We start from the raw sequence: 72,089 nt of genomic DNA on the forward strand, positions 1-72,089 counted from the left end.
CAGATAATTCATAGAGTAAATCGTTATACATATAGATTATAATTATACTATTAAACTTCAATGATTTAATGCTAAACACCAAGATATATAAGTATAATATGTATTCTTCATGTTTGTAATATTTATACAAAATGTTTGTAAAAAATTAAAAAATACACATTTCATGAGTTCAAATGCATATGAGAAAAATTTAAATCCAAATTTGAAACTAATTTTATATATAAAATTATGCACTGTTGTTTGAATCACTGCTTAAAAACAATTTGTAGTTTACCGTACAAATTAAAATTCTTCGACGATAATGCACCTTTATTTTTTTTAATTTGCAGTTACTTGTGACTTTCAAATTTTATTCTAACAGGTCTGCAACTTCAATTTTGATATTTTCTTATTTCACCATTAATGCTATTGACTAATTCAGTTAGTATTTACATTTAATAAACATAAACTTGAATTCATATATTGAAATGATTTAAAAAAGGACTATTGGTTTTTATTGGTCCCAAGTATTTCATTTTTGTCGGCGCTGGTCCCAACTATCACTTTAACTGCCAACGGTCCCAACTTTCACACATGTGTCTGCCACCAGTCCACGACTAACCGAGTACTAACTCCGTTATGTTTTAGATGACGTGTCCATCCTACGTGTTAAAAAACCTTGACGTGGCAGTCTGCGTGTATATTAACTTAATCAGCTTAATCTCCAAACTCTTCACCTCAATTCCACGTCTCTTCCACAGATTTACGTTCGATTCCTGGCGACATTTCACCACCGGCAACGGCGGATCTAAATCCAAATCCAGATCATCACTGCTGACGTAACACTTAATCGAAACTCTGTTTCTACCGTTACAGCTCTTACTTCTTCTTGTCGCCACAGATTTGTTAACAGGACACGTGTCGATCGCCGGAGAAACTAAGTTTTTGCCGGAGAAGAGTTTTTGGAGCTTCGTGTAACGGTTGGAGTGAATGACGGTTTTAGTATCGAGCGGCTTTTTTTTAATTTGGCCGATGCAGGTGAGTTTAGGTGATGAGGGATCTGTAGTGGGGGGATTATTATTATTATTATTATTGAGTTTGGGTGGTTGAACGGTGTCGTTTAGGGAGAATCTGCATAGCATTTGGATGAAGAAGAAGAAGGATGGACAAGTCATCTAAAACAAACGGGAAAAAGATTACCTGCAACTCACATTTTTCCGGCGTAGTCGTCTTCTCCGGCGATCTTCAATTCCATTTTCAGGCGACGCAGATCTCTCACTATCCGCACCACCATAGATCGCCGGAGTCGCCGCCGGCCAGGATCTCGTCTCCCAACTCAAATCATATCTGATCAGTATCAGTAATCAAGATTCCCATTCTGATTCCAGCAACAATGGTCGGGGTGGTATGTTTGGGCATATTAGAAGGCGATGGTGAGTGATGTTTCTTCGATCAGAGAGGAAGACAAACGGAGAAGACGATGGTGAGAGAGGAAGGGTCATAACAATATTGGTTTTCAATATTTGAGTTTGAAAAGGTGGTGGTTAATCGCCGGAGATGGTGGGGGTGGCTTGCTGGACTGCGGTAGATGAAGTTGTGACTGTAGAAGGGGGTGGGTGGGTTGTGATTGTAGAAGGGGGTGGGTGTGGGTTGTGACTTGTGACAGGGGGTTAAATAAAATTTTAATATATTATATATAATATATTTATAAATAATTAAAAGAGACATATGCTATGTAAGTGCCACATAAGCAAATTTTGACACCTATGCTGCCACGTAATCGCCAAACTAACGAAGTTAACATTCCGTTAGTCGTGGACTGGTGGCAGACACATGTGTGAAAGTTGGGACCGTTGGCAGTTAAAGTGATAGTTGGGACCAGCGCCGGCAAAAATGAAATACTTGGGACCAATAAAAACCAATAGTCCTTTAAAAAATAAGGACTATATATGAAAATTTGTTGAAAAATGGTGAGGAGGGCTATGAGCTTGACAAGTGGCAAAGTTATAGTCTTTTATTAGAATAGATACATCCGCAATTCCGCATTAAACATATATGAAAAACAAAAACAAAAAGAGGGAGAGAGAGAGAGAGATAAAGTTTGGGCCGTTACCGTCTCTTCAAGAATTGATTATAATTAAATGGCATCAGCACCTTTTTCTTTTTTTGTATACACTCAAGAACACCACGTAACATTTATTCTCAAGTTATCAGCACCTAACTTATGTTTGATCATTTTTGATCAGTTGTTCCTTTTCTTTTTTTGTATGCACTCAAGAACACCACAAAGTATTTCTTTTCAGTTTATCAACACCTATTCTTTATGTTTGATTTAACACCTCACACCCAACAAGCCATAATAGCCTATAAAGTGAGCATAGGAGATAAGTAATTGTACAAATAATACCTTTATCTAGCTAAGAGTGAATGACATGTTTCTCCATTTATAATTTGATTAGACCCTTCACACTCATCAGTGTTTTAAAAACCGGTTCAAACCGGCCGGTTGAACCGGTTAAACCGGATTTCACGCAACAGGCTGGTATTTTGAGCCCGGTATTTTTGACCGGTTTGCTAGAACATAGTACCGGCGGTTTTTTTTGCTAAAATACCGGTTTTTACCGCAAACCGGTTTTAAGTATGAGAAATTTTTGATATTTGCGGCCCATATTTTTCCAAAATTATTTTTAACCCGACAAAAATCGACAATTAACATTCAAACGTGTAAACTTTAGGACTATTTTTTTAAAATTGAGTGTTTATGTATTATTAATCTAATATAAATTAACCTTTGAATTATTTTTTGTTATGGAATCAGTTACTTTGGGTTACTTTTGGAGTTGAAGTTGAATTTATAGAAAATTATAAGGTAAACTATTTAACCGGTTGAACCTTTCGGTATAACCCGGTTCAACCGGGTGTACCGTTTTTTAGCTCAATCCGGCACAAGTAAAATACCGGTTTTTAAAACATTGACACTCATTATAGCACTGAAATGAAACTATCCTTCTGCAATCTCCTACATTTTTAAACCACAAACTTTACTCAGCAGTTCCAAGTTGTAACTGCTTCCTCTGTGACTACAAAAATTATCTGGGCTGCAAACAAACCAACAAAAACTTAATTACAAACCAATCATATATACATAAGACAAAAATGAGCTGATTAAAAGCAAACATACACATGTGACCCTTGAGATACCATTGTCCGGTACGTGATGGATGTGATTGAACAGCTGACATGATGAATCAATATTTAATGATGCGACTCGATCCATCAAAAAGACCACATGTGGATGTGATTCACCTTCACAAATAAAAGTGATCATATAAATAAAAGTTACAATTGGTGATGTTAGCACTAAAAAAGCTTCATAAATACTTTCTGATTATTAAAATTATCCTATTATATAGGAAAATTGGTATTTACTGGTCCAAAGTATTTCATTTTTGCCGGCGCTAGTCCAAACTATTATTTTGGCTGGCAACGGTCCCAACTTTCACATACGTTGATTCCACCAGTCCGCGACTAACGGAGTACTAACTCCGTTAGGTAAATGCTTATGTGTTAGTCCTAGTTGTCAAAATCATGTGACATGGCTGCCTACTTGGATTTTAGCTTATACTTAACATAATTACATGGAATCCACGTAGGCAACCATGGGAAATATTCACATCTCCTTCATCGCCAGTTGTAGATGCCAGAGGTTGTACCAGTTCGGCGGAAATAACCTAGAGTCGACTCACCCACAACCTTAGTAACCATCATCGATCACTTGACTCCCCTGCATCTCAATCATCAACGCCATCACCATAGTTATCGTGGCGGAAACCTAAATCACGTCTGCTGCTACCGCCTTCTGATATCTCCATGTACCGCTACCACCGTCTCTGATTCTGCCCAACCATTTCCGTGTACCTCTACCACCGTCTTTTGATTCTGCCCAACCATCTCCGTGTGCCGCTACCACCGTCAAAATCCACCGTTGCCGCTGCTTCTGGTGTATGGCAGCAACTATCGGCTCATCCTTTCCCAAAAAAAAAAACCGTCCACCATTGTAGAAGAATATAGGGTTCTTTAGAGTATGATGAACTCTTACGAGCAGAGTGTTATTAAGGTTTGAGAGTGAAATCGATTCATTGATTCAATTAGGGCTTAAGAGATAATTTGAGGATTTTGAAGAGTAATTGAACATTGGTATAGATTAGGGTTTAAGTATAAGTATAATACACATACAGGTCCACGTAGGCAACCATGTCACATGATTTTGACAAATAGGACGGACACATAAGCATTTACCTAACGGAGTTAGTACTCTGTTAGTCACACTCTGTTAGTCGCGGACTGGTGGAATCAACTTATGTGAAAGTTGGGACCGTTGCCAGCCAAAATGATAGTTGGGACCAGCCCGCCAAAAATGAAATACTTGGGACCAATAAAAACCAATTTTCCTATTATATAATGATATTAGCTTGGTTACATTTGTTTATTTACATTCGTGAACTGTTTGTTTATACTGTTAACAAACGAACTTAAACAAACACGTTCATTTTCTTAACAAACAAAGACGAACAAGAAAAAGCACGTTCGTTTAACTGCCCGTGCTCGATTAAAGTTAAACAAACAAACATAAGCATGCTTTGTTCGCGTAATATTGTTGGTTATCCGTATAAGATGTTGTAACCGCCTCCTCTGCGAATACAAGTGTGTTCATTGTAGTCATCTATGTTTACAACTAAAAAAAAATAGGACCGGTACAAAACGTTTTTGGGTCAGGTTCTAGTCGAACATTTTTGCGTGTCCGGGTCTACTCGAGAAGTTAGTGGGCTGATCCACATTAATAAAATATGATAAAATCTTGGGCCAAACGGGCCATTTATGAGCCTACCCGCGAAAAGGGGTGTCGTATACGGGTTCACTCGTTTTAAAAACGTCATACATGCAGACCTAGGCGGGCCAACCACAACATGTGGACGGTGTTTTCAGCAATCAGCATCATGTCAGATGCACTACACACAGACCTATGTTGATGTTATTCATCATTGTCTGGCACAAACACATCATTTTGAGTCAACTAAAATGTAAAATTAATGTTTGCAAGTCCCCCGGGCCCATTTTCACTCGTACTAAATTTTATTTGCTTTGACCCAAAAATCAATCGCTTTGACACGAACCCATTTTAACCCGACTTAAAATTACTCGTTTTGACACACCCATTTTGACTCCTACTAAAAGATTAATCTATACAACAAAAAACACTTGTTTTGACAAATTACTCAACCAAGCAGTGTTGATTCGTGTAGAATTTTTGTTAGATACTTAAATCAGCCTTTGAACACCGGGTGACAACGATATACTCATACACTTTTAACTAATCATCCACAAAGACCACCATGTAAAAGAAAACTTTACCCTCCCTAATATTTAACTAAAAAAAGAGTAACTAACCTAACCGGGTTCGGAAGAGAGCAAATAACTTGCAGCCTGCAGACTTTATAGCCACAAATTTGTAAGAAATTACCACAGGACCATCAGCTTCAATACCCCATACCAGCTTAGCTTCCTCATCAGCACTCTACAGATTACCATATTAACAAAAATGTCAAACACAAAACAATAGAAGAATTTTTAAAATACACTCAGGAGACTGAAAATAAAAACAAAGCAAAACTATTACAATGTATTTAATGATTGAAAACAAAACTCAACAAATACTACATGTATGAATAAGTTTCCATACCGGATTAAAATAAGAAAACTATTATCATGCCTCCAAAACCCCAATGGACAAAAATAATGCCAACGTGTGTTCAGTTCGGTTCGGGTTGAATCACAAACCAAACCGTTACCTTTTTAAATGTCATGTTTTGACACGAACCATACATGGCCCGTTTTGAAACGACCCGTTTTGACCCGAACAAACAGACACCATTTTAAAACGGCCCGTTTTGACCAAAACCAAACCGATACCTTCTCAAAACGCCCCCCCCCCTCACAAGATAGCGGGCCAGCCTAGATTTATTTCGGCATCCAGTGCATTTTTAGAAAATAACCTCTTTAAAAACTGGCCTCTAGTTCATTACTCTTCCTTCATCATATATAATGCATTGAATTAGATTCAATTCAACATATCAAATCCATTTGTTATAATAAATAAGAAAGCAGAAGTAAATACCTTGCCTCACAACCTTGTTCAGATTTGATGAGATGCCTGTTGTCCAAATGTATTAAGATATATAATCCCACGAAATAGAGAGAATATTAGTAGAATTCAATATAAAGACCAATATTTTTTTATGAACACCCTGAAAATATTATTAAAACCCAGAAACAAGTAAGCACGAACCTGTTTCGCCCTTAGGTGGGCAACTTTCTTGTAGTTGCTCTATTTAACACATGAAATGCATTTATTAGTGCATCAGCCACCTTTTGTCTGTAGCAAAAGAATGTGTCATTATATGTGTTATAACAATGCTTTGGCTTGTTTAAGTTACTACACAACCTCGAGCCTAGCTTAGGCCCGTTTAAGTTTTCCTCAAAATATAGAGAATGTAGATATATCAGTGGTGCACCAAAAAAAAAGGGAACCGGTTATTAACCGCTAGATTAAACCGGTTCCAACCTGATTCTAACCGGTGTTTCCTGCCCAGTTTGGAGTATTGAGCATAAAATCGGCTAACCAAAACCAGTTTTTTAGGTTTTTATTATTATTTATTAAAATACCGGGTTTTTGGATTTTTTTTTCTGGTTAACCGGTTTCAATTATAACCTAACCGGTTTGATCGGTAAGGGTTTTGGATATAGAATAGGACACACAGTTATCTGCAGAACGGGTATCATATCAACCAATAGGGTGTATTTTGTTGTTCTGTCTCTTTTGGATTGTTTCATCTGCAGAAAGTTTTATGATAGTGATATGTTCTTTTAAACTGCATTCATCATCTATAAGTTAAAAAAACTCAGAATCACCTTTGTTTTTAATTCGTCTATTAAAAGAAAACATTAAATCCATATCCATCCAATTAGTAAATGCACATTATTATTTGTCAAGGGTATAGCAAATGTAGGCTGCGGTGTGTATATATTTTCCTTTTTGACCCACAAACACCAACTCAAGTCTCGAATAATTAGCCATCAGAACCAGGTTACTACTGACAAAATTTAGAACTTTATTACATCAGAAATTAATAGTAATTTCACTAAAAGTAACCTGACCATAATTATGTTGTTTAAATAGTTGAATGAAGGCTAGCAAACAAGTCAAAATACTTTTATATATGAAAAATGGCCATGCTACCAGTTCTTCACTGTTGTATGAAGTTTGTGTTTGTTCTGAGTTTCTTTCATTCTGTTTTTCTGTAATTTGGGATGAGGTGGGATGGGATTGTTTCTTGGTACTTACTTTTATTTGAAACCATATTTTTGTCATCGCCTAACTCTGTGATTCATTAAGTGAAAAACGCACTATATGCATATCTAATCTAACCTATATAATAAAGGAAACCTAAATGGGACAGCTGTCTCAATCACCCTGAAATTTTATTTTCCCGCTCATCCTTTATTTTCTTATTTAGGGCTTCTTTCCACGGGTGATTAATAATAGCGTTGAAGCCTTTTTCACAATTAGGGTTCATTGGCTCAGGATTGATCATTTTCAATCCCTTCTCTGTATCCAAAATGTTTATCACTCTGAAAGAATCCTAAGCTCCTCCGATCCATTACACACAAATTTTAATGTTCCCAATTGTTGCTTCTGTATTCTGACAATCACAATTAGCTGTTGTTATGCTTCTCAAGGTAACACAAATCTGTATGTTTAGGGTTTTTGTTTGAATTTTTGGGTTTTATTTTGGATTCTCGAACAGTTTGGATTTATAATTCCGAAATCATATATTAATGGTTAGTGTTTACAATATTAATTCGAAATTCAGTATATTAATGGTTAGGGTTTATAAATTATGGTTTGTCGAATGGTTTCGATATTCCAAAATAGATTTAGATTAGTGATAATGAACCAAATGACGACCAAAGTTGAGATTGAATGTGTTTTAGTTTGCTACTTTATTATTATTTTTTTGGTCTTGCTATGGTATGTGGATTTAAACTTTCAGTAGGTGTGAAATTGTTATGTTGAAATTGTTGATATTAAATTAGACAATTAATCATTGTTGATATGTTTGAGTTCAATGTTAAACTTAAAGTGAAATTGCAAAGTGCATAAGTTTTGTATATGGTTAGATTAGGAGAAATTACAATATTTGAGTCTCGAGCTATATCCGTATTGTAAACTTTTATTTTGTAAAACCGATTCAAACATTTTTAGAACCTAAATTAATTATTATATAATATTATTATGTATCTCGATCACCAATAAATCGATGTTTGTCATATTATAGAGTCGTTAAGACAAACATAAGGGGTTTAAAATGATTTTCGTAAACTAGTTATAAGCTTTATAAACCTTTTAACTCGTTTTAAACATTGATTGAAATTTGAGGGGGCTGTTATGAAAATATGCATACATATATAACAAAACCAAACCCTAACATTAACATAAACACTCAACCGCCACCCCTCACCTCCTTGCCGTTTTCCGGCGACCGGAATCGGAATCCGGCGACCTCCGGCACCACCACTAACCCCACTCTCTTCCCCGTTCTCCACCTCCAACACACACATACACAACACAGCCGTCCTCCTTCCTCTTTTCCCTCTCCGGTTCGTCCGGCAACCGGAAAACCGGCCTCGGTGTCTCCGACGCACTCTCTCTCCCTCTCGCTGCACTCTCCTTCCCTCTCTTGTCTTCTCCGGCGACGGAAAACCATACCTCAACCGTCTCTCTCTACCTCCGTTCTCTCTCTATCTCCGTCATCTCTCTCTCTGCTCTCGGCTCTCTCCCTCTCGCTCTCTCGTTTCTCTCTCTCTCTCTGATGCGCTTTTCCAGCGCGCCTCCGGCGGCCGGAATGGGCTCCGGCTACCTTTGTTCTCCGGCAGCCTATATCCCCGAGACCCTGCTCGGCTTCGACGATTGCTCTCGGTCAAACATCATATGGTAAGGGATTTAGAGTTCTTTCTATCGTCTTTATATCTAACAAATTAATCGGTAATCGAGTCCAAGTCCGATTCCTCCTTAAACCGACTTTGGAGTGTATTTTTGGTATCATTATTATTAATAACATAAATCTTATTAAAACTCATTATTGTTATTATTATTATTATTAACAAGATTATTATTATTATTATTGCTATTATTTTCTGTTAACAAAAAATTATGATTATCATTATTTTCACAATTATAGATTATTATTATTATTATGATTATTATTATCATTATTATATGATTATTAAGGAGTATTATTTAAATCTAATATTGTTAATATTATCTATTTGTTATAGAGAACCGAAACCCATGCCGGGCCTAGTTGCCGTTTAACAACATCGTTACTTGAGTTATATTTTTATCACTAATACTACTATTACTACAATGTTATAAGTAAGTTATTATCATTAATATGGAATATATAATTTTTATAATAGTAATAATTATTATTAGTAAAATTCAAATCTATTAATAATGTAATCAACAACAAAAGTAATTATTATTATATTTGTTATTATTATTATTATTAGTTTTAACAACAATACTCGAGTGGTTGTATATTTATATATCATCAACATTATCTTATATATCTATATATACATATATATATAACACATTTTAAAATCATTATTATCATTTCTATCTTTAATATTAATAATATTATTATAAACTTTATTATAAATTCATTTTTATAAAACCGAACTCTTGATTTAAAACCCGTCTTGTATCTATTTCATATTGGTTTAGTTATTTAAAAGCCCAATAATATAATATTATTTTACTTTAAATTACCAATTAAGTACAAGTCCCTAATCGTTAAGAAATTATCCGGCAACCCGATTAATAACCGAACCTTCTCGTCCAATGTTTCAAATGTAGTTTCAACTAAAGTTCAAGTTCATTAATAAATTTTATTTATTCGTTTTCATTTAGCTTTCAAGTTGGATTCGTTCATTTCGTTCACAAGCTTTCTACATTTCGATCATTTATTACTTATCGATTCGTCAATTGAGGTGAGTACATTTCATCCCCCGTTTTCCCTTTTATGTTTTGGGGGCAACATGCATACTTATTCAAAACAAGAATGATTTATTATACATTTTTCTCAAACCACAAACTTTAGGGTATATGATACTTGGAATACTTGCTCTTTTGTGTGTTATATGCCTCATATGCTTTACGTGCGCGAGTGTTTATTTTTATGTTGTTGTTGAACCTCATTAAGTATGATCATACGCTCCCCTAACTACTTAGCCTTGTGCTAGTAGAATAGGGCCTCATTATCCGAGTATGTCGGTTGTTACCGATTAGAAAGGATCCTCATTACATATGTTTTATATACCACGATTGATGCTTTTATTTATGGTCTCATATACGTTTGTGGATTTCGCTCATATTATATATACTCAAACTATGAAATTGCTCACCAACATACGTGTTGACAAAATATTATTTTATGGATTGTTACAGGTTTGACTTTTATCGACTTGAGGACTTGACGAAAAACGTTACCAAGACTATTAGGATATTAGTAAAACGAACAATATATTTGTTTACTTGTGTTCAATTTGTTTGTATGACCAAGATGTGTTGTTTATTGATTTTATGAAATAAATGAGTTGATTAAATATTGTCACTTTAATAGTGTCTTATGTTTTGGGCAATCGGTTGCACCCCGGCATGTTCCGCCTTTGGTCGGGGTGTGACAGATTGGTATCAGAGCCACAAGACTATAGGATAGGTGGTTAGACGTAACGACCTAGTATAGTCTTTACCTTAGAGTCCTTATACGTGTTGCCTATACGTGTTTACCCTACTTGATTGTTCAATACACTTGTTTATTTATACACTTATTTGTTTCATCATATCGCGTATATACACAAATACTCGAAACATACTACGGTATCCTTACCTTACTTTTGTTTAATTTTATATATACACATACACACACTTTCATAGTACTCCAAGGTACCCTTACCCTAAAACGCAAAAACATTAGTTTTTATTGTGTTTTATGGATCACGAGCTTAACTTGGATCTCGTTGTTTCAAATCTCCTTAAAGATTGTCTCATATGAGATGACCACTTTAAGTTGTCAAATGCGAGCGTTCCGCCCGCCATCCTACGGTGTTAAAACAAAAGAACTACGGTGATTTCGTGGACTAGTGTTTTGACATGACGTTGTATTCTGATTTATTGTTTTTGTTACAATCGTTATTTGAGTCGAAGACATGAAAAAGACGCGGTGGTACGTGCACATGTTTAGACTCCACCATGGTATTTTTGGTATTAAAGGTTTTTAGTGTCGGAATATCGAGTCATGATGGTTAATGTACGATTTCTCCGCCTTTAAATCTTAAAACATTATTATTACGTTTCAAGAATTTAAACCATTTTTTTTCATTTATTTTGTTATTAATTCTTATCACAATTTTTCATTTATAAATGTTATATTTTTATTGTTAATAATTCTTTTAGATCTCGATTTTATATGGTAAAATTTTACACCAACTTTCTCATTTTGATTTCACAAGGATTTTTATTGCAAATTTCGTTAATTAAAATCTCTTCGTTACAAAAAATAAAATAAAAATAATAATAAATAAATAAATATATGTATATATAGACTTTGATCTATTCATAATGATTTTTAATATGCCATTTATTTTCATTAAGATTGTTTAAAAAAAATCTTATTATACAAATTTCATCATATTAAGATATTAAGAAGGTTTTATGATAAATTTCACCTCAACTTTTCAAGTGAATTTCATATTGTATAAACTTTAAATTGTCTTTAAAGTCCTTGTACAAAAGTTTATTTTTATAACTATTCCGTTTATTTTGGACGATCACCTCAAAAATTTAACTATTTAAACTTCTCACGACATTTTAAATTACACCACATTATATAATACACGTGGTAAAAATTTTCGTTATCAAATTTATTTTCATATTTCATCATGCAATCTTTGGTTCATTATAAATTTTCGCAAATAAAATTTTTTTTTTACATCATACGATTTTTCGCCTTTTAAAATTCTTATAATAGTTTTGCCATGATTTCTCAAGAAAGTCACAAACTTATAGTTTGTAATCTTCTTGAAACCCTCATGCAAAACTTTATATAAATTTTATGTTAAAGACCAAAAATCGTTACTTGTAAATTCTCGAATTGCAATGCCGGACATTTTAACTTATCACGATATTTTCGCTGCACGATGTTAAGTAACGAACTTGGTAAAAAAAATAAATAAATAAAAAAAAATTCATTACGCAACTTTGTATTCCCAAAAATGACACTCATCATTTAATGTTTGATACCTCATAACAAATTTTAACATTCAATTTACGTATTTTAAATTTCCTCATTAGCAAAAAAATAAATAAATAAATTTATTGTAATCTTTATAAAAAAAGATTGTGTGATTCACACGTTCGGATCTAAAAAAAAAATTCTATTTATATAATATATTATATATATTCATATATATATATATATATTAACTTGTAATTTTTATTATCAAAATCTTCATGGATGCTTCAAACATTATTTATAAAATATGATATTTTCAATTTAATACCTATTATTAGTTAAAAAAAAATAAAAAAATCTCCCTAGACTCAACCAAGTTTTCCAAACACCCGTAATCAATCTCAAACTACCGCCTTAAATCAAACCACCCTCCCACTTCAAAAGCTTTCCCACGTACTCAAGTCTCTCCTTAATATGAACGAAATCTGAACATCCAAAAGTATACCCTCACCAACTCAAGCACCATGCAAATCCAAGATGTACAACATTAACCCAACAAAAACCCTAAATACCGACACTTTTACGCTATAAAAACCTATCCAACTCACTATCCAAATACTTCAAAGACACCGACAAACACACCCATAAAATGCCTTGAACATATAATAACCAAAGTTTACCCAGCTATGACTCAAATCCTTCGACCCATGCTATGTCAATTCACCAAACCATATCGCCACATCGTTCTCATCCAACCATAGAGTTTGATATCAAAATAGCAACCCAAACACTCCTTACAAAATACTTGTATAAACCAAATCTCAACCCAAACTAGCCAAGATCAAAATTATCTAACCCATCAACTTAACCCGAGCTCAAATAAGCCAAACCTCACCTATTAGCCCAACCACTACTCACACAAATCATCCAAGCCTAACCCACTCAAAAGACCTAAACTCAACAAACCCCATCGATTCAACTCAAGAACACTCAACAATCCAAGCCGACCTAAAAACTCTCACTCTTCACCAAATTTCCAAACCATTCACCATCCGAAGCCTAAAACCTCTCCATACACACGCAAGCTTCGCTTTACCCTTAAATTTTATATATATATATATATATATATATATATATATATATGTATACCTACATACAACTAGTGTATTTATAACAACCTCATGTGTTTAAATAATCATTTATAGATTATAAACTCTTTCAAGAGTAACGGTTTGCATGTTATCTCCATATTTTATAAATTATCTTTGTAAAATGTAATATTGTCATGACAACAAAATTTGATTGTGAGGATTTGCTTTCAAAGATTATTAAACGATTATATGAGTGATTTCAAAGATCATAAATATTGTCACCTAAGGTGATAAATCTCAAAAAGACTTTATAATTACGAGGTTTCGTTTTGAATGTTGAATGCGGGATTTATTTAGTAATAAATTACAACTTTCACCATATTGCATAAACTCAATGACAATGGCTTTGCAAATCTTTTGGGACGCGTTTATAAATATTTTATATTGTTACACAATTTTTTGTTCAATAACGATTTACGCAAACTATTACTTCTTATTATCGCAAGCATCATTTTATAAATATTTTTCATCACAACCGCTTTATGTATACAAATCCCTTTTAACAAATTGGGCTTACAAGATTTACTCTTGTTAATGAGCAAAACGTTTCTCTAGCTACGCGTTACCGCGATATATTGATATAATTATATTCATTTTCTTGGAAACGATTGAACGACTTTACTTAAGACCTCATTTGCAATTTTATTCTATTATACGCTACGCGATTTACATATTTCGACATTAATTCGAGTCTCACTATTATTGCGATTTTTTTCTTTTCATTTGATGAGATGTTTCGATGACAATATTATGCACACGAGATTTCATTTTGTGTTTCGATTATTTATGACCGAATTCAAGTTATTCAATAACAATTTGTGTAATACTTTCAAAGCCTCAATTTCGTTACAAATTTTGTTTATCTTTTAAACGATCTTTTCATGACCATGTTATTTATAATTTGAGCGTTTATGTAAACACGATTCTATGTATTATTCTGCATCATGTCATCTAATCTATTAAGCGGCCTATGTGTAGTTGTCCGCAAGTTTTGACGCTATTGGAAACCGTTTTTATAATGACGATTATATAAATGGTTTCACAATAGTGGCCGTATTCATGTTTTATCACATTTCAGCGATTGTTTTGGTTGTTAATAAAATACTATTTTATTTATATTGATACACGTATGCGTCACCCCAAAGAAATTCACCTCATTTCTCATGTTGTTACATTTCATGTCATCATATCCTCAAATACTTATAACCTCAAGTTTGTTCACGTATAAAATTCATTGTACGACATTATTGTTAATAGTAACGTTGTTTACCCCTACCTCATGTACTCACTTTCGGGTTTCTCATTTTCACTCTTTGGATCCTCATTTCACTTATTGGATTTCACATTTCCCTCTATCAGAGTTCTCATTATTAAAATTTCACCCATCAGATCTTATACTAATTTAGTGACGCGAATTTAAATGATGCATCATAATGAATTACTTATTCCTTCACGCTGAGGACATTTGACTTCAATCACTGTGCCGTAATTGTCTACCCTCGATTTATTTATTTATTTATTCGATAGTCTTTACTTATTTAAGATTTTCACTTTAAGATTATACCTTAAGATTTTAAATGTTTCCATTATGTACTCAATTTTTCCTACTTATTAAAAGGTCAATCTCGAAATTTTCAACCACCTGTACTGTTTTACCAATATTGGTAAAATTCAACAAATTTATTTACACATTTAATAGTTAAAAATTTCAAAATAAATATGTCTCTTGAACCACGCAATGGAACGAATCATGTGGACCATACGACGATCGAAATAATTATGGGTGCACACTTAATTATCGAAATCCCCGTATGGAAGTCATGGTAAGTATGGTTGTGTGCGATAACTCAGATACGAGGATGATGGCAGAAAAACGATAAAAATGCGAAATCATGATAAGGGCATGGTGGATACGCCGCTGGTACATCCTATATATAAGTGCCTTTATTATGTTTCTCATTTGTAACGTTTTTCAAATCATGCAAGGATTTGTCGTTATTCGTTTGCTTAAAATTTGTTCATGCAATTATCTTACTAAAGACAACATTCGTTAATAATTACTTTTTCTTTAAGTTTATTTTAATTTCGGGATGAAATTTCTAAAAAGTTGGGAATACTGTGACATTCATCAAATTTGAGTCTCGAGCTATATCCGTATTGTAAACTTTTATTTTGTAAAACCGACTCAAACATTTTTAGAACCTAAATTAATTATTATATTATATTATTATGTATCTCGATCACCAATAAATCGATGTTTGTCATATTATAGAGTCGTTAAGACAAACATAAGGGGTTTAAAATGATTTTCGTAAACTAGTTATAAGCTTTAGAAACCTTTTAACTCGTTTTAAACATTGATTGAAATTTGAGGGGGATGTTATGAAAATATGCATACATATATAACAAAACCAAACCCTAACATTAACATAAACACTCAGCCGCCACCCCTCACCTCCTTGCCGTTTTCCGGCGACCGGAATCGGAATCCGGCGACCTCCGGCACCACCACTAACCCCACTCTCTTCCCCGTTCTCCACCTCCAACACACACATACACAACACAGCCGTCCTCCTTCCTCTTTACCCTCTCCGGTTCGTCCGGCAACCGGAAAACCGGCCTCGGTGTCTCCGACGCACTCTCTCTCCCTCTCGCTGCACTCTCCTTCCCTCTCTTGTCTTCTCCGGCGACGGAAAACCATACCTCAACCGTCTCTCTCTACCTCCGTTCTCTCTCTATCTCCGTCATCTCTCTCTCTGCTCTCGGCTCTCTCCCTCTCGCTCTCTCGTTTCTCTCTCTCTCTCTCTCTCTGATGCGCTTTTCCAGCGCGCCTCCGGCGGCCGGAATGGGCTCCGGCTACCTTTGTTCTCCGGCAGCCTATATCCCCGACGACCCTGCTCGGCTTCGACGATTGCTCTCGGTCAAACATCATATGGTAAGGGATTTAGAGTTCTTTCTATCGTCTTTATATCTAACAAATTAATCGGTAAACGAGTCCGAGTCCGATTCCTCCTTAAACCGATTTGGAGTGTATTTTTGGTATCATTATTATTAATAACATAAATCTTATTAAAACTCATTATTGTTATTATTATTATTATTAACAAGATTATTATTATTATTATTATTGCTATTATTTTCTTTTAACAAAAAAATTTTGATTATCATTATTTTCACAATTATAGATTATTATTATTATGATTATTATTATCATTATTATATGATTATTAAGGAGTATTATTTAAATCTAATATTGTTAATATTATCTATTTGTTATAGAGAACCGAAACCCATGCCGGGCCTAGTTGCCGTTTAACAACATCGTTACTTGAGTTATATTTTTATCACTAATACTACTATTACTACAATGTTATAAGTAAGTTATTATCATTAATATGGAATATATAATTTTTATAATAGTAATAATTATTATTAGTAAAATTCAAATCTATTAATAATGTAATCAACAACAAAAGTAATTATTATTATATTTGTTATTATTATTATTATTAGTTTTAACAACAATACTCGAGTGGTTGTATATTTATATATCATCAACATTATCTTATATATCTATATATACATATATATATAACACATTTTAAAATCATTATTATCATTTCTATCTTTAATATTAATAATATTATTATAAACTTTATTATAAATTCATTTTTATAAAACCGAACTCTTGATTTAAAACCCGTCTTGTATCTATTTCATATTGGTTTAGTTATTTAAAAGCCCAATAATATAATATTATTTTACTTTAAATTACCAATTAAGTACAAGTCCCTAATCGTTAAGAAATTAACCGGCAACCCGATTAATAACCGAACCTTCTCGTCCAATGTTTCAAATGTAGTTTCAACTAAAGTTCAAGTTCATTAATAAATTTTATTTATTCGTTTTCATTTAGCTTTCAAGTTGGATTCGTTCATTTCGTTCGCAAGCTTTCTACATTTCGATCGTTTATTACTTCTCGATTCGTCAATTGAGGTGAGTACATTTCATCCCCCGTTTTCCCTTTTATGTTTTGGAGGCAACATGCATACTTATTCAAAACAAGAATGATTTATTATACATTTTTCTCAAACCACAAACTTTAGGGTATATGATACTTGGAATACTTGCTCTTTTGTGTGTTATATGCCTCATATGCTTTACGTGCGCGAGTGTTTATTTTTATGTTGTTGTTGAACCTCATTAAGTATGATCATACGCTCCCCTAACTACTTAGCCTTGTGCTAGTAGAATAGGGCCTCATTATCCGAGTATGTCGGTTGTTAACGATTAGAAAGGATCCTCATTACATATGTTTTATATACCACGATTGATGCTTTTATTTATGGTCTCATATACGTTTGTGGATTTCGCTCATATTATATATACTCAAACTATGAAATTGCTCACCAACATACGTGTTGACAAAATATTATTTATGCATTGTTACAGGTTTGACTTTTATCGACTTGAGGACTTGACGAAAAACGTTACCAAGACTATTAGGATATTAGTAAAACGAACAATATATTTGTTTACTTGTGTTCAATTTGTTTGTATGACCAAGATGTGTTGTTTATTGATTTTATGAAATAAATGAGTTGATTAAATATTGTCACTTTAATAGTGTCTTGTGTTTTGGGCAATCGGTTGCACCCCGGCATGTTCCGCCTTTGGTCGGGGTGTGATACATATCAAGAAACAAGTTGGGCAGCTCTCCACCTTTGCTGCTTTCCTCCTTCAAAATTAGAGTCTTGATGCTCACTCACTAATAAAGGTTAGGTTTTTTTTATGGTTAGAGCATTAGCTTGCATATATCTATAACTTTGTTCTATAACTTTCAAAGTATTGCCATTATAATATATAATGCTGTGTATTTTTGCTTATATTTCATGTGTTCGAACACGTCAATACAATTTATCTGCATCGAATTCCAAGAGGCACATTTCGTTTGATAAAGAAAATATCAACTCACATGAATTTTAAATCGCACTTCATCGTTTCCCATTGTAAACATTACAAGTCCACTGAGTAACATTACCACTGGTAAGATTCTATTAATGTCTCATAATAGTTTACATAATACACAAATTTATAACATTGATATACTTTGCATAAGATGTTTGATTACCATTTTGAAAATTGTCACAATACCATCATAAATCAGGTGTGTGTCTAGGCTCGAACTAGACACACACCTGAGTTATCAATGCCTGATTGGTTGTATATGAATTATCTCTAGACACACACCTGATTTATCAATGCCTGATTGGTTGTATACGAATTATCTCTACCACAAACACCAGCAGATTTATTAATTTAAAATTTTGTCACATGTAGGCTACTTCGTTGGTGGTCAACAGGTGAAGGAAGCCAAGAAGAAGAGGCACAACATTACCACGGGTTCAGGGTAAGTGATTTTAAACTTTCCAATGACGTCTCTATTCTTATGTTTTCATATTTAGGGTTCATTGGTTAAATGTTTCTTATCTGGCATCACTTCATATCTAAAGTAGATTTAAATAGTGGTTCGTAAATCTTAATTGTATTTTCCACTTAGTTAATAATATTGTATTTCAACAACGTATCAAAATTTTTATATGTTTTGCATAGTTATAATGCTTTTTGTGGTTATCCACCTAAAGAAGGATCTTGCTGAAGTAGGACAGTGGACAAAATCCTTCTACACTTCTATGTTAGACGTTTTCAGTTTTTAGGGAGTAATTTGCTTATTGGATGTCATGTGGAATTAACCAGTAATCTCAGTTTGGAATCATTCTAACGGTCTAACCTTACATTGATGAAAGTTTCATTTTAATTATAATCGTCTTTGTGATTATGCTCTTGTAAAAGTTTCATTTCAATTATAATTATCCTGTTTTTATAATAAATGAGACGGTCCAAATGGGTTCCGATAAAAAAAAGTTTAACGATCAATATTTATAAGACGCTGATACTTAAAAGGTTAGATTATAATTCAAATACCATCTTTTTATGCTGCAGGGCTTTTCATTTGTACTGATAGTTGGTATTTTGTTTCGGGTTGTGTGGATTGGTTGACCACTAAGAAAATTTGAAGATGCAAAATATGGCTACTCACAAAATCAAAGTCATGTTCTGGTGTATAGTGTCTATCTAAGTGCTCTCTTTTTTTAGTTTGGTGTTCACTGATCAGTTTTTAAGTTACTACTATACTCAATTGTTGAGTTGTGTTAAGCTTATGCTTACTTTTAGGTTTTAAGTTGCCACTACCTACTAATTTTTTTTGTTATCTATTATTCAAATTTATTTCTCCAACCCGTATGTCACACGAGTCACTAACCTATAATGATATATAACAAAATCATGCAAGGCATCGGTTAAAGAACGAGTGTTTTTTTTTTACTTTGTCTTAGCTTTGATGAGGTACAATAAAATTTTTGATTATGTGTATATGTAGTTTCTATTTTGAATTTTGCAATTTGACATTGAATTTGAATACAAGATATACTCAACAGGTTATGCTTATGTATTTGTATTAGAATTGAGTAATGTTAGAATGTGTTGAAATGTGTCTGCAACTAGATACAAGATAAGTTAAATACCCTATTAGAATGGGTTGAAACAGGTCGGGTTCATCTCAAACACATTTTGCCTAATAATATGCAAAGTTTGTGTCGTGTATGATTTCAAAATATAATATTTCAATAATATTATGATCTTTTTTAATAAAAGGGTTTTTAATAAAAGGGTTAGTGTTTGTCATTTATTTATATTAGGAAATGGCAATGTTAAAATGAGACGTGAATGCTCTAAGACGCATGTGTTATGATTCCACAAGAGGCAAGAACAACAAGGTCATTTTAGCATGTGTTTTGAATGGTTTGTTGGATCATGTGTTTGTTTTGATAAGATTGTTGGATCATCTACAGGAACAACAAGGCTCCTCAACTGAGGACTGCTTAAGACGCATCGTTGTCGGCAATACATTCTTAGACAACCTTCTTTAAACCGGTAATCAACATATTAGAATTACGTTTATTTGTTGTTTGATATTAAGATTATTAGCATTCCTAATTTTATATTTCATTTATCTTACAGGTTTGTCGTTGTACACACGCACACAATATATATATATATATAGGATGAATATCATTATATAACTGTTAAATTATTTAAGAACTTGAAAAAACCCTTGAAAATTAACGTTTTTTATAAAAAAAAAATTGTATGTTAATGTTATTTGAGTGTAGTTTTATCAATTTTTATATCTATATTTACGATTACAATTTTGAATATTAGTTTTTATACATTTATATGTTTTGTTTTACACCTATGTAAATTTGTTAGTACATAAATTTTACACATATGTAAACTTGTGATTAATATATGTAGTAAATTTTTTTTTATATTAAATATGATAAATATACTCTTAAATAATGTTAATATATAAAAAAATTAAAAAATTGTTTGCTTGTTTATAGTTCCTAAGAGTTCTTAACTTTTTTAGAGTTCTTAAATGATACCAACCCGTGTAAGGGTTTATATATATATATATATATATATATATATATATATATATATATATATATATATATATATATATATGGGGAAAGTTCATGTACATTTTGATCTTAACATGAGTACGTAAGAAATAACGCCAATTTATTTAAAAATGCGAACGTAAGAAACAATACCAATCTACATAAACAATGACTTATAATAACAAAGAAAAGAACCTAAAAATTACAACAAAAGAATCAAAATCAAGAACAAAATAATAACAGCATATACCAACAAATACTTATAACAGCAAAAGAAAACATCTAATAATAACAACAAAATATAAATAAGCAAATACTTATAACGTCTCATAATCGAAAATTAGCAAATACAAACAAAAAATAGCAGCAAACATCTATAAAATTAAACATAATCATAACAACAAATTGGTTCTCACCATTTTCATGTTAAGAATAAAATGTATTTGATCATGTTTCTATATATATACATATATATATATATATATATAGTATATATAGAAAATAAGTAACCAAAAGCCAGTAGAGGACATCGTAAGAGTCTGACATCAAGTTTTTCAGAAAACTAAATTATTAGGCAGACATTGACTGTAATCTAGTTTCGCTCAAAGTCTGATAAAAATTATCGAAAACGGACTTCGTTGGACTAGATAAATTACGCTTTATGTTAAACTTTATTACATAAACCATAAAATAAACATTATTATTTACCAACCCTTACCCCCTTCTCCTAGCCCCCCCCCCCCCCCCACAATTGACACCTCACCTCACCAACTCATCATCCTAATTATTATCCTTCTAGATAATGATGTGTTGTAATCAAACTAAATAACCCACTTGCCCTCTAAATCTTCCACTCATCAAACCTATACTCTCCGTCCCTCTCTCTTAACAACCATCGGCCGAACATTCTCACCTCACACATGCAATTCAAAATCAAACAATAAACACACACATAATCAAGAAATCATGGAAGATTAAATCAAGAATAAGAAGATTAAGATATTAAGGAGGGTATATGAAGGAAGAACACCAATATCACACCATAACATCATCAATCTCATCTTCCAAATCTCCAAGAACTAGTAAGTTTGATTTAAGATTGATTATTAGGGTTGAAAGTATTAGGTTTGTTGTTCTTGATTGAAGCTTGAAAGTTTGATTTTAGGTGTTAATGATCTTTTCATTATTTGATAAAAACTTGAATAAACTTGATGTTAGGGTTTGATGTTAGAATGGATTTAGGATAATTATTGATCATTAGTTTGTTAATATGAACTTGAAACATTGAAAAATTGTTGTTAGGGATGAACAAACAAGAACTTGTTCATAAGTGAAAACTTGGGGATTTTTATATATGGGAATAATTAAGGGATTTTGGATGGATTGATGAATCAATAAGTGTTATGGAATAATAAAATTGAGAATGAAATAGGATATATGCTAGTAAACTCACTAAAACCTTTTATTAGTTCTTGAAGATTGTTAAAGTTACTAAATAGGGAAACTTTGTTAGAACAATACTTAGAAAATTTATGAAAATCCATAATTTTGTAAATTAAATGATTGATTAAAGATTGGTAAAGATATTAATGATGTAAAAATGATAGATTAGAAATATTGGAATCATCTAAAAGAATCACACTTGAATTTGTTGAAAAAGACGTTGTTTAAAATCATGAAATTTAGATTCTTCTAAAAGAGAATAAGAACATTTACTTAAAAGTGAAATTTTGGATTATTGTGAACTTATAAAATAGATTAAAGATCTGGACTTTTAAAAATATTTAATAATAATTGTATATATAAAAATAACAAGTTTAACTAGTAACATTGTTAATGAAAGCTAAAATACGAACTAGGAACCTAAAACTCGATTAAACGGGTCTTATGGATTTATTTGGTCAAAACTGCAATTTATGGTAAATTATATGTTATTATATGCGTGTTTAGTTCATAAGATGATTAGTATAGACTTGTGTAATTTATTTGACTCGTCAGTAACTTAAACGGTCGAAAAATCGGCTTTTTAAGCAAAACCGACACAACTATTAGGGACTGTTTTAGAACAGCCTCTAAAGTGTTAAAATACTCATGTATAACATAAGTTAATACATGAGACAAGGAAAATATGATAAAACTTAGTCCTAAACGGTTTGTGTCGTGAAAACCGACACGAAAACATTAAAAAGTTGATATTTTGAGAAAATATTAACAAAAAATGAAAATAATATATTTTCACAAGTAAACTTATAAAACTTGATTAATATCTAGGTAACAAGTATTTTTCATAATTTATAAATTACATTTTAAACGAAAAACCGAAATAACGCATTTTAAGCATAAAACCGATAAAACCGACAAAACCGACAAGTTTTGTGAAAAATAGAAGATTAATATTTTCTTAAAAATTTCCAGCAACTGAAACTTAAAATATTTTATTATATTTTAGTTGTTTATTAATTAATTTAATTAATTAAATAATAGTTAACGAAAACCGAACTATGTGTACTCGCTTATGTGCTTATGTGTATACTAGAGTAGGATTAGTAAATTAAACAAGAGTTTTGTATAAAAATTAAAATCAAGTTTTTATCAACAAAACGTGTTCTAATATAGGACACGGGATTTTTGGAAAAGCTTCAAGACAGTGACTTTCTCTATCGAACCCCCTTCGTTTTTTTTTTGAATGGAATCGTTTTTAAATGTTTTATTGTTTTGGGGGGAAAACATATTCTTTATTACATATTGATTTCATTGATATTTTTAAAGGCATTTTATTTTACAAACTGTGTCAAACGCGTGATGAGCCTAGTTGGCTAAATAACGGTTAACCCTAGAAAGGGGCACAGAAATATGGGTAGATCTATCGGGGTGACGCCCCCCAATTCCATCGCGTTGGGTTAGAAGTGGGCGTATTTTGAGTCTGGTATGTGTCAGGTTATCAACTATGATAGTCATACGTAATGTTGTATTCTTTGCTCGTCTACAACAACACGCTTTGTTTAAGAAGTAAAATGCCTATTATTATGTTGTATTCATACATTTCTTATTATTCACATAAGGCATACACTTATCTCTTAGGATAAACGTATTAACAACATATTGAGTATGCACACAGCCCCGAAAACATAACACATAAATGGGGCTAGAAACTCACCTGAATCCTGTTACGCTCTCCGTTAATCGTTATTCCCTTCTTGAGTTGTGCACGGCTAACTGTATAATATTTACATGTATCAATTAACTACTACTACTCATGTTGTATTTCTATCTTTATATAACCCACAACAAACGGGGGTCACGGGGTAGCGCCCCTGGCAGCGGGGTCTAGGGGCGGCAGCCCCTAGCAGGGTCCAAGGGGCAGAGCCCCTGGCTAGGGTCGAGCTGCCAGGTCAGCTTGGAAAAATTTTATTTACATTAACTGTCTTAACACATTTTCCATTAGGTTTTTAATTTATTTTCTAAGCGAACTTAACTTTAGGCGAAGTTAACTTGGCGAAGTTAAACTTAAGCGAACTTAGCCTTAGGCGAAGTTATTATGGGCGAACTTTTCGCCAGGCGAAGTTACAGTTTGGCGAACTTGTACCTCAGCTAACTTAACATCAAGCGAAGTTAATCAGTTAGGCGAACTTGCTTGCAAGCGAAGTTAAGCTTGCAGGCGAAGTTATGGCTTGGCGAACTTAGCTTGCAGGCGAAGTTAAGCTTGCAGGCGAAGTTGCCCAGCTGCGCCTCTGTTCAATCTTAATCCCCCAAAATCATCATCGTTTTACTGAGAAATCCATGGGCATGGTATTTGACTAACCCGCGATCATTCCTATGGTCGTTTTTGGTTAAGATTGGACCCGAAAACACGTAAAGTTTGGACCTTTAATTTCAGAAACGTTCAATACAATATCTACGGTTTATCTTAAACGAACCGTACATGTTTATGGGTTTATTAGGTTCGTTCTAGCATCAAGTTCGCTACTTTACGCTTCGTTTAGATCCGATCTATTATCGTTTCAAGTTTCATGGCAAACCGTCTATAAAAACATGAACTTTAAGATTGAAATCTTACCTTTATGTGTTCGGTTTGCGTGGTTATCTCGTATCTAGCTCGTATATCGAAGATCTAATAATGGTTGGCTTGATTTTGGACTCGAGTCTCGTTCTCTCTCTCTCGCGGCCGTGTGAGGTGAAGGATGTGTGTGTTTTTGAGTGTGTAGAGATTAAGATGGAATGAAATGAGGTTTAGGGTTTTATGGTGGTTTAGGAGGATATTTATACCTCTTGAAGCCCGTGGACCTAAAGCCCATTACCACTTAATCCACCTTAATTAATCTAAGTCCATGATCCGTTCTTTACTCGATATTAAATAAATTAATAACGCGAAATCACTAAACGTAACTTTCTTTATTTAACATTATAATATTTTAGGATGTTACATAATATTGGCAGCGGATTCTTAATGGGTATCACAACCGTCAATGGCGGTTTTGTTGTGGATACGGGTGGCGAAGAGTTGGTTGGAGGTGTTGTCAACTTGGTTTTGGAAGTTCCAATCACTATGCCGACAATCATGGAAGAAAAAAATGCGGAGGTGAATTGTTTTATCAAATCTCCTGTTCAAATTAAAAAGAAGAATATTGGCATTACCATGTTTGTGAATATGTCGGTGGATTTTTCAAATCAACCTACACTTTTGGTTAATAACCCACTAAGTGATAATGGTGGACCCCCACAAGGATTGACAAAAGGTCATGCATGGGATGCAACGTTGAATAGGTGCTTATTTCCAAACTTTTATAAAGATCAAGAAATATTTCCATCCAATGCTCCTTTCGACCCAGGTGGTGCATGTTCGGAACATGATGAGACAATCCGTGAAGTTAAGTTATTTAGACAGGCCGTGATGATAAATATAAATGGGAATCGGGTTGATGTTCCGTTTGACCCAGGTGGCTTGCTTTCGAAGGCAAAACTCGAGGACAAGTTTTTCAAAGAAGGGGAGTATGATGCAGGAGCATCCGGTCCATTAAGTCGGCCCGACTCGGCCCAAATGTTTATTTTTATTTATAAATAAAGTTGTTAGGTCTTTAGTTTCATTAGTTTTTTGATTGAAATTTATATTAAAGAACTTTGTTCTTGGAACCTTTGGTTCGGTTATCGGTCTTTGATTAACTAAAGTGTCATGAGCCATTTGAATGCTTCCGTTTCCGCATCACATACCCAATTATGAAAGCCCGTCACAAACCCGTCATATTTTAATCGAGTAATTACCTGTTAGGTTTCGGGTCTTCCCATCGGTATATCGAATAATATAGAAAATATTTAGAGCATTGTGACACCCGGCATTTTCAGGTTAACTCCGTTAACTAAACCCAGTTAAATTCTGTTGATTATGCCAGTAAACCCAGTTAGTTCTGTTAACTACGTTAATGAACTCTTATGCATGTTGTGTCATGTATGCATACATTTGAGTTAGTCGTGTCGTTGGTAACCTAAACAAAAGTAACTTGTTACACATGTTATAATAATAATATGTTACATGTACCTTATATGATAGGTATAATGTGTTATATGATCAATATGTAACATGACTAGTTGTTATATACTTATGTGATTTAGAAGAAAGTTAGATGATTAAACTTGTTACATTATATGATATGTTACATGTTATGTTACCTAGCTAGACCAATAAACCTTAGACAATATAATACATAGAAATGGTTTATAAAAGTTGTATCATATCACCTATTTTAATATAAAAGTTACCTAAGATTGAATTTTATTAAAGTGAGATTAAAAGTTTGTTATTAATTTAACAAGGAGTTACAAACTCTTGTTAATCAAACTTTTCCCTTTCATTTTTATCCATCTTAGCCAAAATCTATCACTCACACACACACAAAACACTTTTGCAAAAACTCTCTCAAATTATTCCCATACACAAGTATTGTTTTGGTGATTCTTGGAAGCAAGAGGATTGAATCTTTGGACTAAGCAATAGGTAAACATGATTAGTACATTTCTTTATTTATGTTTTTGATTTTGATTTATGGGATTAGTATCCAAATGATTGGATCATACGAATAAACAAAGTATGATCAAGTTTGATTTGTTTAAAAGGGATTTTTGTGTCTTGTTATAAAAGAAAAGATGGAATCCTTTTATATATAAATGTATTTTATAAATTTGGTATAATATTGGAAACCATGAGTTTTGATCATATAAAATGGTTCCTTAGTGATTTAGGATCATAGAGATATAAAAATCATGATTGTTGTAAGTTTTGATTTGGATCTGCTTGCTGACAGATTTTGTGATCTAGATTGTTAGTTGTATAACTTGTTGATACGATGGTATTTTTGATTGATTCTTGATTCTACGGTCAAGTACTTTGAGTCTAGTTTTTAAAAAAGTCAAAAATCCTAATTATTTGACATTGTTTGACTAGATTTTATTAATTTACAAAATCGGATTGCAATCCTGATTGAAAGAGAAATTTTCTGAGCTCTCATAACTCGTCCAACACTAGTTGGCACCGTTGAGCATGTTATGTAACTGAGGGGAGCGACTAGCCGATTGAAGATGGATCCTGATATAATTTGATGTTTTAGTTACCAATATGCAAGTTATTTTGGCAAGCTTAAGACATCCTTTCCAAACTTTGTTAGGAAAATTATTTGAATTGAAAACCTCTCTAGCGTTTCGTTGCAAGACCTCTAACCCTAGTGTATATGCGAAGTTTTATGAACCCCTTGCAAACCGACACATTGTTTGTGCGCCCCAGCTAAAGGTTCCTGTTGATATACTTACCCTGACCAATTGTTAACTCCCATTTTAGCTTAATGTTTTTTCCGACCATGACAAACTCTATAATAAGACCTTTCCATAAGGTGATCTCATTTTCTCGAGAACATTGGAAAACGTATTTTAAACCATTGAACTTCCACTAGAATGCAATGACTTTGAACAAGAATTTAACCCTATGCATGAATGGAACCATAACCCCCATAACAAAAATCTTTTAGAAATATCTTCCCTAAGACCCCTCATTGGCCAATATTTTTTTTAAACGCCAATTTTTATCACTCGCCTCATCTTGGCCCGTGAATTAGCTACTAGTATGGTCCTACCTCAACCCTCATGGAAATCGGTAACTTATTTATGGAACATGTCATAAAGCATTAAATCACTCTCTTAACTCATATCTCTAATGATATCTCCCTAGTGATTGAGTAATTCCCTATGATCCCTTATCTAGAAATTTTTGGCCTCGGAGCAACAATTCTTCATCGTCTGAAGTAACACCTTGATCGATGGCGAAAGCAAATAGTATAACTCATCTCATGTGCCTATAGTAACAACGACTCAGTTTCCTTACAAAACCTCCAACACTAACGCACCCTAGTTTGAGTCAAGCCTCAAATAGCCTAAGTATTATTGAATGCCCTCATGAGGGAATATAATTTGATTTTCCAATTTTCCATTAGTTCACGCTTGAACCCACTATCGCCAACAGCTTGCACGCAAATAATGAAGTGGTAAATCTCAAACCTAAACTTCAATACATCAACGAGGATGACCCCTAACGAGACATATAGATGAACTTTTCTTCTAGTAAACAAGGGGCAAAGTGATGGGCATACTCTCCAATAGTGGAACAACTTCCGATAATAACTTCGACCGTGACAAGCCTTAATTTGAATGAAACCCGAATAACAGTGTCCTCATTATGCCTTCTATTTCCCCCTAGGAACAAAGTTTAAGCAACAACGTATTTCTATTTCCGGGGTACCCTATACCGCACGACTGAGGACCAAATAGTTAACGTGAATAAGTCATGTTAGTTGGTGAAAGACCGTTCATCATCAAAACTCTCCTCTATCATATTAATCGAAACTGTTAGATCCGTAACTCACAAGGAACGACGAGTAACCGGTCATCCAACTATTCATATGGATTCATATTGGTCTATCTTATATTGAAAACATATACTCATCTTTTTGGCCTAAAGTGGAGAAGAAGAATTTATCTGTTACATTTGACATTGGCAAAATGTTGAATGGTTAGGATCGGTAATGAGAACTACCGGAGATGTGCTATTAGCGTGGTGAGTTAGCTGCGGTACACCCTATATATAAATGCTAACGGTATGTTGATTTTGGGGACATCACTAATCGTCTTTCCTACCTTGAGCATAGTTATATTCGCTTTAACCAAAATCGGTATTCACACCAAAGTGGTGGAGACATGAGCTACCTTACGACCTAGAAACGATCCGCTCTCGTTAGGAGAGATATTTTCTAAATATATCTTATTCGATGTTGGACTTGAACCCCAATGCCCGCTAGAGCGGAGGACAGGGGAAATCGTTTCATTGTGAATGATGATTAGTATTCCTACATAACATACATTAGATGCCCATCCGACCTAATGACTAAGCCTGCTGACCGAGCTAGGTGATGGCGTCTTTTCTTTCGATACCTGGAACTAGTTAAGGCCAGTCTCAATTAAATAACCCACTGGATATGCATTCTGCATTTGGTTAAACGTCATTAACGTTGGACCACGTCTCTCATTCTCAGTGATAGCGACAAACTCTTAGGCTAAAGCCATATCATGTCCCTTAAGGCCAGACAAATATAAACATCAGAAGACGCTTGACTTGTTTCAAACAATCAGAAAATCTCATTGAAGATGGGAGCTAATTTCCATTATCTCTATTATTAATTTATCCTAAACTCCTATAGGATGCAACACCATTTGGGGTAATCATAATTCGATTGACTAGAAATCATGGGTAGTAACAATAAAGAGGAAAGAAACGAACCTTTGACCATTCTTCTCAATTTCTAATATGGCAAGTATTTGATATTTACGATACCTAATTTTGGACTTCATTCAGTTAAAATGATTATAACACCGACTTCTTTTCACATACAATCAATTGCTTTATTTAGAGAGAATATGTTATCGTCACCTAAAATTAGCTAAGACTCCTATACATATCATTTGAATAGTATGTATAAGGTCTTAGAAATACTTTTGTATTGTATTGTATGAGATCTTTGTTAACAAGAGGTGACAGTTAACCCACATGATGAAACATATGCAATTAAAATAATTAAAGATTGCATGCTACTACATTTTTCATTTGTTTTTGTTTTCTGTTGGTGATTAAAGATAATGCTATTACCTTAGGCTCACTATCGTAATCCAACACATTTTAGCATGTATTTGAAATAGTACACGAATCATAGTAGTGTAGTGAGGGTAAGAAGTTGAAAAGTTATGACTATTGACATAGCAATTAAAATATGAATTAAGAACGTTTTGAAAATATATAAGATTTATTTTATTTTTTTATGTAATTTACAGTCTTTTTCTTTGTGCTAACTGCCAATAGAGTGGTGGTTATTGACAAAAAAATACTTAAATAGTAAAACCAATTAAGAAATACAAATATTATCGTCACCTAAAATTAACAAGTTTGAAAATTATGGCTATTTTGTTTCCATATATTGAGTTTGATATCAAAACAGCATCCAATTCAAAAAGAAATACAAAAGAAAGTGACACCAAATGGTTAAAAATTATCATGCATTCCAAAATTGCCGGCCTTCATTTTGCTATAAGAATACAACCACATTAATCTGCCATAAACATAAACATTTAGTTAGTTCTATGGAGAACCAAATGGAGACATCTGTTAGCCGTCACCGGAGAATAATTATATTTCCGTTGCCATATCAAGGCCACATAAACCCGATGCTTCAGCTTGCGAATATACTCTATTCCAAAGGCTTTAGTATCACCGTCCTTACCACCAACTTCAACAAACCCAAAACCTCCAATTACCCTCACTTCACATTCAAATTTATACTCGACAACGATCCAAATGATGAACGTTATTCCAAATTGCCGTTACAAGGCATGAGGGCTTTTGCTCGGATGGTCGTATTCAATCAATTTGGTGCTGATGAATTACGCCATCAACTAGAACTGGAACTGGCGGCAAAAGACGAACCACGTGTAGCGTGTTTAATCACTGACGCGCTTTGGCACTTCTCACAATCGGTAGCAGATAGCCTTAACCTCCCACGACTTGTTTTGAGGACGAGCAGCCTGTTTTGTTTTCTTACTTATGCTTCAATGTCCCGTCTTCTCGATGTTTCTGATCACAAAAGTAAGTTAATCATATATATCTTTTCTTCCTTCTTAACTAACTTGTAAAGGGGTCAGCTATACTGTTCGGATTATGATAATTATATGATAATAAACCATAGTAATATATTCTCCATAATAATAATGAACAATATTAATACATTCTCTTTAATACATGTAAGATCCGGAAGAACAAGTGGTAGAGTTTCCTGTGCTAAAAGTAAAAGACATTATAAAGACGGGTTTCAAAAGAGAGTACAATGACCTTGCAGACGTGGTCGGTAACATGGTGAAACAAACAAAAGCATGTTCAGGAATAATTTGGAACTCTTTCAAGGAACTCGAAGAGGACGGACTTGAAACCATTCGGCGTGAAATTCTGGCACCAAGTTTTCTGATACCATTCCACAAACATTTCACAGCTGCATCAAGTAGCTTACTAGAACAAGATCGAACCATTTTTCCTTGGTTAGACCAACAACCACGTAATTCTGTAGTTTATGTAAGTTTTGGCAGTGTCTCTCAAATGGACGAGGAACATTTCATGGAAATAGCTCATGGGTTGATCGATAGCAAGCAATCGTTTCTATGGGTGGTTCGACCTGGTTTTGTTAACGATTCAAAATCGGTCGAATCATTGCCTGATGGGTTCCCGGGTGAGAGGGGGCGGATTGTGAAATGGGCTCCTCAGCAAGAAGTGCTAGGCCATGAAGCAGTTGGTGCATTTTGGACCCATGGTGGATGGAACTCGACAATGGAAGGCGTTTGCGAAGGAGTTCCTATGATTTGCTCGCCTTTTTGGGGCGATCAACCATTGGATGCGAGATACATGAGCGATGCGTGGAAGGTGGGGGTGTATTTGGAGAATGGATGGAAAAGAGAAGAGATAACAAATGCAATAAAAAGAGTAATGGTGGATGAAGACATTAGAGAAAGAGCAAGAGTTTTGAAACAAAAGTTGGATCAATGTTTGGTCAAAGGTGGCTCTGCATATGAATCATTGGAGTCTTTAGTTGCATACATATCTTCATTCTAACTTTTGTACTTTGGCATTCAACTTGATAGAGTTTTCATATTACAATATTTCAATCATCTTTATTTAGATCTTTCTGTTGAACAAATTTTTTTTTTCATACACCTAAATCTTAACTAGTTTGCACTTGTAAGGATGCGAGCTCACACCAGTTTACTTAAATAATTATTTAAAAGGTAGATCAATGTGAGTTAAACATGTGCTATATTTGGTCTAATTAAATCCCGGTTCTCCAAAATACCGTTAACTGCTGCTAAATTTAATCTAAGCAGTATAATGTCCTCAAATTTGATGGTTTCATTTTGTGAACGGCACTTATGATGACTCCCTTTCCGCTCCTCTTAAACACTACCACGACCTTATCGTCCTTGGATTGTTTATAATAATTGTACCTGATTAAATGTTTGTTTTTCAATGTAAGGCTTCTAAGCAAAATTGTCTATAGTAAATAGGACTTTATTGTCCTTGGTGGTGTCATATCAAGAGTGTGGGTAGCTCATGTCATGATTGGCTTGTGTAAACATGAACTAGATAGCTTCAATGTAGCTGTATAAAAATAAAACATACATTTATAGAAAAAGAAAAGTAAATTTTACGGTTAACATAATCTTTTATTAAAAATACTGTCTAAAACTATAGTTTCCTTTATCGTAGTTTGGCGTTTATATTAATGTTGACAATTTTAAGAGCTTAACACTTAAGTTAATTGATTTGGTAATTATGTTATTGATTATTGGTTTGAAGAATTAACGACAACTGAAGCACACTGATACTCTCAACTCCTAAGTCTTCAATTTTTCTAATTGTTGATTATAGTGTTTGCTGAAATAACTTTCAAATTTATATCATCAGTGGTTCACGGCGACGGTCGTTTGGTTGTTGTCGTTGGTCAGTAGGTATTGCTTTTACTCTGATTGTTTTGTCATTTAAATATCATGCACGCCAGGTGTTTGTTGAAATGCATAATTTGTTTGTGGCTCATTCGTTAATAATTTTAGCAGCCCAGTCATACCCGAGCCCAACCTGTATGCCGATAACCGATTAGCGATTAAACTAATCCTTAGCAAGGTTGGTAATATTCTGTCTCCAGAACCCACCACCTAATATCCAACCTATCTTTGAAACAATTTGTTGGATCATTCATAATCAGATTTGTATAAGCATGAACAGAAGTTGCTCTAAGAAAAATTAGTATTTGAGAGTTTGAGATAAATGTAAAATTATTTACTCATACTTTTATTGATTCAAAATACTATATGAAACAATTTTCCTTGATTTCGCAGGCTATATTGCCAATTGATACCGTTGCCCTTATGTTTGCATGAAGACATCTTTAGCTCATATAACCGCTTGCTAAGGTATTATTCCATAATCCATATGTTCTTTGGTCACATGAACCGTAAATACACTACATATGTTTGCAATGCCACTTACTTGTAAGATTTGCAGTGCATCTGTACATGCCCATGCACTGAAATCTGAATCATGTCAATATGTTTTTAACCATAAATTATAACCGAAACCAACCCGAAATAAGATTAGTTACTGAAGCAACCTACCCAGAACCTAGGAAAAGAACATCTGACTTACCGAACCAGACCCGAAGCTGCCTTAAACCCGGTTAAACAATTCTTGACTTACATCTTAGACTAATTTTGAGTCAAACAACTGACTGCAAACTCTTGCAGATTATACATTGCTAAAAATTTAAAGTGATATTAAACAATCACAAGTAAATTTAAGACTATAGCCAATGCAGCACACATGAAGCGAAGTAGAGCAAAAAGTGCAACGAAATCTGTTAACAGTTTTCCGATTATACCTTCGAACCGTCAATTTGCTGTAGCAACCTGTTAGTTGCTGAAGTCCGAAAATCGACTGTTAATCACAAATTTAAGTAGCCTTAAACCTGATTACACAATACCCAAACAATCCAACATGAGAAAACTAAAAACCGAGAGGTATGCAAAATTGTAGATGTTTGCAAGTTTTCCCAAATTGTGAACTGTTTCTTTTCTGCGAATTGTTTTATTTTTTTGTGACTTGTAATAACTTTATTATGCGATTAGGCACAAGTTAACTCGAGCTATGGCAAGGATTAGAAGCCATTGAAGAGCCTTACAGCTTTTTTCTAAGAGTCATTAGTGAAGGAGGCTGCATACACTTGCAAAGCTTTGTTACTTGAATTTTATATCATGATATTATTCGTAGTAGTATATATGAAGGTGCTCAGTGAGACAGTGACACCATAAAACACAAAAAAAGGAAGGAAAAAACAGGGATGTGGGGTGTGCTTCTACATTGATGTGCTTCTACCCAAGGTAGGGGGTTTATTATGAACATCACTTGCATGTTGATTAGTGTTTTTGATGTTTATGATATGACAATTGAATGTTTGTTTAGGTTAGACCAGTAGTTGAAGATGAGATGTATAAAGTAGTCAGAACTGGTTAAAGGAAAAGTGAGTATCCAACACTCCCTTTAATTGTTGGCTATTTTGTAAAATAAAAAAAATATGAAACATGAGATGATATTTGCAGCCAAGCAGTTGAAGAGAAGCAGTTGAAGAGGATGATCACAAAAAGTAACATTTGTAGGACAAGGATGATCATTTTTGTTCGTGCAAGTGAAGACTAGCCCAACATTCGGGTAACAAGTAAAAAACGGAAACTTTGATTCGTGTAAAAAGCTTATATATATGCGTAACGTTTTCGTGTTTTAACGCGCAGCAACGTGCGCGGGTTAGTCTACTAGTATATTTACATTTTTGGGAGATTTGGTGCATCAGGAGTTGTACATGGTGTTGCTAAAGTTGTATTCAACACCTCCACGTGTAAGTCACCGACCTTCAACCCACATGGCTCCCGTTCCTTTCACCGTCACCAAAACAAAAATACCTCCTGATCTTCTTCATCTCTCTCTGGTTCTTTCTTCATCAAGAGGTAAGTTGTTTGTGTTGAGTTTTGAGATCACTGAAACTAAGGTTAGGTCGACCTCATTTATCCCTAATCGTACGTCTTAGGGCTTCAGGTGTTTGTTGGTGGTGTCGGCTACGTGACAGCACAAAACACAGATTGTGAAGAAGGTGAACATGACGATGATCAGTAGATCCTATCTCAAAATCAAAGGTAGCCCTAAATTTATCTCCAATTTCGTTTTCGTGCTCATTGGATGTTACTATCAACTAATAGTTAGAAATTTAAGTTTCAATTTTGGCAAGACGATTGAGTTGTGATTTAATTCAAGAATGATGCAATTCGATTCGCAGTTAACTTTGGGTATCTGATTTGTTTTTACCTTTTAATTTTTTTTTCAACTTCTGTTTGATTATACCTGCCTATCTGCACAAGTTAAGGTAGTGTTCTCTCTTGGTAAGATTCGATACTAGATAGGACTTTAAGTGCCTTGTTTTTGTGTCCGTTAGCACTTAGCACCTTAGGATTCTGTGTTTGTTGACCAATATTAGTGGTTATAGCGTTTGCCTGACAATAACCATGATAACCACCATACAGAAAACATTGTCTACTCTGATTTCCTTTTGAGAGTTAGACATAATTTTGATGATCAAAAACACATAATTAGTTGTTAATCATTAGGTAATGAATGCATACACATGTTATTCGTTCATTTACAGGTAACATGAAAAGGATATATAATTTTTTTCTTAATTTAGATTTACTTTCTTCATCCAGGTAATGATGACCCTCCAAAGAATCGCTGCAATAAGAAATGGAACTAATGGCTCACCACTTGAAGTTAGGGTTGTTAGAAAGTGGCTGCTTCCTACTGGTCGACATCAACGTAAGTCTACCTTACCATCTCGGCCATCATGTCTACCACACATTTACCTGATATTTAGCCTAATAATTATCAAAACGTTTTCAGGAAGATGCAGTTGAGGTTGTGGCCCCTGCAAAAAACATACAACACCTGATTGACTAACTTCAAGTTAATTGGTGCTTCTCAATCCAAAAACGTATTTGCACTTCGAAGCGAAATACGATGCGGACAGTCGATCACAAAGCTTTCATAATACTGGAAAAATACATGCACGCGGTCCCAATACAGAAAGACAACATACCTGCATTTCATTTTCACTTGCCACACGAGGTGGTGCATACCCACACCAACAACAAAGATCTCTTAGCAGGTACTTAACATGTCTTCCTAAAATTCAGTTTCTGGTTCTCTATACAACTCTAACTTAACTAACTCGGAGTAACAAACGGGCCCGTTTGACCTTCCTGTGTCAACATGATCAAAAATATCCTAACCAGGCCCGTATCCAGAATTCATGCTTCGATAGCCCTGACACATCCCACATACTAGACCCAAAGGCCATAGACCCTTGGCGGATCTACATATCTGGTGTCAGGTTCAACCGACACCATATGTTTTTGCGTTTATATATAACGCAAAAGGCCAAATTGTAGACGCTGACTTAAGAACAGGCCCTGCCTCGCCTTTACTCATTACTGATTTGGACTAACAAAAGGGCCCATTTAACTATGTATAAAGAAATAATTAAATAGAGGATAATTACCAACATGCATAGTGAAAATAAGTCAACAAATGTGGTGATTGTGTTATAGTTAACTTTTCTCAATTCCAACGACTTAGGTCCTTAATTTTTGAATTAAACAATGTTTTACCTGTTATGGTTTAAAGGAAGATTATATAGGAATTGTTTTGTTTTTTTACATGATTAATGAGGTCAATCTCTGAAGATTGCATACATTTGTTACAATTTTAGAGGATCTAATTAATTTGTTGATAATGATGTGTGCACATGAGTTTTCTGGAATTAGATTTATATTTTTACATTTGTTTAATGTTTTGACAAATTGATATGTAGTACCATGAAATATATTAGACTTTCTTAGTGGCCATTAGTATTGAAATATATTACATCCTTTTTAATTTTGAAGTAAAAATAGTATATTTGTCTATGCCTATTTGGTGGTGTTTGAAAAGTATGCCATTGATGTGGTCACTATGCATAATAATTCCCTGCTTCATTATACTAACACCACCTTTCAATATAGGTTATGTGAAACCTATCAGTTACTAGGAGCATCGACTTTGTCTTGAAAAAAAAAAGCGGCAATTCTGCTAAGAAATATTTTTTTGACTGCCACAGCAGCAGACAGCCGCTGGCAGGAAAACAAGTACAATACCAAATATCCATCTGTTGCAACAACGGCTTACTACACGCACCTTACAAACCTAGAAGCTGGGAATAACTATATGTAATGCTCCGTCAATACTTTGATGCTTGTTCAACGCTACTTAATGTTCTGTAAATAATGGTAGTTAATCATCTATAAATCATAAGCGTAACTGCAACTCCCGCACAACCAAGCCCATCGCAACATTAATATTATGTAATTAATGTTCACACAAGTCGAACATTAATTGAACTACCCACGCTCAAATTCAAATGTAATGTATTGATATGACACCACTTCACTAGAAGACAAGTGATAGAAACCAATTAAATTCGAATGTAATGTATTGATATGATACCACTTCACTAGAAGACAAATCTAGAAGTTGGGAATATTTATATGTAATGCTCTGCCAATACTTTGATGTTTGTTCAACGCTACTTAATATTATGTAAATAATGGTAGTTAATCACTTGATCATCTATAAATCATGAGCGTAACTGCAGCTCCCACACAACCAAGCCCATCGCAACATTAATATTCTGTAATTAATTTTCACACAAGTCGAACATTAAGTGAGCTACCCACACTCAAATTCAAATGTAATGTATTGATATGACACCACTTCACTAGAAGACAAATATAGAAGTTGGGAATATTTATATGTAATGCTCCGCCAATACTTTGATGTTTGTTCAACGCTACTTAATATTATGTAATGCTCTTCTTCTCCGGTTACTCAAGTCATTTCTTCAGATTCTCGAGTCGAAACTCGGCTTCAAGTTTGTATTCTTCAAAACATTTTATCACAACTTAAAGCACCGACTTCTCTGTGCGTGCATCTATAATTTAAGATGGATGGTATAATCATCTGGCCTTCAAGGCAACATAAGGAAAATCTTGGAACAGATAGCCGGTAAGATTTAATAGTTCGTTCAGCCATGGGCGGATCTATAGTAGAAATGGGTGGTTCTCCGGAACCACCCGAGTTTCGAAATAATGGTGTATTTGTATATATAAAAATATTAGAGGAACCACCTTATAAATTTGGAAAGAACCACCTTTAAACTCATTTAAAACGCTTGTTCAGTTGGTAAGGTGATGATTTTGTAACTTGAAGGTCACAAGTTTGATTATGGATTTCCATATATAACCTTTGAACTTTTGTTTTGAACTTTTCCTTTTTACTAACTACTGCACAACCCATTTAGGGTTTTATTAGTCAAAAAATCAGACACTAAACACAATGGCGCCTGCTATCTCCCCTGATCCATCGTCCCCGTCGGCCGTTCTCCGACCACCACCACAGCTTTTCTGGCCGTTCTCCGACCTCCTGCCTTCCTATCCTACGGTCTTCTACTCTTCCTCGAAGCTCGGTTGCTCGAATCCTCCCACTTTGAAAGTAAGTTTGCATTCATTTGTTAAATGTTAATTGTTCTTGATTGCAAACTACTTAATTGTTAGGTTATTTGTTAAATTTAGTTTTAATGGCTTGTGGTCACGATTAATATGTTTCAAATCATGGTTGTTGGTGTTGAATGTTAAATAGTTGAAAAGACAAGAGTGGTGGAGCGGGTGGATGTTTTTTGTTAAGGTAAGGTTAATTGTGTGAATATGGTTTCTAAACGACCCGAACCTCAAACGGACCCGGAATTTGTTATTTATCGTATTTTTATTATGTAATGAACTTTGTCCGAACCATCGAACCGACCCGAACCTCAAACCGACCCGGATTTTTTTATACCCGATTCTATAGAATTGAGTCATCTAAAAGTGGTGCACCACTTGAAAAAAATCCATGGATCCGTCACTGCGTTCAGCATACCACAGCAGTGCTCCACCTGCATACAACGTTAAACAAACATGAGGACTCATAGGGGTATTTTCAATCAAACTTCAACACATCTAGAACTATTACACGTATATATAGTGATATATACGCTTAACATGTAGAATACGTACATAGATCAATCTAATAATTATTATACGCCAAAGAGAATTGAGTGATACCTTGCACATTGGTTGCAAATATGTCAAACCCGTAGATTCATCAATTCCAAAAATACCCTGAAAAACAAAAACATTATTTTTTCAAAAACCAAAATCACAAACACACCTCAAGGTATGCTCCAAATATAAATTCTTGAAAAAAATAGTTATAAAAGAAACTAAAAAAATCCATTGAAATACAAACCAATGCCTTATGTATTGGTTTTAAAAAAAGAGCTAATACACGGGGAACATTTTGTCTGAAGTGTCAACAAAATTTAAACAAAAAATGTAAGGAACAAATAACAAAAAAAAATTTGTATGACCCAGTGAATAGTTTGTAAGTGTTTGTCAAGAAGTTTGTTTATTTAATAAACGTACGATCATGAACAAAATTTGTTCATTTAGTTAAACAAACGAACATGAACGCATGTCTCGTTCGTTCGTTTAAACTCGTTTATGCACAGTCGTTTACGCTCATTTATGTTCGTTAGTTTAAGTTCGTTAATATATCCATTTATTATTTTTTGGCCCATTACCCAAATTGTATCGATGCCCATTTTTACATGAGTGATGAGCCAAAGCTGGGCTCAGGCCTTGCATAGTTGCACAGGAAGATCGTGTAGTCCCGTTGAGCCTTAACTATTTTGGACTTCTATGTATGAATTTCACACTAAACAATCGAGCTTGAGCCGAGCTTTGGCTCGTTTTAGGGTACTGGACACGAGCTCAAGCCAAGCTTAGGCTCGTTTAAGTTTTTTCTCGAGATACATGAAAATGTTTAAAATGTATATAAATTAATTACTAACAAACGAACCGAGCTCTAGCTCCCATAAATCAAATGAGCCGAGCCCGGGCAGGGCCAAAACCCACTGTATCGATGCCCCTTTCTAAAATACACTACTTGGCAACCTATATATATATATATATATATATATATATATATATAATTTCTTACGTATCAGCAGACTTGAAAAATGATACTGCAACAAAATCAACACCTTCTACAATCCCAAAATCAATATCCAACCAATCCTGAAAACATAACACAAGACCCATAATTGTATTAAATCAATAAAACGCTTATAAATGTCACATTTTTATCTTCTTAGGTATAAAAACATTATTAACCTTTGAGGAAACTGTTGGAAGCATGACATGGCCTTCACGAACTTTTATCTCGCCAAAAAGTCAAATTGGCATGAAGCAGCAAAAGATTCAATATTTCAATCACAAAACATAAAATAATAATAATAATAATAATAATAACAATAATAACAATAATAATAATAACAACAACAACAACAACGACAATAAGAGTATGGGTCTTAAACAACATTTATACAAGTATTCAAACTTTAGAGGTTACAGGAATACCTTCTTGGCAACCGCTGACGAGTACTTTTTGCCCTTGAACAGTATTTCCCATAACATTTGGTAGAAATGCCCAAACGGTCCAAGATACGCACACCCAAAAACCTGCTTAGAAATGAATCCGTATATATGAATCAGTTCCAACTTTCAAGTGATTTTAGCACAAGAATGTTCAAATTGACTACATATTTAAATAAACAAAGATGAGCATGAGTTAAATGCATTACAAATATTATTTTTGGCCACACATTATCATATAATTTTACAAAAAAAAGTCAAATTTTACAAAAAGTCAAATAATTATTTAACAAATATTAATCCAACTACTTATTTTTGGCCACACATTATCATATAATTTCATTAACTCTTTGGTAAAAAAAAGTTTCAATGGTTATTTTTTCACTTTTGTTGGTCAAAATTGTTTAAATGTTAACTGCAAGAACTAATGGCATCATCAAGGAAGATGTACCTATGAAGCATCAACTCCAGTTGCTCGTCACCAATGCTCGATCCCCCAACGGATCTATCTACCAAAACTGAGCTCACTTTTTTCATCTTTTATGTACATACCAATATTGATCTGCAAATAATCCAACTTTGAGTTAAACATGTGTAACTCAACTTGAGTAATGCATGCATAATACTACAAACGTTTAAAACATACAGTATAATAGTTTCCTGCAATTGGTTCATTCACTTCAAGACCCCCGTCAGCTCTCTATAGTCTCGAATCTGCCACAAAAAAATTACCTTAAATTATAACTAACATGTTTTTTTCAAGAATCACAAAAAGTTTTGATCAGATACCCGTTGAATAAAATCTCGACCGTTGGAATCAGAGTAAAATGTTTTATTGCTTTTAAAGGTGGTTGTGATCTTAGTTGTTAGTTGTATTTAGTTATGGTTTTAGCCCATATAGTTGGCTAAAGCCCATGGGCCTTTTATGGGTTGATAGCTAGGGTTTAGTTGTGTATAAATAGATGTAATTGCTTATGTATTTCTAACACCTTCAAGTAATAAACATTACTTCACTACAACCATTTCTTTACATGGTATCAGAGCTACGGCTCTCGATCCAAACCCTAGCCGCCACTTAATCTGAACCGAACTAGCCGGCCCTAGATCTGAAACCGAACCCGTCTACCTTCTGTCCAGATCTTGTAATCCTTTTTTGAGATATATTCCGCCGTCACCGCCTCTCCCACTATCACCACCACCCTCCGATTAGCAAACCCTGAAAATCCGACGCCGGTCCGCCGCCGCACGCGCTCCCACGCGCCACCTGAAGACCGCCGCTGTCACCCACGCGCCGCCGCGTGACGGTGCGTGCACCATCCTCTGGCCGCTGTATTTTTTCCAGGTTACTTATTTCTTGCTTCCGCACCACCCTGTGTTGTTAGTTTTTCAATTCGGGATCTTTTAGTTTTCAGTCTCAGTTCGCGTGTGTATTCGTTCGGATAAGAAACTTTCAGATCCAATGGCTGATAAAAAGGCTTCAGAAAATCAGATTGCTCCAGGTATTATTAATTATTCAGCTGTTCTTCGCATTCCGATCAAACTTGACTCAAAAAATTGGGGTTCGTGGAGTCTCTTTGTCCAAAAGGATCTTGAAAGTATGGACAAAGACGATCATCTCACTAAACCACCCCCGAACCCGATTACCAAAGAATGGAAAATTGATGATAGCGGAATCTTAATGGCCCTATGGAATGCTATGGATACACAAATCCTTACTATTGCTCAAAACTTTTCCACCGTAAAGGAAATGTGGGATCACCTCTCTTCATCCTTTTCGGCTAAGGAGTCTATTTCTCATGCTTATTCTGTGGTTCAAGCCTATGGTCGGGCCGAGCAAGGTGATTCTACATTTACCGACTATTTCACACGATTCTGCAAACTCCGAGATGAGCTTCGCACTATGTTTCCACCCACTACTGATTTGAAGATTCAGGAGGAGCGAAACGCCAAGATGGATGTCATGACCTTCATTGCCGGAATATCGCCTAAGTATTCAAGCGCCCGACCCCTACTGTTGAGCAACTCCGCTGCCACATCTTCAGTTGCATCAACCTTTCACCTGTTGCGGGAAATGTATGGTCCTGGTGCAACTCTACCTCCTACTGATACATCGGCTATGTATACATCTACTAGTCGGGGTACTGGTCGAGGTTCTCATATGACCCACAAAAAGGGTATTGGACGGGGCGGTGGTCTTGTTTGTCACTATTGCAAGGAACCAGGTCATACGAAATGGGACTGCCCGAACCGCCCTCCTGGAAGTCAGCCACCTCCTCGTCCCAAAGCTCGTTTGGCTGCCGCTGGTGAGACTTCAGGTCCAACCGCCACTCCCACCTACACAGTTAGCGAAGAAGACTATTGTCGTCTCCAGCAGCTTCTAGCCTCTCAGACTCCTGCTCCTGTTCCTGCTCCATGTGCCAATACGGCCGATTCAGGTACGCTTCCTAGTCCTTCTTCATCTTGGATTATTGATTCGGGTGCCACTCATCACATGACTGGGAATTCGAGTATTCTGTCCAACCTTAATAAAGTCTCCCACCAACCCGTTCGACTGGCTGATGGGTCTTCCTGTCCTGTACTGGTGGTTGGATCCATTAACACCTCATCCGACTTAAACCTCTCGTCTATCCTATATGTTCCTAAATTTCCCGATAACCTTTGTTCGGTAAGCCAACAATCTAAACAACACAATTGCTCTGCTAAATTTTATCCTACTCACTGTATCTTTCAGGAACTAGGGACTAACCGTCTGATTGGCACAGGTTTTGAATCTGGAGGCCTCTACCGCTTAATCTTCCCGTCAGGTCCTACATGTTCTACAACAACTGCTTCAGTCAAGGAGGACCACTGTCGGTTAGGTCATCCCTCTACAGCGGTTTCGAGGCAAATGCGTCCAGATTTACCACTTTCGTCTTTTAATTTTCATTGTGAGTCGTGTCAACTTGGTAAACATACCAGGCGTCCCTATCCCCCTAGAGTGTCTAATCGAGTCAGTTTTTGTTTTGAACTTTTGCATTCTGATGTATGGGGGCCTTGCCCTACCAAATCTACTTTGGGTTTTGAATATTTTGTTAGCTTTATTGATGACTATTCTCGCACTACTTGGATTTATTTGATGAAATCTCGTAGTGAAATTTTTTCCATATTTCAAGAATTTAATGCTTATGTTCAAAACCAATTTAACACCACCATTAAAACTTTCCGATCCGATAATGCTAAGGAATATTTTTCCACCGACTTTTCTTTGTACTTTAAAAACAACGACATTATTCATGAATCATCATGTGCATATACATCTCAACAAAATGGTGTGTCCGAACGCAAAAATCGTCACCTATTGGATGTTGCTCGCACACTCATGATCTAATCACGTGTCCCTCATCGTTTTTGGGGAGATGCCGTTCTCACAGCTGCATATCTGATTAACCGTATGCCCACACCCGTTCTTCATGGTAAAACACCATTTTCTGTACTATGTCCCACCGGTACTCCTTTTCCTCTCGCACCTAAAGTCTTTGGTTGCGTTGCCTATGTTCATGACCATCGTCCGAAAAAAATCAAACTTGATCCCCGAGCCCTTCGTTGTATCTTTGTTGGTTACTCACGGGTTCAAAAAGGATATCGGTGCTATAGCCCATCTCTTCACCGATACTTTACTAGTGCCGATGTCACTTTTAATGAGCCCTGTCCTTACTTTCCTGAGTGTTCCACTCCTGTTTCTGACCCATTTCCTGACCTCGATATACCCACATCTTCCTTCATCCCCACCATTCCTGTGTCAATTCCTTCTACCGATCCAATCTCTACTGATTCTGACCCACCGACAGAATCTCCGCCACTGCTTTTCATATATGCTAGGGGAGGTAGGGGTCAAACATCAGCGACTCTTGATTCATACCCTGGCCACGACCCCGAAATACCCTCCGATACTCCACCTACATCTGAGCAATCCACACCTCTCACTAATACATCCTTACCCGATCCAACAAACTCTGATACACCTGTTTATGATCCTCCTGGTGCCCCACTTCCCGATATACCTATTTCCTTTCGTAAGGAACCCCGGACATGTACTCGTTACCCAATTTAGGACTATGTTGCCTACACCCACCTATCTCCTGAATCTCATGCGTACACCACTACCCTTGATTCCTACCCGATTCCCAAAAATGTGACGAGCGCTCTCGCTCACCCAGGATGGAGACAGGCTATGGAAGATGAAATTGGGGCTCTAAAGTCCAATCATACATGGGATCTTGAAACACTTCCTAAAGGGAAGCGTATTGTTGGTTGTCGTTGGGTGTTTACGGTTAAACTACACCCGGATGGCTCCTTACACCGCTTAAAGGCTCGGTTGGTTGCAAAAGGGTATTCTCAGGCATATGGCATTGATTACGATGAAACTTTCTCTCCGGTTGCTAAAATGCCATCTGTCCGTATTTGTATCGCTCTTGCTGCCATTAATCATTGGCCGCTCCACCAGCTCGATGTCAAGAACGCCTTTCTTAATGGTGTTCTTGAGGAGGAGGTATATATGGAGCAGCCCCCAGGGTTTGTTGTTGAGGAGGAGGCCTCAAAAGTTTGTAGACTACGTCGTTCTCTGTATGGTCTTAAACAGTCTCCCAGGGCATGGTTTGGTCGATTCTCTAGTGTTATGGGACAGTTTGGGATGACTCGGAGTGCCTACGATCACTCTGTCTTCTTTAGACACCATAAGGGAAAGAGGATTATCGTAGTTGTTTATGTGGATGACATTATAATCACAGGTGATGACGAGGTCGGGATTACCGAACTCAAGCAGTTTCTTCAGTCTCAGTTTCAGGTCAGCGACTTAGGTCGATTGAGGTATTTCCTTGGCATAGAAGTATCGCGCTCTCCACAAGGAATACTTCTCTCCCAACGAAAGTATGTCCTCGATATGTTAACTGAATGTGGCTTACTGGGTTGTAAACTTGTTGATACCCCAATGCTTCCTACAAAGAAACTCCTCCCAAAGAAAGGAGATCCAATGAAAGATCCTGAGCGATACAGACGGCTGGTTGGTAAACTTAATTATTTAACCATCACACGACCGGATATCTCCTTTACTGTCAGTGTTCTGAGCCAATTTATGGCTACACCATACACCGGTCACTGGGATGCTGCCCTTCGTGTCTTAAGATATCTTAAGACCTCACTTGGCTTGGGTATATTATACTCCGATCAGGGTCATTGTCGTGTAGGTGCCTTCACGGAAGAAGGAGATGGTCGGATATCAGGGTTCTCAGATGCAGATTGGGCAGGTTGTCCGATTTCTCGACGATCTACCACCGGATATTGTGTGTTTGTTGGAGGAAATCTTGTATCATGGAAGAGTAAGAAGCAACACACGGTTTCCCGGTCGAGTGCCGAATCGGAGTATAGAGCCATGGCAGATGTAACCTCAGAGATGACATGGGTTCGTCGTCTTCTCAGAGAGCTCGGGGTTGTTGCTAATGACTTGATGAGGTTATATTGTGATAGTCAGTCAGCCATTCATGTAGCCAAGAATCAAGTATTTCATGAGAGGACAAAACATATTGAGGTCGACTGCCACCTTATCAGAGATCGTGTAGTAGGCACACAAACTGATCCTCCTTCCATTCAACCAGTTCATGTGAAGACAAATTTTCAGCTAGCAGACATTCTAACTAAACCGCTCCGAAAAGCTCAGATAGACTTTATTTGTAACAAGTTGGGCATGATTAACATCTATGCTCCAACTTGAGGAGGAGTGTTAGTTGTATTTAGTTATGGTTTTAGCCCATATAGTTGGCTAAAACCCATGGGCCTTTTATGGGTTGATAGCTAGGGTTTAGTTGTGTATAAATAGATGTAATTGCTTATGTATTTCTAACACCTTCAAGTAATAAACATTACTTCACTACAACCATTTCTTTACAGTTGTAATCTCTTTCCCAACTCCGTCTTCCGTAGGTATGGGGCCCACCTGAATTCAGATAATTAGTTATAAGAATGTCCCAAAAACAAAAACTTAAAAAGAGTTGACATGTTGAACTTACAGTGAATTCGACTTCCGCTTGTTCCTTATTTTTGTACACTCTAGTGGTCTAAAAAGTGATTAAAACAGTAAATTTTTTAATCCTTATCCAAAGCCTAATATTCAATTTGGGATCTTATCGGACTGCCAGAATTTAATTCAACTCATAATTGAATTAATCATGGACCTCTTGTTAATTAAGTACCAAACGCGGTTCTGATTTTGAGCAATACTCTACAACATTCACATAATACATCCATGTGACTCCTATCTTTTACATAATTTGTCCAGTCTGCCTATCTTTCTATATAATGGAATGTAGTGCATGAGAAAACTACACAAAAAACCTACAACTCTCTTTTTCCTAAGGATTGAACATAGTAATTAAAATCATGTTTAACATACAACCATAATCTAAAGCTAAACTTATATTGAAATCATTTAATTAAAATCCAAATTAACTTTCTTTTCATTTCACTTTAACTACTAATTAATTGAATTAATCATGGACCTCTTGTTAAATAAATGTTAATTAAGTACCAAACGTTGTTCTGATTTTGAGCAATACCCTACAGCATTCACATAATGCATCCATGTGGTCGGGCCCTATCTTTTACATAATTTGTCCAGTCTGCCTATCTTTTTATATAATGGAATGCAGTGCATGAGAAAACTACACAAACAACCTACAACTCTCTTTTTCCTAGTTTCTCTCACTCTCGGTCTCTTTTCTAGCCAGTAGCCACCACCATAAGTCACAAAGTTGATTTGTGTGCAATATTGGGCAAACTCTTTTTGTTGACCTTCGGCTATCTTTTGTGTTGTATCTTGTGTATAATCTATCGGAGCCAATATCGATTACACAAGTTCTAATACTCCATTTCATAAAACACAATCAATTCGATTGGTTGGTGTTTAATCCAACCTAAACATGCATTATAATTTGTTGTGCTAATTATTAGATTTTTTTTATTAATATTGTTTTATAAATCTCGCATTACTTCTTCCAACATAAAGTAAGTTGTTAAGCCATGCATAGGATGGGAACTGTGAGCGCAACAATACATATCTTGAAATGGCTAAACAAGACTACAATAACTGTTAAGCCATGCATCAGCACGAGTGGAACATTTTTCAACACTAAAATTTACCAAGTCTTTCAAAAATTTCCAGATGAACATTCTTAAATTTATGATGATGTAAAAAAGTAGAATCATCTGGTTTATTTATTTTTTTTATGCAGATGGTATTTAGATTCTGGTACCAAACAATTCGCCAAGAGTGATGATCTCACAAGCCTTTTGGTAACGTATTACCAAGTTGCAGCCAGCGTATTTGAGCCAGAAAGGTCCAAGGAGCGACTATCATGGGCTAAAACTCCATATTAATCGATACGATCTCCAGATTTTTTGATTCGCCACAGCTTTCAAGTGAGCACAGAAGAGCTTTTGTTGACGAATTTAAAAACATCAATTCTGCTTCCAAAAAACATTCCAGGTATGAGCTTTTCTTAAAACTCAGCAAATCGAGTGAGTTGGTCAAAATAGGACGTTATTAAAAAGTTTCACCCAAATTGATCAAAAGTTTTTATTTTTTCTCGTTTAATGAGAGAGCCTTTTTGTAGTCTCATTGTATCTTAATAGTGTTCTTGACTTATTTGATTTCAAAGAGGCGGAGAACCATGGCACGGGGTGATGGTCGCACTGCAAGGGACCCTACACGATCTTGCGTTGGAGGCGCTCATGGATCATAATCGAGACATCTACCAACAACTCCACCATGCAGTAATTAAGCTTGATATAACTGATCTTATGAATCTTCTTTTGTGACAAACCTTTTGTTGTTTCTAAATAACACTGACGATTGTGTATTTGTGTTGTTTGGAAATAGTGGGAGATGTGGTTGATGAGGTGGCAGGACGGAGAAGATAGGCGTGTTGAACTGGGCGTTGTTATGGGTGACTTATGGAGTCTGCTTCTTGTTCCGGGTCCATATTTGAGGTAGTAGTCTTTTAACTCTTTATTTCTTTCAGGCACTCGGATGGTCAGGTCCATTTTGTAGGAGTATCTGGTGTTGTAGAAATCGCTAGGCGCTAGCCGGGCTGTGGGTCGGCCGACTTTTCCAAAGAACCTAACCACTCAAGACTTGATAACGGATTCTCAAAATGTAAGGACTCTTAAGTGCAGACCATATCTATAGTGTACGTAGGATAGTCAAAGGCAATTGCATAATAGAATTGAGTGTAGTGTTTGTATCAAGCATCTTGCTGGGCTTGGCTTTATACTCTTTGTGTGATAGTTTAATGAAAGTTAGTTTTGTTAGTAGAAAAAATTAATAATTTACTACCATTTGTTTTTTTAGTTCTGAACCAAAAATTATAAGAGAAACCAAGGGCTAACTCTTGAAAAGGTATACTTTTGACTTTACAAGGTCAAACACATCAATTCATCTTCAAAATTTAGTTGAGCTCTTCAGTTACTTTAACAAATTATTTATAGCTATTTTACCCGAAAAGGTGCAAGAAAATGAAGAATGTTCACATGCAATTTCGTGTTTGGGTAAACGTTAAATGTTACAAAAATTAAAAATTTCGTGTTTGGGAAAACCTGTGAATATGCGATGTGTTCGGTCCACATGTATGATACGATTTTTCGGTTTCAAGTCGTATCAAATTTCGTGTTTGGGAAAACCCGCCGAACCTTTTAATGCTGACCGAGTTCATGTAAGACTCCCGGTTCGGGTACCCTACAACAGCTGGATTTACTTATAAAACATAGTTCTCAAACTTAGCTAGATTTCATTCATCATGGAGCGAAAAGAAAAGTACATAATATTAATCAACATTACACATTGGCTTAAAACATAACGATAACATAAATTGTCTTAACATGAATTCTTATATGGATGCCAACCGATCGATACTTGGATAGCTAGCCTGCTAATGCACTCCTAGACCTGCAATCAACATGATGCTCATACTAAAAGTTATGGTGAGTAAAACATTTAAAAAAGCATACATTCCATTTCATAACTCATAGAAATATGAAATATAGATTATCAAGCAGAGAAATGGATCCTGGAATTTTTGCTACGGGTGCACAAAATGGATCCGATGAAAAATGGGTATGGACAGAGAGAACATGTCTGACAAACTATTTTGGAGGCCGAAGCCAAATAAACTTTAAAGGGCCCAATAATGAAACCAGAAGCTTTTATTCAGATAGTCACAACATACTTTTTATTTAATCATATAGTCATGTGTAATGATAATATTTTTGTTTTACAAACTAAAATTATAAATCTACCCAAATAATGAAATTGTTATAAAATTGTTAAGCAGAACATAAAAAGAAATTTCATACCCAATTGCTATAATATATCAAACAGAATATTAATAAAGTAACAAATATAAAACCATTATTTTTTTTAACGACCAACAAACAGAGAATTGTCTATATATTCAGTATAGAGTGACCCAATAGCAAAAGGCTACCGGCAGCTGGCCCAACCCAGTTGTACGGATCCCTTAAGCGTCTCAAGTTATCTCTAGTTTTGGGGAAAACTCAACCGCCCGAAGGCCCAACCCGGACGCCCTTAGGATTGAACTGGACGTCACAAAGATCTCTGTCTTTCTTCGAGCCACTTATACCTTATATAAAGTGTTGTCTGTAAGGATCAAACCTGATTCTCAATAAAAAAACTATGTTTCTTACCACCACATCACATTTAAAAAAAATCATTACTAGAATACGCACATAGCAACAAGAGTATGGTTAATTTAATTACTATAATAAGTTTTAAAAAGAAAAAAATATATAATAAAATAAATTAATTAACTCTTTCATCTTAATTCCCCATTTCTCTCGCTACTTTTCACAGTTCATTGATTCAACAACATTCGATATTTCGATCGCAAAGGCCAGGACCACCTTGTAAATCAGCCGCCGACGGTAACCGACAAATGCGGCACGAAACAGATTTGGCAAAGGCCAGGCCTACCGTAGTGATGCCCTGGGTCCGAGTTGAATCCATAGTTCAAGTGACCCCCGGTTCACACTTAACTCTTACTCAATACTCATATTTTGACAGGCAGTACGAAACAGATTTGGCAAAGAAAACAACAAACAAACAAAAAAGAGATGATCATCTTCTTTATAATAAAGTTGAAAAGGCCTTATGGAATGCATGGGCCGCTGATATCTCTTCGTGAATTAAAGATATATAGCTGGATGTGACATATGCTCCTTGCTACTTAATGTTGCTATATATACACACACGAATATTTCCATTTTCATCTTCATGTTCAAAGCTTTGTCCATAAGCAACTATGATTTTGGATACTCCACTTATTTGTTGTCAGCCTGCTCTTTCTCAACCACTTAAAACATGACACTCAACTCAACATAAAGCATATATGTACTTGAAGATATACAACAAATAAACTTTCCCCTAGGCAATATAGCCTTCTTTTTCAAGGGTTTGAAACAACCAGAGAGAGAGAGAGAAGAAGAAGATCGTCCGAGTTTTCCATATATATGTCACTAGGTGAGACTATATATATATATATATATATATAATTACTAGTTTGTTCGTGTTTCAATCTGCTATATATATGTGCAGTGCATACTGGTTGCTAGTTTGTTTGATTAATCTGTTTATGATTAGAACAAAGAGGTTTAATATCGATCTGTAGGTGCCAGCAAGCAAGGATGAAATCTGTACCAGCCGGATCTATCGGGTTGAAACCCCACACTACCCAAGTGTATGATTTTGGGTTAAAATTAGTACCCTTAGTAACAACCAGATCCATCCGCCTAGTTAACAATAACGGCCTTCCGGAACTGAAGATAAACCACCCAGGTAGGTATATATTTTCTAGAATCTTAGATTTCCATTCTTAAACACTCATACGTACAGTTGAATAATGACTCAAAAATTACCTTTACCCTATTATTATTATATTATTATTATTATTATTATTATTATTATTATTATTATTATTATTATTATTTTATATTTAGGGCGAGTTCGGCTCCAGAAAAATCTCGAGCCTAAAAGCAAGCACGTAAATTAAATAAGCCCGAGGCATTACTTTACTTATCGAGCTCGAGCCGGTTCGCCAACCTAATCGAGCATGTTATTTATATAATTTTTTAATATATATATATATATGTGTCTAATAATTATTAGTTAATATATATAATGTTATGAAAAATAATTAAATAATATATAATACATTATACATAATTATAATTATATATATATTCTAATAAGTATTCTCCATATGGATTGACAAGAGACGATTAGTGAATTTTGAAGTGTTAATTATAGTGTTTATTATGGTTTATATTTAAAATAATAAACAATAAACATTCGATTCATAATATGTGGAATGAGAACAATCGACTTTGACTAAATTATGATAACGTCAGCGGCTGATAACGTCAGCGGCTAAGACTTAGCCTTTAAAACTAAAAGTTTTCGGTTGACCCGAAACCTAGAATTCGGATCCAAGAACCAGCCCTAACTTCTTCGGTTCAGGTTCGGGTTAGTATTTTCTTGGGTTCGAGTTTCTCGGGTCAGGTTAGTTTGGGTTCAGGTACGGGTTTTCTTGGGTTGGGTTTCATGTTACGGGTAAAAGTGACAACCCTACTTTCAACGATTATAAATAAGAATCACTACATTCATTTTATACAACTTTAAATCTTCTACTTTTCTTTTAACTCATAATAATCACTATTATTTGAATAAGGTTGTAACGTTAGTGTATTTTTCATTTTTCTAACAATTACATTCATATGAAATAAACAAATCATTTTGTTATATTTAAATTTTCAGTTTTTATATTGCTTGATTATACAATTTTAATTGTGAAATATAAAGTTAATTAAAAATTTGTTAAACACAGAATATTAATGACAACAAATTTATCATGATCAATCAATTTAAATTGTAAAGATTCTAAGGATAATTATATCATCAAAGTTCAGGTATATGGTTTTGGGATAATCATGTTTTTTTAATAAACATGAGGAGACGTTCTCAAATGACATCATATTAATTGATTAACAACTATGATATTTTATGTGTATGAATATTTTTTCTTAGTATCATGGATATATATTATCATTTCTCTAGAGTTGGTATGTACTTGGAGAACCTTTTTGTCACACGGACAGCTATATATAGCTATATTAAGAGTTATAAGCAGACCTATATGTTATTTTATTAAGAGTTCCAAGTAGACATGAAATAAAAATTTTGATTTTTGATAAACAATGTGTATCTGCTAATACAATCACAAATGTAGTGTAAAAGTAAGCTTTTACCTATTTGTAACATATTTGGGTAATCTTATTTATGTAATTTTAATTTAATTATAATTGTATTAACAATATATGATCAATTTGTTGACTATATTTCACTTAATTGTCTAAGTTTAAAATTTTTAACAATTATCCGTGTAATACACGGACCTCAAACTAGTATATATATATATATATATATATATATATATATATATATATATATATATATATATGCGTGTGTGTTATTTGTAAAAGTGAAGTTTTACATCTTCTGTGATAAAAATAGAAGCAAATTAATATCAAATTTGGGTGGCGAATCAACTTTTACCAAGGAAGGAAATAAACAACTCGATGTATATTAAATTATAGTCATTGTTTTAAAGTGGTCTACTTCAAAAGCTCCACTGTGAAATTAAACCGGAACTAAATCTTCGTTAATGGTTCGGTTTTACATATCAACGGTTCGGTTTCGATTTCTAGTTATCCAAGCCGTTACTAATGGTTTGGCTCACGGTTTTACCTAAAACCGGCCAAACCGGACCGTGAACACCCCTAGTTTTAACTAACAAAAAATATTGCCACATAGCCTAGACGAAGGGAAATTCACTAACTGTCCACTCAAAAACACGCAACGGTTTAACTAATAACACAAGTGTGTGTATGCGTGTGTACTATAAAATTTCAAACTAATTACTTTAAACATGTATCAAACAGTTATGAAAAAACTAATATAAGACATATTTTGAATTAAAAAACACAGGCCTTCACCATGGCGCACGTACGTTGATCACAAGGACACCCAAAAGGTACTTTTTATTTAATTTAGCATTAATTTATAGTAGAATAATGATTTGTAAGTAATTGCATAATGTATAGAGTGTTCTAACATAAAAACATAAGACGGTACCTATTTACTTTCTAACTCACTATATAAACTAGGGTGTGCTCACGAGCTACTCGAGATCGTGTTGTGAAAAATCTTGATTGAGTTGAGCTTAATCGAGCCTCTGCCCGAGCTCAAGCCTAAAAGTAAACTCTTTTAATAAACGAGCTTAGGCGGGTTTGCAAACATAAATTGTCATAGATGTAATTTTTTAATATGTATTTAATAATCATACATACATAAATACATACATACATAGGATGAGTATCATTATAAAACTGTTAAATTAAGGAACACTTGAAAACCAACGTTTTTTATTAAACTAAATAATACATTATACACAATAGGATAATTTGAAAAAAAAATAAAAATATTTATAAGTATATAAAAATTAATAAATAAATAGTAAACGAGTCAAGCCGAGCCGACCTTAGCTTGAGTTTGAAAATCTACTCACGAGCCGAGCTCGAGCTTTGAAAATAAAGCTTGAAATGAGCCGAGTATGAGCTCGGCTGGACTCATTTACACCCCTAAACTACCAAACACTTTATATAAATGCATCATATGGTTATTACATTTTTCTAATTAAATTTGGTTATATATTAAAATACCTACAGGATAAATATTCTACAAAAAGTTTTGTAACTCATTTTTAACAACCTTTTCAAAAGTACGATTTTCTAAATAATGTAGAAATGTTGTACTTTGTCATATAATAACAGTTTTTAAAGTTACATTTTGTATCTTCTAATATATAGTTACTTTGTTAAAGATTGTGTCTCCAAGCGGTGAAATTGCACATTTGGTAGAGAGAATTAAAACAACGCTACGTACAATGGACGATGGTGATGTAACCATGTCGGCTTATGACACCGCTTGGGTGGCCCTCATACACAAAGTCGATGGAAGCGGCCATCCCCAGTTTCCATCAAGCTTGGAATGGATTGTTAACAATCAACTCTCTGATGGCTCATGGGGCGATTCTTTAATATTTTTGGCTCATGATAGGGTTATTAATACAATGGCTTGCATTATTGCTTTAACTTCTTGGAACGTTCATCCCACTAAATGCCAACAAGGTAAATCTGCATCTCTTAGATCATTAATAACAGTTCTTCACCTCTGTTGGAAAAAAAAAGTATACAAGTAAAAAAAGTTTGCATTTTTGAAATTTTAAAATAAACCCAACTATGGGGTTGGTGTCCTATTGACATAGGCAAAACCCTTAAACACATTTTGAGGCGTTGTGTTATGTCATTGTTATAGGGATCGAGTTGAGATGTTAATGCTCTTATTTAGTGCATAGTACATACCTAAAAATCGTTGTTTGGTCGCATCCTTACTAATTTTGGGACATTCAATATGTATTAAAAGGTGTTTTGCAACAGAAAATATGGACTAATTATGTGGTGATGTACTCTATGATCAGGACTGAAGTTTCTGAAAGAAAACATAAGCCAACTTGAAGAAGTCGAAGGGGAACATATGCCGATTGGTTTTGAAGTAACGTTCCCTTCGCTAACAAACTTGGCTCGGAAGCTAAAACTTGATGTCCCTGTGGATACTCCATTCATGAAAGAAATCTATGCTAGAAGAAACATAAAGCTTACCAAGTAAGTACTTTAAACCCTCGATAGCTTTTTTTCTTAAAAATAACTATATATGAGATTTTGTTAATTTTTTGTGATGAAATTAATTAAAGGATTCCAAAGGAAGTACTTCACAATGTACCAACGGCTTTACTTCATAGTTTGGAAGGATTGCCGAATTTGGAATGGGAAAAGCTTCTAAAATTGCAGTGCAAAGAAGGATCTTTTTTGTTTTCTCCATCCGCTACTGCTTTTGCATTCATGCAAACGAAAGACTAAAAGTGTCTTAGATACCTCACCAACCTTGTTACTAAATTCAATGGCGGAGGTACGTATGCTTTAATAAAATTTTGGTGGTTTATGGAACACTCCTGTTTTTGAAAAGGTAATTTATTAATGTTTTGATCGTGTTGTAGTCCCGGGTGTCTACCCTGTGGATCTTTTCGAGCATATTTGGGTTGTTGATCGCCTTCAACGACTTGGGATTTCTCGCTATTTCGAGCCAGATGTAAAAGCTTGTACAGAATATATCCACAGGTATGAAATTACTACTACATAATAGTAAAATTTTATATTCTTCATGTGAGCAGGTTGTCATCAATCATCAGATGTCACTATATGCTAAATTATTGTAGTTAATGCATTGTTTAATTTGGTGGTGCACAAATCACCTCCTATATATATAACCCTATGAACAACCTTGAAAATAAAAAAAAAACATAGAATTGGTAATAAGATTGTTTCATGACCCCGAACGAAAATGGATTTCAGGTACTGGACAAAGGATGGGATTTGTTGGGCAAGAAACTCAAATGTGCAAGATATTGATGATACCACGATGGGGTTTAGGGTTTTAAGAATGCATGGTTATGAAGTCTCTCCAGGTTGGTTTTCAGTTTCAGTGTATGTGTCAACTAGCAGGGTGTTCATACACGGTTTCAATTAGGTTAAACCGAACCAAAATCATTTAAAACCAAACCACGTATATGTTTGGTTTCGGTTTTAAAATTATCCGAATTCTGTCCAAACTCCAAGCCTGATAACAAATTTGTTTATTCCAACTCAATTATAATTTTAGCTCAATCTTATTTACCCCAACCTAATCCAATATCAAATAATGGTAAAAAATAGTTAAAAATCTAAAGCAATATATATATTAATATGTTCCATTTTTTTGTTTGGAACACAAAAAACGAACCGAAATTGAATTCGGTTTGTTTCTCATTTCTGCCCAAAAATCCGTAAAACCAAAATCAAGACTAACAAGTACCAACTGTTTCTTGTAACAGATGTATTAAGGCAATTTGAGAAAGATGGTACATTTGTATCCTTTGCGGGGCAGTCTACACAAGCTGTCACCGAAATGTTCAATTTGTACAGGGCTTCACAAATGCTCTTTCCTGGGGAGAAACTTCTTGAAAATGCCAAAGCATTTTCTTACAATTATTTGAGAGAACAAGAATCAGCCAACAAGATTCTTGATAAATGGATCATCGCCAAGGACTTGCCTGGAGAGGTCTACCCATATATTACTTTAGAAACGTTTATTATAAACTTGTTAATTATGGTGTCTTAAATCAACAGGTAGGATATGCACTAAACGTGCCATGGTATGCGAGCTTACCTCGCCTCGAAGCAAGATATTACTTGGATCAATATGGAGGCGAGGATGAAGCTTGGATTGCCAAAGGCTTATACAGGTATTGCTTGCCTTTTAAACGAATATTGCATAAATTTTTAAATGAGACTAAATTTAGTAACACAGCCGGACATTTTGTTAATAATGCTACGAATAATCTCTTAAAGGGTTCGATTTCATTGCTCCACGACACCAAGTTTTCTGGTGTGTAGGGTGTGGTTAATTGTCTAGTAGTCCCCTTTTCTTCACAGAACTGTGTGAATTCAGTTGAGTTGAATTCGCCTCCTCAATCTGTTTTCAAACACTTTGAAAACATTGAGGCTTGTTTCTTGGATTGAAGCATATTAATACGACCATTAACATCGTTTGTAATCATCAACTAGTACAAACACATAAATGTTACCAAAAACTAGATCAAGAACCCAAGTTGACCTATAAGCGGTCGCCAATAGAAAAGTCTTTCGAGGCTTCATACCCATCAAACATAAGTCACAAAGTTGATTTTGGTGTACATTTTTGGGCAAACTTTTTCGTTGATCTTTGGCTATCCTAATTTGCATTGTATCTTGTGTACTAGCTATTCGAACCAATTCCGGTTACACAAGTTCTAATATCTTGTTTCATAAAACACAATCAATTCGATTGCTGTTTGATCCAACATACACATGCACTCTAATTTGTTTTGTTAATTGTCGGATTTGTTTTTTTATTAATATTGTTTTATAAATCTTGTATTACTTCTTCAAACATAAAGTAAACTAATTAGTATACAAAAATCTTTAGAATGGGAACTGTGAGTAACAATACATACCTTGAAATGGCGAAACTTGACTACAATAACTGTCAAGCCATGCATCAGCGCGAGTGGAGCACTCTTCAACTGTAAGTTACCAAGTCTTCAAAATTTCCATATGAACATTCCTAAATAGGCTAAATTTATAAATATACATCAATATGTTGATGTAAAAAAGTAGAATCAGCTGGTTTATACATATTTTTTCATGCAGATGGTATGTGGACTCAGGTATCAAATAGTTCCCCACACTACAAATAAAAAGCCATTTAGCGACACACTTTTAATGACATTTTGTTTTTGTGCCACTAATTTAGACTTTTAATGGAACTTTGAGAATGCTATATTTGTTTGACAAACGTTTTAGTGGCATTTTAAATTATGTGTCACTAATCTATATTTTTAATATCACTTTGTATTTGTCATGAAACATTTTTAGTAGCATTTAAAATTCTTATGAAATTGTTTTGATCACTTAGTGAGTAATTATAAAACGAGAATTATTTTACTATAACCAAAAAATCTGACAATGAAAGATTTAAAGTCATTTTCAAAATCATTTTATATCCAAATAAATATGATTCAGATAACAAAGATAATTGATGACTAAAGTTCAATTATTTTGATCATAAAACATAAGCCAACGAGTAAAGACGAAATTTTAAAATTAAAAAGTTATCTCCTTCGCAAATTCAGTATAAAATATTCTCACTCGAATTTGAATATATCCGCCCCCAATTTGCAAATTTCCCTCGTATCTCCAAAAAATTATTGATGTCCCACTCCTTTGTAAATCGCCCCCCAGTTGAATACCAGTCGATGAAGTCATTCTTATCATAGTTCTGTCTCGAGAAACCCTAATCCCGAGCCGCAAAAGATTTTTTCAACGACTTCTCCTTTCCTGAATCAGTGAAGTCCTCTCATGATCAATTGGTAATTGGCAATTGGTGAAACATTCGACGACCCTCACAATCGAATTTAGTCTCACAATGGTCTCGTTATCCTACTCGATTCAACAGGCTCACAGATTCTTCATCCTAATATTGTTAGCTTTAATCACAAATCACTTCAACTTGACAGATTCACAACCCTAATCGAGTAATTGCTTGAAATCCTAAGATGGAGGTTCGTGTTTTTTTACTAGTTTTGACTATGGTGGTTTGATGAGTGCATAATTTTATTTTGTGTAGGCAAGAACTATTCATCCTGCGGTTTCTCATTTATGAAAAATTTTGTGGTGAGTTTTTGACTTTTAATTCAATTCATTTTTAGTTTGACATATTTTTGTTTTAAATAATGCACATGCTATATAAATTAGACCCCATATTATGTGCCTTTGTTTTCTGGTTGCTGCAGGTTGAGACAATTTACGGTGGTGGTCGAAAGGATCATTAGATGAAAGTAATGCATGCTTCATTACAATAAATCAAGGTTATAACCAAATTGATTGTGCCATATAATAGTCATTCTCTTTATACTATTTACTCCATCCGGTCTCATGATAATTGCAAGAATCTTTTTCTTAAACATTGGTTTGACAATTCAGGGTTTGTTCATATAATTATTTTTTAGCAACATGATTTGTGTGACATTTCTTTCTTTTTTTTAAAGGTTTTATCGTTTTACACTTAAATTTACTTAATGGTGTCAAGAACATAAACGCAAACGTACCGTTTTGGGTTTGGTTCATTCGATTAACATTGGTTATTTTGGTTTCATGCGCACCACTATGTCAACATATATGTTTAAAAACACTACTAGAAAAAGGGTATCATTGCTACAGAAATTTGTGACGCAATTTTTTGTGTCGGAATTTGCCACACATTTCCGACGCATTTTTGACAAAAAGTGAAATCCTAATTTTATGTCGTACGTTATGACAAATTTCTGACAAAAACTAAATTGCGTCGGAAATGCGTTGGAATTTCATACGCAATTCCGACACATCATTTTAATAGTGTATTTTATTTCTTATATTTACATGATAATATAACTTGTGTCGGGAATGTGTCGGAAATTCCAACTCATTTATGACACAAAATTTTAATTTCATAATTTTGTTTTTTTAATAAGTTAAATTAAATCATAATACAAAAAGCGTCATAAACGTGTCGGAATTCCCGACGCAATTTCGACACAACAATTTTATTTTCTAATTCTAGTTTTTTTAACATGTTAATCGAAATGATAATACAAACTGCATCGGAAAGGTGTCGGAATTTCTGACGCATTTCCAACGCAACATTTCAATTTTGTGTAATGTTTTTGTTAATACACTAAGGTAAAGAAAAATACAAATTGCGTCAGAATTGTGTCGGAATGTCTGACTAATTTTAAACGCAAAATCTTAATGTTGTACTTTATCAATATATTTATAAAAGTAATAATATAAGTTTCGACACATTTCCGACGCAACGTTTATTTTGTTGAAAATGCGTAGCAAATGTGTAGCAACTTGCTACGCAATTCTGACGGCCTAAGTATGTTTTTCGTTTAATTAGACTCCAACATTTATTTTTTCATCCATAATTTGTATGTCTTCACTATACGGGGAATACTTCTATTCCCTAACTTATACATATTATACAATTGCGTACATACATGAGTAACATTATCATATTGTAAAAGGTCGTTATTAGTTAGAGTTCTAATGGCACATACGTACACAAACATCATAATATGTATAACTTTGTGAAGGAAAAGTATTTCATGTTTAATGAAGTTGGTGTAAAAGATGGAATAAGGAAAAACGTCTGAACCTCGAGAAACAAATAAAAATATTAGACTACTTATACAGACTGTTGTAACTTATAGGTTCTAATGGTACACACGTATGTATGTAGATATATTGTATGTATAAGTTTGGGAAGTGATAGTGTTTCATGTATAATGAAGTTGTGCAAAAAATGGAGTAGGAAAAACAATGTTTGAACCTCAAGAAACGTAAACAAAATTGTATTGCGTAGGAAAGGTGTCAGAATTTCCGACACAAGCATAATTTACGTCGGAAATGCGTCGGATTTACTTTAAACTCTTTTACCAAGAAAAAAAATGATTTCTACTTAGACTCGAACCCAGATCGATCAATTAAATAAACAATCAAATTAACAATAGAATTTGATGTTTAGTTTTCCTTTTTAATACTTAGCTTTTAAAAGAAAAACCAAACCCTAGGTTCATTCTCACTGTCAGTTTTCGCCGGTGTCTGTTCTCACAACGGCGGTCGCCGGCTAAGGGTCGCCAGGTATCATCATGTCTACCACATCCATTCTTCGCTCTCTTTTACTTTTGTTTTATTTCTACACATAGCAGAAAGGGATCTACTGTTGGCGACGCTTCAAATCGACACGTTGTTCATCGACTTGCGAATCGATTTCTTCTCACCGATGGCCTAAACCCTACACCAGAGGTATGCAATTTGTATTCAATTCCTCTTCCGAATCATGTGTTGAACTTTAGGGTTTGAATTTCATTAGTGAAGATATTTCGTACCCCTTTATAATACCAAATATTCATTCTTTTTTGAAAACCTTACTGTCATTAAACACAATTGGGTTTCTCTTCAATTTTTACACATTTAAAAGGAGACATGCCTCCAAAGTCTGCGAGATCGAAGCAAGTATATGATTTTGTTTGCTTATTATTATTACTTTTACAAAATATAGTTGATTGGAGTACTATATGAAATAATAACCTTTTTTTATTAAGTTTTCATTATTAGTGTAAGTTATAGCTATTTCTTTCTTGCAGTGTTGGTAAGAGTGTGTGGATGTATGTAAGTGTCCGAAAGGGGATGGAAGTGGAAGGTTTTATTGGAGTCCAGTTACGTATGCGTGGAAGGCTGTAAGGTGTTGACTGGTTTGATAGCTTGCATCACTCTTGGACAGTTACTTTTGATAGTGAATTTATATGCAGTTTTCATTCAGAATTTTCGTTATGTTCGCCATTCAAGTTTGAGTCTCGTGCCGAATGACATCCCAGGTATCTTTGATAGAACTATGACTTTAAATTTGTATCTCTGTAACGGATTTAAGGCTGCATATGATATCAAATTATGGTCTCCTGTTATATAGACAAGTTACAAGTTTTAGGGTATATTGTTTATTATAAGTGGACAAAATGATGCTATTAGTGAATTAAATTTAGTTAGAAGCTAATTATTGTCCCATTTTTTTATATATGTTTTAGTTTTCGACTTGAGTTATTGAATTTATGAAAGAACACTTGCATACAACTTTGTAACTTTGATGCATCTTTGTTAATTGATTGGTTGGTAGATGTCTCTATTCCATGATTTGGATACAAAAACTCCTTTTAGGAGGTGTAAAGGTAGCAAACTTAGATGCAATTACTTCTACAGTTAATAGGCCTATGAAACTGGTTATATGTTATTCATAATTATAGTTATCATGTGTTGTTTGTTTACTGATTATCGTACATGTTTAACAAATTTGTAGATTCAAGTTCAAATGGAAGTTGAAAGGAGAGCATGGAATGCAATAATATGGGCAAAGCGATGCAAAAAGGTGTAGAAGTGGCCGTAATTTTTTGTTTGTAATTCAAGTAGTTTTTTATGTTCAATTTTAGACATGTTAGTTTGTAATGGATTTGTAATGACTTTGATTATATTTGAGTTTCAATTGGAAAAAGTTGTTTTGTGAGTGAATTTGTGGTTTTTTAGGTATAACAGTTTTGTGGCTTTATTGAGTATTTCTACCAAAAAAAAATAATTAAAAAAATCTGGATTATTTTGAATTTAAAAATAAAAATATATTAAAAATACAAATGCGTAAGAAATTCCGTCAAAAAATAATTCATATATGCGTTGGAATTGCGTCGGAAAATAATTCATATATGCGTCAAATTTGTGTCGGAAAACAATTCAAATATGCGTCGGAACTGTGTCAAAAAAAAATGTAAAAGTGTCAGAATTGCGTCGGAAAACAATTTATATATGAGTCAGAATTGCGTCGGAAAACCGAAAATTAATACCGTATTTATACATATACGGTAATATTAATACGATAATAATAATTATTAAAGGTTGTTAAAATGTGTCGGAAAAGTGTCGGAAAATTGCGACAAAATTATGCGTCAGAAATTTGTCTTAATTTGTGTCGGAAATGCGTCATAAACGAATTTCCGACGAGGGTTTTTCTGACACGCAAAATGCGCCGGAAATGCATCTGAATCACTCGTTTGTAACGCTTTTCCGACGCAATCTGGCGTCACAACACCATCAGTTTTCTAGTAGTGAAAGTAGTAAAATATATAATTCTTATAGTATATTTGTTTTTTAAGGATGAAGGCCCACATAGTCTTTTAGCAAAGAGCTTGGCCTATCAAAGAATGAGATGAATAAACTTCTTTTCACTGTACACATCAGCTCATCGGGTTCAGGTGTACGCAATGTTTTTTAAAACATTTTATTAAATTTGGTGTTTGTGATAATGATATTTTAATTATTTTTTTCTATTGCTTAGATGCTTTTGATGGTGTTTTGGAGATTTTAGTGTGAGCAAGCTGAGTCTTCTGCAGGCTGTTATGACGATGATCCTGAAAGTGTGGCAAAATGACAAACATTGATCTCAACGTAAGGCATCATATGAATAATTCCCGGCTTTAATAATCCGTGTGACAGGCCCGCTAGAGCAAGTTCAAGGTTTGTAAATGTATGAGTTAATGGTTTCTCAACTATTTTATATATGTATTTTGTGTTAGTTGCCATTGTAGTAATACTTCAAATCCTATATCAAAGTGCATTTAGAAGCATAGTTATTAAAAGCTCTCACTTCTTGCACCTCGGTTCATTTTACAGGCCAGGCCCAATATCCACGCTTCTTGAAGGTGACAACACATTTACTATCATTGATGGCGCATCAAGAATAACAGTCATTTGAACGTTTATTATTTATACTTTTTGACCGTTTGGTTTTTATGTTTTGAACATTTTGGTACTTTACTTTGAACAATTTGTTATTCAAGTTTTGGAATTACATTTGAATTTCGACTCTTTTAAAGCTTTTGGTACTAATAGCCTTTGTTTATTATATGTCTGAATAATAGTATTAATTTTCAAATACGCAATATATATTTATATGTCTTTTATTTAAGTGCACTTTTTTTTGTCTTAGGCCCTCACTTATTTTGCGCCTAGGGCCAGGCGAGGCCTATGCGCCTTAAGTGCGCCTTTGATAACTAGGTTTAGAAGGTTTATATGCTGAGTTTTACTTTGGGCGCCTTTTGCTAAATATACGAGTTAGTTATTGTTCTATATAATTTTTGTAATGCTACTTTTTAAAATTTGATTTTGTTCAATTTGATGCTTATGTGAAGAGTTTTTGAAAACACAGGAGATGATCTTACTCTAGGTCTTATCTTACTGTAAGATACATTGTATTGAATTTATTTTGTGAACATAGAATTATATAATCTAGATTGATAGGAAACATTTGAAGGTGGTAGAGATGGGGTTGCAAGCCTTGAAAGAATGGACTCGGTTAAGACAAATGCTAAACATGTTGATGAACCTGAGGATGCCTTCTACTTTTCTAGGGAGATCAAGTGACAAAGTAACACTAGATGACTGACTGGAAGCCACATTGGAAGCGAGGAGTGTTGTGTTAGTTAATCTTGCAACATTTGTTAGTTTTGTGTTTATATGTTTGATAACTTAGTTTGACACTTATTGGACATTGTTTGTAAACATTTGAAATAAGTTTAAGACGATTGAACTTTTAATTAAAGTGACGATATTTTGTTTTTTATATCTTATGGTTTTATTCTTATTTTATACTATAAATGATTAATGGAAATTTTGTCACTATAATTAGTATGAAATTTACCTACAAATGATTAGTGACACAAAATTTTTGCCACAAAATGTTTTTTTTGTTGGCAAAAAAAAGTGCCACAAAAGCTCAAAAAGTTTGTGCGGCACATCTAAAAAGTGCCTCTAAAAGGCTTTAGCGTCACCGCCTCTAGTGACACTTTTTTTTGTATGCCGCACATTCTTAATCAGGACTTTAGTGGCATTTTTTTGTTATTTAATGACACTTTTTGTATGTCACTATACGGCATTTTTTTTGTAGTGCAATGAGCAATGATCTCACAAGCCTTTTGGTAACGTACTACCTAGTGGCAGCTAGCATATTCGAGCCAGAAAGGTCCAAGGAGCGACTAGCATGGGCTAAAACCTCCATGTTGGTCGACACGATCTCTAGATTTTTTGGCTCACCACAGCTCTCAAGAGTGCACAGACGAGCATTTGTGAATGAATTTAAAAACATCAATTCTGCTTCCAAAAAACATTTCAGGTACGAGCTTTTCTTAAAACTCAGCAAATCGAGTGAGTTGGTCAAAATAGGACGTTTTCAAAAAGTTTCACCCAAAATGATTCAAAATTTTTATTTTTAATTTTTACTCGTTTAATGAGTGAGTCTTTTTGTAGTCTCATTGTATCTTAATAGTGTTCTTGATTTGTTTGGTTGCAAAGAAGCGGAGAACCATGGCACGGGGTCATGGTTGCACTGCAAGGGACCATACACGATCTCACGTGGGATGAAGTCATGGTTCGTAATCAAGACATCTACCAACAACTCTACCATGCGGTAATTATTCTTGATATAACTGATCTTATGAATCTTCTTTGGTGACAAACCTTTTGTTGTTTCTAAATAACAATGACGATTGTGTATTTGTGTTGTTTGGAAATAGTGGGAGATGTGGTTGATGAGGTGGCAAGACGGTGAAGATTGGCGTGTTGAACTGATAATAGAAACATTAAACATAACCACTGGTAGATGCGTAGCTACTGAGCTCTTAAGTCATCCTCACTACCAACGGCTTTCAACCGTCAGTAATTACCTCTGCCAAGAACTAATTAAGTTCTGTGACTCCAAGGTAAACATAGGTTCTTATGCCCGATTTGAGTTTAGTTAAGATTCCTTCGTTGTTTGTTATATATGGAAAAAATTAAACATGTTTCTTCGTTAATCAGGAAAATTTCACTGCACGATGTGAAAACGGGACAAACACAAAGATTGACTCCAAAATGCAAGAACTTGTGCAACTTGTGTTGAGCGACAATGATCTTGATCGAGATCTAGCACAAATGTTCCTGACTGTAGTAAGAACATTCTATTACAAGGGTTACTTTGACCCTGAGGCGATAAATGTTCATGCCTCAAAAACACTGTTTGAGATTGTAAATTGAAAATACCGATAGGTTCCTTATTTCTTGTTTAGCATATGCAAATAACTAGCTTTATATATGGAGTATTCCAAAAATACCAAAAAATTATCAAACCTTATGGAACTTATCAAGTCTAGACTTGCCAAACTTCTAATATGGAGTATTCCAAAAATACCACTGATCATTAATCACATAAACTTTGAAGATACATCCAACTTGTATACGCCATACATATAGTATAAATTTAAATGTGCATATAAACATACATGTCAAGGTCACGTGAATTAAAATTTACAAAAGAATAAAATATCACTTTTAAAATGACCCGTTTTAACGTATCCAGTACCTAAACTTGGTCTGCTGTTGTTGATGTAGTAGAGAAATTTAACATTTAAGCATCTGTGTCATTAACCTACAAATGCATATTTTGTTGGCTAATGCTAAAAAACATAATACTTTAAATCAATTATAAAAACTTCACCCAAAACACAGTTCGGCGTGCAGCTCGTTTTATAAATTTGTGCACTTAGATCCGCATGGTCAACTAGTAGTCCTCAATGGGATGTTTAATACGAAATAGGATAGTTTATAGTTAGTAGTTTACGAAAATATATACTTAATTGATCTTGGAAGACAACAATTAAGTCGTTATTCGTTTTTAAATTTAAAAATATGGATTCATAATGAAGTCAAATTACGGTTTCAGAAAGTTAATTGATATATTATTTGAAAAATCATGAGATCTAACGTGATTGGTAATGCTAAAATGTTTTATTCAAGATTTGGAATTTTTAAAGTTGTAATACTGACGTCATTAGTACATTTGTGTATTCTTTGTGTGCATTATTTGTGTATGCTCTAAGATTTAAAAAAAAACTAATGGTGTAAGGTTACAACAATATATCTAACCAGTTTAAAAGAAATGTTGATAGTAATTAGAGTAGTTAAACGTATACTAAAATGACATTAGAAATAAAACTTCGTATTCAACATTCTTAAACGTTAGTCGGTTCATATAGCAACAATACGTAGGGTCATTCGTACAATAAATAAAAATAACATATATATATGCAATTTGTATAATAAAAATAGCATTAATAGGCTATCCTATATTAAGAACGTAGTTGCAAGCATGTGTATATCTAAGGTGTTTCTCGAATACCGTGGCGACCTTAACATTTCATAAATGTTGCAACTAACAGTTTTGGTGAAGGACGTGTGTGTCTAAAATATGAGACAGTTTTTTGTATTTATAGTCATGTGATGTAATAAGCTAGATTGGATGTCCGTTTGAGTGTTTGACTTAAATATTAACTGACCAAGATGGCTGGCACAACCTTGTGAAACAAAAACGAATGTTTATGGATGAAGATAAATGTGGTTCAAAACATTTAAAGAATAAATTAATTGAAATTATATTGAAGCGTGGTCAATCATATATCTCAATATCATATAAATATATTTTATTTAAAATCAAAATCATACTTTAAATTCAAATTTAAGTGCATTTAAACTCGTTTGTTTGCGACACATTGAATTTGATTATTTGTTTTGGAATATCGAGTTTAATGAATTTGTTTTGACAATTTGTGTGATATCTCAGTCGGACAAGTTAGAATAGTATCACCATGTTCACATACGCTCCTTTTAATAGCATAAAAAAAGGTCCAATAACAACTTATCACGTAGTTAAAAATTTTCACACCTAAATTTACAGACCAATTATGTTTTGTTTTGAGCAAATATAATAAGACCCAAACATTTCATGACCAGATCCAGATCACCTCTAACCATTCATAACCAAACCGAATCAACATGTAAAAGTAATTAACCATAACAAACATGTCATCCTTCTCCAATTTACCAAAAATTCAGTTATGTGTACAATTTCGGGGCACATGACTTATCGTGATTGGCCAGTCTTATTGGAAAATCATTTTGAAAAAATGTCAAAAGAGCTATTTTAGTAAACTAACAGTCAATGTATTTTTGTTAATCCAGTAGTTAAACAAGGCTATTCCACTAATTACTCCTTATTGACAGCTAGCTCATAACATGCAAGATTCTTAGCTCATAACATGCAAGATTCTTAAAACAATAAGGTTGAGTTTGCTATATATATGTATGTATACATGCACAAACAAAGTCTCTGTACTACCTGCATAATATCTTCGAATCAATGGCGTATACTGCTTTAAAACTGTTCATGTTACTCACAGTCACATACTCTTTCATCTTTAGTGACACATTAGCTGCTGACCCCAATGATCTCAAGGTATTATTTCACTTTCATAATTAGGTGTTTTTAATCGTTTTCTTTTGGTTAACATGAAATGATATTATTTGTGTTTGGCAGACGTACATTGTGTACATGGGTGACCTTCCAAAAATTGGTGTATCCGTTCAAGCACACCACACTAACATACTTCGAGAAGTTACTGGCAGGTAATTAACTATATATTATTTATGTGAAGGTGTGCTCTCTTGTATGTATAAGGACACTAATATCTTTGATGATGTACTTTTGGCAGCTGGGCATCGGAATCTTTACTTTGGAGCTACAAGAGGAGCTTTAATGGCTTCGTCGCCAAGCTGACGCAGCATGAGAAAAACCAACTAGCTCGTGAGTTTTTTCTTTTTTGAACGAAATATGTAGGACCAGAGAACTAGAGTCAAAATACTAATTAACTTTATATAGCTCGTCAGTCAATTGTTCTGAATTTGGATTAAGAATTAATTTCCTGGATAATTCTCAAAATAAAGATGTTAATAGTCAACTATTGATAATTAAATTTACAATCCTAAACGTAAAATGCATTCATACAATGATTAAAGCTAAATGTTATGCATTTAAAATGAAATCACTAATTTTTTATAACGAAGTTAATATAGAATTAAATTTACTAGAATAAATAAATTGATTTTAACTTTTGAAAAATAACTGAAAGTTGAACTATTTTTCAGAAAGAAAATCTTTAATAACATTTGAAAATAAGTTTTTTAAGTAATGACCTCAATCATCACAAGTTAATTACATAAAATCTTATTTATGTAAAATTATTATAATACAATCCATGTATATTATCGTTTGCATTCAGGCAAGGAGGGTGTGGTATCAGTATTCCCAAACCGCAAAAAGCAACTACATACAACAAGGTCATGGGACTTCACTGGCTTCCCTCAAGATGTCAAAAGAGCACCTCTTGAGAGCGACGTCATTGTCGGCATGCTTGACAGCGGCGTCTGGCCGTAATCCGACAGTTTCAAGGACGACGGGTTCGGTCCTCCACCAGCTAAATGGAAGGGTTCATGCGATACCTCCAATTTCACATGCAACAAGTAAAAAACTAAGTTCATTATTAATTAAATTCGGTCATCTATACACGTTATCAAATGACCATTTTGACTAATAATTTTGATCCTAGTCAAACTTTGATCTTTTCTTGTAAAAACGGTCGTCTGAGTGTTTTGTTACAACCATTTGATGGTTCAATATTTATCTTGTTATTAACACTAAATAAGGCCTATTATATGACAGTAAACTCATCGGAGCACGATACTATAACACGGAGAAAACCGAAAGCAAAGGGCTGTCAGCAAGAGACACCGACGGCCATGGCACACACACTGCTTCCACCGTGTCTGGACGAGCGGTTAACAATGCAAGTTTGTTAGGTTTTGCTAAAGGAACGGCTAGAGGCGGTGTACCTTCGGCACGTATAGCTGTTTACAAGATATGTTATCCTGATGGTTGTGCAGATAGTGATTATTAGCGGCTTTTGACGATGCAATTGCCGATGGAGTTGATATTATTTCACTTTCGGCTGGAGGGTCTGACCCTCTAAACTATTTCGAAGATCCTATCGCCATAGGAGCTTTCCATTCTATGAAAAATGGGATTCTTACGTCGAATTCTGCTGGAAATGATGGCCCGACTCCAGGATCGATTACTAATATGTCACCTTGGGCGTTATCGGTTGCTGCTAGCAGCATTGACAGGAAGTTTCTAACTAAGGTTGTGCTAGTCAACAATGTGACTTATGAGGTGAAAAATATTATTATTATTATTATTATTATTATTATTATTATTATTATTATTATTATTATTAACTGTATATATGTGTAGGGACCTACGATAAACACATTCAATGGTGGGATATATCCGATAGTTTATGGTGCATCTGTGCCTAATATTAAGAATGGATCTACATCAGAGGACTCTAGGTAATGAAACATAACATTAACAACTTAAAGTGATCACAAAAACTAAAATCATTATTGGCAATTGCAGATTCTGCATAGCAAATTCTTAGACCCCGATTTGGTACATAATAAAATTGTGGTATGCGAGTTTCAAGACACGGTACATGCGTTAAAGTCAGGTGCAAGTGGTGTCGTGATCGAATTTCCTGGTTATGGCACTGACGATTTCGCAGATACTTATCCTCTTCCAACAACATTCTTGAGTGACAAAGATGGAAGTGCGGTTCTAACTTACATAAACTCCACCAGGTATATATATATACCAAATGCGCGCATTGCTAATTACTTGTTTTGTATTATTAATTTCCTATGGATATATGCCAAGTTTTAATTTTGTTATTGTGTATGATAGAACGCCAACTGCAAACATCCTAAGAAGTTACGAACATGTCGACAAAGCAGCCCCAACCGTGATTTCCTTCTCGTCAAGAGGCCCGAACCTAATCACACCGGATGTTCTCAAGGTACATGAGATTATATATATTATCTTAAAAAAATACTATGTAATTACTTGTGTTAACTAGCATTTTATATATTTATGTGTAGCCTGATATAACCGCACCTGGAGTGGACATTTTAGCCGCATGGTCCGAAGGTACAACCGTCACCCGACAAAAGGGAGACACCCGTGTTGTCCCATTTAACATTATTTCTGGGACTTCCATGTCTTGCCCTCACGCCACGGGAGCGGCTGCTTACGTTAAATCATTTTACCCGACTTGGTCCCCTGCTGCTATAAAGTCGGCCCTTATGACTACAGCCGCACCAATGAGTCCCACCAAAAATACCGATGCTGAATTTGCATATGGCTCAGGCCATATCAACCCTTCAAGAGCCGTTCACCCGGGTTTGGTCTATGATGCGGGAGAGCTAGATTACGTGTCATTTTTGTGTGGCCAAGGTTATAGCGCCACTGCTTTGAAAATCGTCACTGGGGATTCAAGTGCTTGCTCTACGACTACTAATGCAGCCGTGTGGGACCTAAACTACCCTTCATTCGCTCTCTCATCTTAACATTCGCGTAGGATAACCCGAACCTTTAACAGGACGGTTACTAATGTGGGTACAATAGGTTCTCCATACGAGGCTCGTGTGGTTGCACCGTCCGGGATGGTGGTGAAGGTTGACCCGAGCTGCCTTGTGTTCAAAGCAGTGGGTGAGAAGCAATCGTTTGTTGTGACGGTTACTGCGAAAATTAAATCGAGAGCTCTTTCGGGTTCGTTGGTTTGGAGTGATGGGGTTCACAAGGTTACAAGTCCGATAGTTGCGTTTCGTAATCGTTAAGTAGATAATTAGTTCATTGTTTTTATTTTGGTTGAATAACTAGCTACTTTTGACCTTGGGTAAACTGGTTTCACTTTTTCTTATGTTTGATTTGTGGATCTTGACACGTGAATAAATAATGTGTCATTTTATAACGGTTGATCATATTAGCAAGAAAATACAAGTCTTGCGTTGAATTACCAATTCCATATTTATATATAGTGGAGAAACACAATGGAATACATGGTATGCATCTAAAAACGGATAGAATATATTCACAATAAAATCATAATACAATTATAGTACATCATTAATGGCATGACTTACCAAATATAAGCTAAATTGATTGTCAAATGGTGATGATGTTAACATGAATTGCGTCCCTTGAGACAACCACA

At 34.5% G+C, this 72,089-nt stretch overlaps 2 protein-coding genes and 2 pseudogenes across 2 annotated transcripts; all 4 read left to right on the top strand.

Annotated features, from left to right (window-relative positions):
- The first annotated feature begins 30,493 nt into the window (after positions 1-30,493).
- LOC143598191 (UDP-glycosyltransferase 76G1-like) lies at positions 30,494-32,235 on the top strand. Its single transcript, XM_077076476.1, has 2 exons — positions 30,494-31,180; positions 31,341-32,235. Exons 1-2 carry the CDS (start codon positions 30,577-30,579, stop codon positions 32,192-32,194), a joined length of 1,458 nt encoding a protein of 485 aa, XP_076932591.1. The 5' UTR covers positions 30,494-30,576; the 3' UTR covers positions 32,195-32,235.
- Positions 32,236-42,199: 9,964 nt separating this feature from the next.
- On the top strand, positions 42,200-44,830 carry LOC143598195 (uncharacterized). The gene is made up of 3 exons (XM_077076477.1): positions 42,200-43,405; positions 43,472-43,589; positions 44,136-44,830. Exons 1-3 carry the CDS (start codon positions 42,200-42,202, stop codon positions 44,828-44,830), a joined length of 2,019 nt encoding a protein of 672 aa, XP_076932592.1.
- A 9,799-nt stretch (positions 44,831-54,629) lies between these two features.
- Positions 54,630-66,204, top strand: LOC143598192 ((-)-kolavenyl diphosphate synthase TPS28, chloroplastic-like; annotated as a pseudogene).
- Positions 66,205-68,344: 2,140 nt separating this feature from the next.
- On the top strand, positions 68,345-71,811 carry LOC143598193 (cucumisin-like; annotated as a pseudogene).
- Positions 71,812-72,089: the final 278 nt, after the last annotated feature.

This window comes from Bidens hawaiensis, unplaced genomic scaffold (genome assembly GCF_021521415.1).
Source record: "Bidens hawaiensis isolate Kalapana, Puna unplaced genomic scaffold, B.hawaiensis_p1.1 tig00049782_1, whole genome shotgun sequence".
Lineage (NCBI taxonomy): Eukaryota > Viridiplantae > Streptophyta > Magnoliopsida > Asterales > Asteraceae > Bidens > Bidens hawaiensis.

Excerpts from the sequence above, each read along its gene's own strand:
- LOC143598191 (XM_077076476.1), top strand. The coding sequence starts at position 30,577 with ATGGTTAAAAATTATCATGCATTCCAAAATTGCCGGCCTTCATTTTGC. Across the intron at positions 31,181-31,340 it reads CGATGTTTCTGATCACAAAA|ATCCGGAAGAACAAGTGGTA; the intron begins GTAAGTTAATCA and ends AATACATGTAAG.
- LOC143598195 (XM_077076477.1), top strand. The coding sequence starts at position 42,200 with ATGGCTGATAAAAAGGCTTCAGAAAATCAGATTGCTCCAGGTATTATT. Across the intron at positions 43,406-43,471 it reads TTCCCGATAACCTTTGTTCG|GAACTAGGGACTAACCGTCT; the intron begins GTAAGCCAACAA and ends TGTATCTTTCAG. Across the intron at positions 43,590-44,135 it reads TTCAGTCAAGGAGGACCACT|ATGCCGTTCTCACAGCTGCA; the intron begins GTCGGTTAGGTC and ends GTTTTTGGGGAG.